The sequence below is a fragment of the Trifolium pratense genome, linkage group LG1 (assembly GCF_020283565.1).
Source record: "Trifolium pratense cultivar HEN17-A07 linkage group LG1, ARS_RC_1.1, whole genome shotgun sequence".
Classification (NCBI taxonomy): Eukaryota; Viridiplantae; Streptophyta; class Magnoliopsida; order Fabales; family Fabaceae; genus Trifolium; species Trifolium pratense.
The window spans coordinates 46,009,844-46,081,370 of NC_060059.1; the positions used below are offsets into that span (position 1 = coordinate 46,009,844).

Sequence of the window (71,527 nt, forward strand, 5' to 3'; positions counted from 1 at the left end):
GAGAACGGGCAGATTGTTATTCCTGAGGAGTATAAGCAAATGGAGCTCGAGGAGGAAAAGTTGGATGAAGAGGCGGTTGATGATGAGGACGAGGAGGATGAGGAAGTCGAAGAGGAGGTTGTCGGGGAGGAGAGGGCACCGGAGGGCAACCCAGAGGGTCATGATGAAAGCTCCTGATCCTCCCCGGTTTTTATTTGGGCCTGCGCGCCAATGACTTGTACTTTATTCGTCTCTTTTGTTTCATGACAATTTGCTTTTGGTGGCCTGCGTGCCCGGTTTTTGTACCATTCGGACAAATGGGTTTTTATGCCCGGTATTTATAACAATGATTGTTTTATTCATCCTGCTCGTCTATTCTATCTCCTCGTTTGTATGTTTAAATTATTGTTTTCGTTTTTCCTAAGTTATGCCTGCGTGGAATATGCATGTCTTTATGCTTGCTCGTTTTTAACTTAACAACTTTTTGGTTTTGATATTCGTGTACTTGCTCGACATTGTTGTATGCCTGCTCGACAAAACCGTTTTTATATTTGTAAGTTTTTTGTTGCGAGCGCGTTTCGTCGAGGAGGTCGTCCTCGGATTTAACTTAGAAAGTTTAGGGAACTAACTAAGCGCCTAGAGTTGTTTTCTGAGGCTAATACGGACGCCGACACGTTGTTGTGCCCGCCCCCGCGGCTTGAACTTCCCATCGCGAGCTGGGCGTTAAGCCTTGGCACGAAGACGAGGAGCTTGTCTCAAAGGTCATCCTTGTCGGGGAGACGCTCTGCCCTTCCTGAGCTAGAGTATCTCCTTTTCAGTTATTTGGATCGAGCACGTGTGCCCGCGTGCTTTCCGTTGTCGAGGTGTCGGGCTCGTTGCTGGAGGATCCGAGCAGCCTTTTAGAAGTGTTTTTTTTACTTTGGCAATAACTTAGCTATAATATTGTTTTAATTTTTGGGCGTTCCAAGGTCGAGGAAGTTTCTTTCCTCGAAGATCCTCGAGATAATACGCGCCATTTTCTGTTTTGTCAATGACGCGATATGGTCCTTCCCAGTTGGCCGCCAATTTACCATCCTGGGAGTCCTTAGCATTTCGTCTTAAGACGAGGCTGCCCACTTCAAATTCTCTTTTGATGACTTTGACGTCGTGTCGGGCAGCTATTTTTTGTTTAAGGGTGGCTTCCCGAAGGGATGCCCCCGTGCGGATCTCTTCGACGAGATCAAGCTCTTCACGGAGAGCTTCGTCGTTCATTTCTTCTTCGAGCGGTTGCTCGGTTCGGCGAGATGGCTCGCCCACCTCCACGGGGATGACTGCTTCTGTTCCGTATACCATTCTAAATGGAGTCTCCCCGGTTGTGGAGTGTGGTGTTGTGCGATAGGCCCAAAGGACGCTTTCGAGCTCCTCGACCCATTTCTTTTTGTTCTGGTCCAATCTTCGACGTAGGCCGCGCAGGATTACTCTGTTGGCGGCCTCGGCTTGCCCGTTAGTTTGGGGATGTTCTACGGAAGTGAAATGTTGCTTAGTCCCCAGGGCAGCGAGGAAGTCTTGGAAACCTTTGTCCGTGAATTGTGTCCCGTTGTCCGTGACGACGGCTTGTGGTATCCCAAACCGGCAGAGTACGTCGCGTTTGAAGAAACGGAGTATCCTGAATGACGTTATGTCGGAGAGAGGTTCAGCCTCTACCCATTTGGTGAAGTAGTCCACGGCGACTATTAGAAATTTATTTTGGTGAAGTCCCTTTGTGAAGGGGCCAAGTATGTCCATGCCCCACCAAGCGAAGGGCCATGGTGACGACAAAGATTTGAGTTCGTGGGGAGGAGCCAGGTGCATGTCCCCATGTCGTTGACATTTGTCGCACTTCTTCACATGGTCCTTTGCGTCTTGCTGCATGGTGGGCCAGTAGTATCCTGCTCGGAGAGCTTTTCTGGCCAGCGATCTTCCTCCCAGGTGCTGGGCGTTGATCCCCTCGTGTACCTCGCGCAGGATGTAGTCGACTGTTTCCTCGTCGACGCATTTTAGGAGTGGGATTGAGAATCCTCTTCTATATAACTTTCCGTCGAGGACGACATATGCGCATGCTCGACGCCTAATTGTTGCTGCCTCTTTCTGATCGTCAGGGAGGGTTCCATTCGCGAGGAAGTTGTACACGGGGGTCATCCAGCAATTTTGGTCGCCAATGACATTTATGTCGAGGACGTTGCTCGCCTTCTCGATGCTTGGTCGGGGGAGTACTTCCTGAATGACGGATTTGTTTCCGCCTTTCTTTTTTGTGCTCGCCAGTTTAGACAGGATATCTGCCCGTTTGTTGTGTTCGCGTGGAACGTGTTGCACCTCCACGGATTCGAACTTAGTGATTTTTTCCTTCACTAATGCTAGATATTCAGAGAGATTATCATTTTTGGCTTGATATTCTCCCAATACTTGTGAGGCAACAAGTTGTGAGTCTGTGAAAATTTTTACTTCTTTTGCCTCCATGTCCTCGGCCAACCGTAGCCCTGCTAGGAAGGCTTCGTATTCTGCTTGGTTATTTGATGTCGGGAAGGATAGTGCTAGGGACACTTCGATGATGATCCCATTTTCGTTTTCCAGGATAATTCCTGCTCCTGCTCCCGTGGAGCTTGACGCTCCGTCGACGAATATTGTCCATTTGTCTGCCTCGCTTGCTGAGGAGGCTGGACTCGTCATTTCGGCCACAAAGTCTGCTAGGACTTGTGATTTTAGCGCTTTCCTGCTTTCGTAACGAATGTCGAATTCGGAAAGCTCGAGGGACCATTTGAGCATCCTGCCCGCCATATCTGGTCGACCAAGCAATGATTTGATGGGTTGGTCGGTTCGTACTATGATCGTGTGTGCTAGGAAGTAGTGACGTAGTCTTCTTGCTGCGTTGATCAAGGCGAGGGCCACCTTTTCGATTTGTGTATATCTGAGTTCGGGCCCCTGTAGGGCCTTGCTCGTGAAGTACACTGGTTTTTGTCCTTCCGTTGTTTCGCGGACAAGGGCTGCGCTGACGGCCTCGGATGCGACGGAGAGGTAGATGTATAACACCTCCTCGACATCCGGGCGCGAGAGGACTGGGGGTTCGGACAGGGCCTTCTTAAGATGTTGGAGGGCCTGCTCGCACTCGTCCGTCCATTCGAACACAGCTTCTTTCCTTAGTAATTTGAAAAGCGGTAATGCGTGTTGAGCAGATTTTGCTACGAAGCGAGACAATGAGGTCAGCATTCCGTTCAGGGTTTGTATGGATTTTTTGTTGCTCGGAGTTGGGAGCTCCGTAAAGGCACGACATTTGTCGGGGTTGGCTTCGATTCCTCGTTCTGTTAGGTAGAATCCGAGGAACTTTCCTGCTCGTACCCCGAAGGTGCACTTTTCTGGGTTGAATCGCATGTTGTGTTTTCTGGCCTGCTCGAAAACCTTACGTAAGTGGGCGGTATGGTCGATTTCCTCATGGGATTTTACGATCATGTCGTCCATGTAGACTTCGAGCATGTCGCCTATTTCTGCCCGGAATACTTTGTTCATCATCCGCTGGTATGTAGCACCAGCGTTTTTTAGACCGAAGGGCATTACGTTGTAGTAATAGTTGCCCGACTCGGTCATGAAAGCTGTTTTTCCCCTGTCGGCCACAGCCATTGGGATTTGGTTGTATCCTGAATATGCATCCATAAAAGACAATAATTTAAAGCCAGAAGAATTATCGACTAATTTATCAATGCAAGGTAAAGGATAGGAATCTTTAGGGCAAGCCCTATTGAGATCGGTATAGTCAACACACATGCGCCATTTTCCATTAGATTTTTTAACTAGTACAACGTTTGACAACCAGGTAGTGTATCTGGCTTCAGAAATAAAATTTGCCTCTAGGAGGTCTTTTACAGCTTTTTCAGCAGCCTCCGCTTTTTCGGGAGACTGCCTACGCCTACGTTGCACTACGGCACTAGCAAGTGGGTCGACAGTAAGTTGATGACAAGCGATATTTGGATCCAGCCCGGGCATGTCGGCAGCGTGCCATGCGAACAAATCAGCATTTTCTCTAAGGCAGGCTTTCAGCTGCTTCCTCGCCAACTCGGGGAGCCCTGTCCCAATCTTGACTCCTTTTTCTGGATCCTCGCCAAACTGGACTATCTCAAAGTCTCCATCTGGGATGGGGCGATAATGCTCTTTGCTCGCCTCGTCGTCCTCCTTCTCCTCCTTCCTCAGCTTTTTCTCCTCCTTATGCTCTTTCTTGGAGGTGCGGCTGTCAAGATCAACAGAGCTCACACTTGGACCGGGCAGACTTGGTGGTGCTTCCGGGGATGGTTTTGGTGGTGTTTCCGAGGAAGGCTTTGGCTTCTTTGCTTCAGGAGCTTTGCCGATGAAGTTGTTGCCTTTGGATGCTGCGTCAAAGCACCTCCTCGCGGCTTCGATGTCCCCGTGCAAAGTAGCAACCTGCCCCTTATGAGTGTAATATTTCATCTTCAGGTGGGCGGTGGAGGGGACAGCCATCAGGTCTGCTATAGCCGTCCTGCCGATGATGCACTGGTAGAGGCAGGGGCAGTCCACGACCAAGAATTTCACCCTGATTGACTTAGCAGTCTCTTCGGAGCCAAAGGTGACGATCAGGTCGACATAACCCCAAGGCCTAGTAGTTGCTCCATTGAATCCTGTGAGGTCTGAGCCCATGTATGGGGTGAGGTGTGTCTCGTCCAGCTGTAAGGTCCTGAACAAACTGGCGTACATGATGTCGCAAGAGCTCCCCGGATCGATGAGGACCCGACGAACGTCCATGTTGGCCATGTCTGCCCGGACGAGGAGGGGAATTTGGAAATTGGCTGTCCCACCGGGCAGCTCTTCTCGATAGAAGGCTAAAGGCATTGATCGCCCCTTCGCCTTGTCCAGCGTTGCGTTCATATTTGAGGATGTGTTGATGAGATCCTCGAATTTTCTTTTTATTGATCCGACGGTGTGCTTGTCCATGTGACCGCCGGATATGACGAGTGAGTCTGTGAAGTAGTCCCCCGTGCTAGGTGTAGGACCAGTATAGGTGTCCCCAAAGTTGCTGGGGATATTAAAATCTTCTGGCCGGGATACGCTCATGGCGATCTGCTTGGTGCCACTCGGCCCGGCTGGTGGGGGAACTACCTCCTCGACGGCGCGAGTCTCCGCGGCCTCTGGTCGAGGGTCATTGTTTCTCTTTACGAACTCTCGTAACTGTCCGTTTCTTATCAATATTTCGATAGCATCCTTCAGCTGGATGCAATCGTCGGTCCTGTGACCATAACTCTTGTGGTATCTGCAATACCTATTCTTGTCTTGGCCGGGCTTCAGGGGAGTCGGCTTGGGCTGTTTTACATTCGCTCTGTTAAACTCAGAGATGTGAACCTCAGCAAATATTTCTCCCCGTGATTTGACGAGGGGGGTGTATGTGGCGAATGTGCTTGGAGGGCCACGAGATTCACGCCTGTCGCCCCTCCTTCTGTCTCTGCCCCTCTCGCCGCCCCGATCGCCGCCTCTATCGTGTCCCCGGTCGCTTCCCCTGTCGTCGTGCCTGTGGGAGGGCTCACGGGCAGGGTGGCTGCTTCCAGGTCGGGCAAGGCGAGCGACATCAGCTGCCTGGACCTCCTCGTAGTCGATGTACTTTTGAGCTTTTAGGAGGAGGTCGTCCCAGGTGGGTGGTTTTTCTATGCCCACAGCTTTAGCAAAATCGCTGCCCGGGCGAAGGCCCCTCTGCAGCAAGTATTTCTTCATGTCGTCGGTCGTTTCGACCTGCACAGCCTCTTTGTTGAATCTCTCGACGAAGTTGCGGAGAGTTTCGTCTTCAGCTTGGTATATGGCCTCCAAGGCATGCACAGTCTTTGGGTGCTTGCGGGAAGCGGTGAAGTGTCTGGAAAACTGTTCAGTAAGATCCCTCCATGAATGGATGGATTGAGGGGGCAGGCTTTGGTACCATGCCATTGCTCCCTTTCTCAGCGTGGTTGGGAACAGTCTGCACCTAATGGCACCGCTAATGTTCCTGAAATCCAGGTTCGCGTTGACATTGGCTATGTGATCGTCGGGGTCGGTCAAACCATCATACGCGGGGAGCGTAGGAGGTCTCTCGAAACCCTTTGGAATATGTTTCTTTAAGATGTCTCTGGAAAGAGGGCATCGGGGATCGCCCTCGTCGCTCCCGTTGGGAGAATGGTCCTCGGAAGACCGGGGAGAATAGTCGCCGGGCATGGGCGTTGGACTGCGAGATTTGCGAGGACGGTAGCTGCCCGACGCGCCATGCTTGGCCATGTTCGTCAACCCTTGAGGTGAATGGCGGCGCGGAGCTTCGTGTTTTCCTTTCTTGCCCGGGGAGAGCCTACCCTCGCGATGTGGAGGAGTACGGTCCCTCTTCCGAGGAGTAACTTCGACCCTCTCTAAGTCGGGGCGTCGATGTTTGACGGCCGCCGGTCGAGGAGGGGAAGGATTAGCCTGGTGTCTCCGCGGGGGAGAGTTGGTCTTTCTGCGACGCCGGCTTTTCTCCAGCGCGGCGATTCTTTCGCTCTGCTCGTCCAGTCGACGATTTTGAGCCTGCATGGCCTCCGTTGTTTGTTTGAGGGCAGCGATCAAGGCTGCGACCTCAGAGTTGGCCAAGACGGCGGGCTGTTCGGCGTTGTTTGCCGGAGCTTCTTGCTTGAATTGCGGGCGTTTGCCCATCCGACGATCGGTTAGGATCTCGACGTCTTCTTCATCGGAAGAGAGTGAGGCCTCCCGTCCGTCGCGGGAGTCGGTTTCTGGACCGCGTGTCACGGTGGTATCGTCACGCACCGGTGATAGCACGGTGTTATTCTGCGGCGGCGGAGAGGATGGAACGTTGAGCGCGTTGTCGTCGCCGGCGTCGGTGTTGAGTGGCTGCGAAGAACTGGCCATGATGAAGTTTCTTGAGAGGTTTGGTTTTTTATCTTTGTTTCTTTGAGGAAAGGTTAAAGAATGGGGAAGAACTCAGTCCCCACAGACGGCGCCACTGATCTAACCTGTTGATCAGAAAGGTTGATGGCCGGTCCGTTGAGCAAGCGTCCACACCGAAGGGGGGGTTTGTACCTGCAGGTGCTCCGATGCCTAAGTCAGCAAGGTGAACAAGAGAGATACAAAGAAGAGAGAGAAAGTATAGTGAGAATGAATCAGAATACCTGGCTCTCCTGTATAGGAGAGCTTATATAGTGCCCCCAGCGCTGGGCCAAAGGTTGGTCTATTGGGCCTGGATAACCGGCCCAATAGGCTCAACTGCCAGGATAGTCCCTGTATCGTAGGGGAAGGCCGTTATTTGCTTCTATCCTGGTTGGAGTCGTTCCGCTATTGGCGGGTAATGGATGACTCCGTGACAGATGCGGTTGGATAATGGAGCACGTGTTAAACGTGCTGCTTAGCTGTTAAGCTAAGGCTGAATTAGTCATCGCGCATGGATAGACGAGCACGTGATTAGCGTGGAGCTAATCCGTTATGTCGAGCAGGACACGTCATTGGCTGACGTGTCGGGGGGGTCTCCCCTTGTTGGGCCATGCCCCAAATGTCGGGCATAAGTGATTGGGCCAGCTCTTGGCCCAGTCCAGAACAATATCAATTATAAATCACAATTATGTCAATTTTTTTTGTTAATTATAAATCGCATTGATGCACAATGAAAACTGTATCACATGTAATTGTAAAAAAAATTGATTCGATCCCTTCTCATCATGATATATATATATATACACATATATTACCTGAGTGCAGTTCCCTATTGCAAAGGTTCAATATCCATTGGATTTATTTTTGTAGGAGTTATAGGATTATCTATGTGATTTAGTTTCTTTTTTACAATTATGTAATGTAGTTTATTATAGGATTATTTATGTAATGTAGTTTTTTTTTTCTACCAATTATGTAAAGTTTATGGATATATATAATTGATAATTTTATAATTGATAATTTGGTTCTCTATTCAGAATTTTGTTTGGATTTGTCCCTACAATTTTTAATGAGGTTGATGATAAAATAACTAGACAAAAACCAAACGTCCCATAATAGATATCATGTAAAAAAATTATTGGTCAACACATAATTTGGCCCCAGCAGTACAATTTGAAAATCTTAAAGTTTATTAGGGTGGACTTTGGTTATTTCTTATTACCATAGCTCCTCAGAGCCATTTGTATAAGCAAGAACCATTTATTTTTACGTTAAAAAAAACCATTTATTTTTCTTTTTTCGCAAAATTGGTGCTGATTGATATCAATTAATTGATTCACTCATCAATACATTTTTTTTATTTCAATTAAAATCATATATGGCAATAATTCAAAGAATTTTTTTTTGGGTACATATAATTCAAAGAATTCTAATTCTAATAAATGTTTACTAGCTCATTTTTTTTCAGCAAATAAAATAATGAAATTGAAATATATTAATATATTTGGGCGTAAATTAGCCACACGTTTTGTTTAATAAAAATGGAAATATCAATCTATATAATTATAGCAAATTCGAATTAAAAGTATGAATAAAAGAAAATCCTCTAAAAATAATTTTATATTAATCTTTGGCATAAAATAAAAAGCTAATTGAAAGAAGTATTTATCTAAATGATTTTTTCATATTTTAAGGAAAAGGATTTTAATTTTTGTATTGTAAATAAAAGCTTTTTAATAATTTTTATTTTTTAAAAACTATAGGACATTAAAACGAAATAAATTTTTTTAAAATAAAATATTTTTTATAAATAATTATAGCTACACTAATTTCTTTTTATGAATACATTAAAAAAAAATTGACTGTAGTATATATATTTATTGACTGTAGTATATACATTAAATGATTTTTTTTATATTTTAAGGAAAAAGATTTTAATTTTTATATTGTAAATAAAAGCTTTTTAATAATTTTTATTTTTTAAAAACTATAGGTACATTAAAACGAAATAACTTTTTTTAAAATGAATTTTTTTTTTATAAATAATTATAGCTACACTAATTTCTTTTTATGAATACATTAAAAAAAAATTGACTGTAGTATATATATTTATTGATTGTAGTATGGTGAGCACTCCGGTACACATCTTATGTGGCCGTGTACCGGTACACAGTTAAGGTGTATAATTTTAATTGGTCCACATGTAATAATAATTTAACATGTCATTTCAAGACTTCTTTAAATAGAAATTTCCTAAATTACTCTTTTAATTTACAAAAATTTTAAAATGGAAATTAAAGAAATTTCCTAAATTGCTTTTTGTCAAAATAAATAGAGATGTTTTGTAAAAAAAAAAATAAAATAAAAAGAGATGAGATGTTTTAGATGAGATGAGATTTTTAATTTACAAAAATTTCAAAATGTTTTTTTTTTTACAAAAGGTTTTTTTTTTGTGAAATTGACAAAAGGGTTTTAATATGTGTTTTTTTTTGCTTTTCATCAATTTCTATTATTTTTTATACTTATAGCATCACTCGTTTTGAAGCATTTCTTTCAATTTCTCGTAAAGTTCATATTTTTGTTTCATATATGCAATTTTGAGGTTTTTCAATTTCCGGCGGTTGGTTTTTTTTGTTTTAGGTTGTGGGTATCATTCTTCTCTTTCTTGCATCAAAAAATTCTTACTAAATACCCCATCCGATCCTATATATAAGAAAAAGTTTATTTTTAAATTCAATGTAAAGTTGATGTATCTAGACTATAATGTTATCTAGATACATCAATTTTACGATGAATCTAAAAAATAAACTTTTTCTTATATATAGGATCGGATGGAGTAACATTTTCCTTTAGAGTATGTTTGTTTCGAAGTAGATGGAGTGAATGGGAGGTGATGAAATATTTGTAATAAAGGGTAATTTTGGTAGAAATGCTCAAATATCTCAAATGTTATATATTTTTTAAAAAACTCTCTCAAATATTATATACATGGTACCTTTTTTTTTTTGAAAACTCTCAAATATATATATATATATATATATATATATATATATATATATATATATATATATATATATATATATATATTTGTAGAAACTCTCAAATATTTTTTTTGTACAATATTTAAGATATTTGAGAGTTTCTACCAAAATTACCCTTTACTAAAAATATTCCTTCAAATTTTTTTTAGTTTTTAATCAAACAAACTTAACGCCTTTCATTAACTAGTAAATGTTCAATACATAAGAGAATAATCTCAAATCTATGGAAACTAGCCCAAGAATTGGCCGCCCGAGCAAGTGAATGAGCAACCATATTCACTTGTCTCCCAACAAACTTCACTTCAAAGTTTATACACGATAACATAATTTGGATAATATCAGCAACAATTAAACTAAATTCCGAATTATCACTATGCCTCGTTCGAATAGCTTTAGTTAAAACCTGCGAGTCGCTTTCAAATTGAACCCTATCCAGACCTCTATTAGGTAAATGAATATTTTTCCGATATATTAGATCATTATATTATTAGGTAAATGAATATTTTTCCAAAATAAATCATTTTTTATCATTTAAAATATTATAATAACTAAATACTATTTATCAAAATTATAAAAAAAAAAAAAAAAAATTTATCACTCATAATAGTCAATATTGATTTTTTTTTTTTATGAAAAAATGTAAAAATGTTTGTGTATTGCTTATAAAACATTGAAATTGTGTCTTTTCTTATGAAATTATTATCTCTGAAATACAATAATCGGCAACTAATTTTTTTATTTAATAAATAATTATTAATTAATTGATCTAATGTACCGGTAGATTGAATTTTTTCATATGTACCATAGAAGCCCCCTAATAAGTTTGAGGGCTTTACTTACTTAAGTCCTCAACAAGTTTTATTAGAAAATTGAGGTTTTCATGTAGTGTGTGATTCTTAAAAAAAAAGATATGCTAAAACTTAAGGGACTTGACAGGACAACTTCAGTTGTATTGTACGTGTTTGATTTTAATTTTTTTCTCAAACAATTCAATACCACCTAATTGGAACGAGACCCATGACATTTAAATTTTTAGCAATATAATATTTCGATGTCAACTAATTGAATTACCTGTTAATCAAACACCTAGTTATCAGAAAAGGATTATTAAGTTGCTACCAATTCTGTCGGACCTAAGGTCGGATACCAAGTTTTTAAAAAAAAAAAGTTGCTACCAATTCTACCGATAAGAACCAAAGAAATAAGTTGACCAAATTGAAATGTAAAACACTTAAGAATTTAAATGTCGACAATGTAACAGTTCAACATCAACTAGTTAGATTAACTATGACTCAAGAAACGTAATTCATATTAAATGAGTGTTAAGTCTCAACTAATTTTCTCAATTGTGACATAGGGAATCAATTCATCTCAGTTAATCTATTCAACTTGACCTAATTGAAATGATAAACACTTAAAAAGTTGAATTTCAACATTCTAGCTAACAGTTCAATCTCATATTGTTGAACGAACTATTACACTAGAAACCTAGTTATTATGAAATGATTGTTAAGTCACAATCAATTAGACTGAAAGGAACTAAGGAGATCAAAGATTCTCAATCTCACTATTCAACTTGACCAAATGGGAATGTGAAACACTTAAGAATTCAAATTCTAAAATCAAACAATTCAACCTCAACTAGTTAGATTAACTATGACTTAAAAAAAACATAGTTCAAATGAAATGACTATTAAGTCTCGACTAATAATGTCAATTGTGTCAACAGAAATAAAAATTTTAGATCAAACCCTTCAACATGAAACATAATTCATATGCAAACTTAACTAATTATACTTACTTTATTAAGGAATTCAATTTTTCTCAATCAAGTCGTTCAATATCACTTAATTGGACTAACAATAACTTATGAATTTGAATTTCGACAATTAAGCATGTCTAGAACAATGTCAAAAGTTCATTTACAAAACTTTAGTATTTTTTAATATGAGACGAATTAAATATGAATTTTGTAAATCAAAATATCAAGATAAAAGTAACGAATATTTTGACCTAGAAATCAAATTTTGTGCTCCTTACTTTTGGACAAACTTTTTATAATGCGCTATACATATTTGCAAAATCATCAGAAATATACATCAACTTTACAACATGACCAAAATTGCATGCATAAACATTTTGTGGGAATCAAAACATGACATTTTCTTATGAAGATGAAAAATTAAATTTAGTAATTTTGTATCAATAACAAACTTATTTAACCCTGTAAAATATAACGAATCACTAAAAATTAACAATATTACAATAAATATATAAACATATTAAAAAATTTAAGTTTTTTTTACTAAAAAATAAATATTTTTTAATAATTATATGCACTAATGATTAGGTGGTAAATGAATATTAATCTTTATAAACTAATAATATTAAAAAAAAAATTGAAAAGTAATAATATTGAAATATTAAAATCGTAGTTGGATCAATCATATTAATAATTTTAAAAGTTTTTTTTGTTTGAATAATTAAAAAAGTTATTAAAATCATATTTTAATTTTTAAGAAAATACAAAATACTAAAATAATATTATTTATAAGATATTAGAATAATATTAAAATATTTGAATTTGTCGAAAATCATATATAAGTTGAAAGATATGATGCATGGCTTGATTTATTGTGGAAGGATACATTTGTCAATATTAAAAAGTAGTGTTTAATATAAAAAACTTAATAAAGAAACAAAATCTGCATTAATTTTTTTTTTTGACAAATCTGCATTAATTACTATATTACTTGTTAACCACATCAGCGATGTACCGGTACACATCCACATAATATGTGTACCGAAGAATTCACCTTGTAGTATATTTAAAATAGTTGGAAAATATATGGTAATGCAATATATTTTTGGAAATGTCAAATATTGGATGAACCCCATAAATTAAGGCAATTTCAAAAATTAAGGGATTAGTAAAAGCTTGTGGTGGTAAACAATTTCTCTATCATAAATTCATATTACTTTTTTTCATCAATGGTTGAGATGTAGAAAACCTTGCATTTATACATTTTTTCTTTGCCCGGGGGCTTTATTTTAACACGTTTATACAGGATTTTATACTTTTACTCATATATTCATATATTGACCTATTTTTTTGTATTTTTTTAATGGGGCTCGTGTTCATTTTTTTTTGTTATTTATATATGACTTTTTTTTTGTTGTTGATTTATATGAAGACTATAAATTTATATTCATATATTAAGACAATAATCTATTTTTATTCTATAATTTATGTGAGACTTTTGTATTTATAATTTATATGGGCATATATTTTTACACATGTATTATTTTGGGGCTATACTTACGTGGCGGTCGAACTCTGGATTATCAGATAATTATTCCATGAGAAGAAGAGGGTTAATATCAAAAAAATATATTACTATAAGGACTATATCTATATATATAATTCCTAGATAGTTCTCCTACTATCCATCTTAACCCTAATCCACATCACTCACTTGCATCCAATTAAATCCCACAATAATGCCACATCACTTCCTTATATTATATCATTCTCATCTCTATTTTTTTTATATTATATCAATCTCATAATAAATAATAAAGAATTATGCTTCTCTAATTATCCAAAAATTGATGTTACAAGATGTTATAGTTTTGATTAACAAAAAACAATAAAATACACAAAATAAAAAAAAAAAATTAAAATGGATAATAACCCAAAACAACAACAACAACAACAATAATAATAATAATAATAATAATAATAATAATAATAATAATAATAATAATAATAATAATAATAATAATAATAATAATCTATATATATAATTCCTAGATAGTTCTCCTACTATCCATTTTAACCCTAATCCACATCACTCATTTACATCCAATTAAATCACACAATAATGCCACATCACTTCCTTATATTATATCATTTTCATCTCTATTTTTTTTGTTTCCACATCATTTCCTTATATATTTTTTCAATATAATCAATATTATATCATTCCCATCTCTATTTTTTTTTTTATATTATATCAGTCTCATAATAAATAATAAAGAATTATGCTTCTCCAATTATCCAAAAATTGATGTCACAAGATGTTACAATTTTCTACATTATTATTGAATTATACCTCTCCAATTATCCAAAAATTGATGTTGTGATGTTACATTTTTCTACATTATTATAACATTTCTTAGTGACAATGAAGATGAACATGGTTGGATTCTCTTTCAATATTTATCTCATTTAAATGTCAACCGTTTTTATAGAAACAACAAAGAGTTTATAATTTAGTCACACAAAAAAAATACGAAGATATACATTATTGACTTAATTACATTATAATTTTAGAGAAGAGTGAAGGTTATGCAAAAAGTTAGGTTATGAGATTGAAATATATAATAATCATTATCATTATCATATTTCATTCAATTTTAGTGTATTGCCTATGCGTTGCACTATTGCATTGGCTGGCACACCCCACCAAAAAAATAAATATATTTCATTCAATTTTGATGGTCCGTACTCATTCTCTATACATATAGGTATATATATTGGTTGGAGGAAGTGATAAGTACATCACTTTTATATTATTATTATTATTATTATTATTATTATTATTATTTTCATTTTATAATACTTATTGTTACAATTTATACTAATAATTTTTCAACATTATAATATAAAATACCACATAACACCTGTGCATCGCACGGGTGTGGGACTAGTTTGTATTTGTATTTATATATTAACACAAAGACAATTTTTTTTTTAATTTATACTATATTCTATATTTATTTTATTTGGAGGATATTGATGTGAAAATTAACTAATATAAGATATATTCATATAACCTTTTTAGGGTATTTTTGTTTCATATTTATTTTACTATGGATATTATGACTTTAGTTTAACTTTTTTTGTTTGTTTGGCGGGCGATTTTTTTTTTAAAGTTTACACACAAGTCTATATTTTTTTTTGTCTTAGATGAAGTGATAATCCACTGAAATTAAACTCTCATATAATTGTGAGATCCCGGATTCAAATCCGGGTCACGACGTCCGACGTAACAATTTTGACATTTTGTCAGTTGAACTAGCTAGGACTTATGGGACCACAAGTCTATATTTTTACGTATAAGAGAAATGATTTATTTTTTTGTAATTTATACGGGGCCAACTTTTTTTTTGTGATTTACACAGGAACTATATTTATATATTAATACATGATCATATTTTATTTAACTTTTGACAAATACGGGATCCTACTTTTTATTTTATTTTATTTATTTATTTATTTTTTTATGTTATAGCTTTTCATTTTTCATTCTTTTTATTTGAGAATTATGAAAATTTTAATATTAAAATATTAAATTTTTGTTTCATTTTACCCGTGCTTGGCACGGGTCCAGATACTAGTTTAAGTTAAATGTGATGAAAATTGAAAATGAATACAAATTGCAAACTTGCAATTAATCTCTTAAATTATTAAATAAATAAATAAAAGCATACGGGTTATTAAGAGAAAATGGTACGTGAGCTATAAAAAAAAGAACAAAAATGGTACGTGAGCTTAGTTCAATTAACAAACATTATATTGTATACATAGAGGTTAAAGTTCGAACCTCAGTCATCTCATTTATTAAAAAAAAAAATGAAACACAAATATATATATATATATATATATATATATATATATATATATATATATATATATATATATATATATATATATATATATATATATATATATATTTTTGGGTAATATTGGTGAAGAGTAATCGACGAGATCAGAACTGGTTGTTTCTAAATCGAAATTAGGGAGAAAAAAAAAAGCTAAGAACAAAAACCCTAAACATGCGAATCAATTGTTGCCATTTTTCTTTAGCTTTCGTTCTCAAGTTTCTGAATTTTCTTCAAGCATTTGTTGGTGCTTCAATTCTTCTCTATTCCATATGGATGCTCAATCACTGGGATCATTACATTCCTCAACCACCACCTCTTCCCCATTTTTACATCTCTCTCCCTCGTTCCTTTTCCCCTCTTCTCACTTCCAATATCAACCTTCCCGCTCCTTGGTTCGTTTCTTTCTTTTTCACTAACAATTCAATCAAATTTCTTTTATTTATTGTTTTTATTTTATAGATAGATAGATAGATTTAGTGTACTAATTGTAATATTTATTTATTTATTTATTTATTTATTTTTGTCAATTAGCCTCGTGGTTATAATTTTGCACTAGTGAATAAGTGGAGAATCCATGTTCAAATCCCAATCCCCTGCATATATAGTAAGGTGTTTCTACCAATTGAGTTATATTGACGTCGCTAGTAATACTATAGTAATCAGTGAAATGTTTTTTTGTATTGTCAGGTGTATTAAATGCTTTATTATTAAATGGTTCCTTACTATCAACTACTTTGACCCTTGGAGTAAATTCTCAAAAGTGAATTCACATTTAAGTTTCTATTATTAATTTTTCTTTTAATTCTATTTTGTGAATTGGGTGATCATGGAAGTTTTATAATAAATCTTGGTTACTACCAATTGAGGTTGGTCTAGTTAGTAATGAGTTGATTCATGCCCCGCAGAGACGTGAGATCAACTCCCACTGTCACTGTCGGCGGATGTATCTCAAGCAGTGGTAGGGGATCGGATCGTTTAAGCAAGAGGTTCAGAGTTCAGTTCCTGATGCTTATGAATAGAGAAAAGTATGTTGAAAGAGGTCCCCATTGTTCTTGATGGTACTTCGAGGGATTAGTCTCCAAAGTTGAGGGTGGAGAATACCGTAGTTTATCAATTAAAGAAATGTTGCTATAGTTATAATTAGATTGCAGTATCCCTAGTGAAATGGGGTTTGTTTTTGAGGTTTTGAAGGTTATTTGGTATTTAATTTTTTATTCTTTGCTAACCATGTTTTTCACTTGATGTTGATAGGTTCATCTATGGTTTCATGTGTGTGGGCATATTGGTGTGCTGCATTGCTTTCTTTGGTTGCATTGCAGCTGAGATTATTAATGGTTGCTGCTTGTGTTTTGTATCCCACTTAAAACTGAGTTATATTTATTTCTATACCTTGGTTTGGTTTCGATAATCTATTGTTGTTTGAAGAGTTAATGCGTGTTGAATACTTGGAAGTAAATCCACTTTTGTTCCAATTTTCCTTTTCATTCCTTAACCTTTTGAAAATGCTAGTACACTCTACTCATCACGGTACTTGTTTTACTTGAGGCTGCTTTAGTGGTATTCATTGCAATTGACCGTCAATGGCAAGAGGTTTGTCATGTCCACTCTTTATAAACACGGTTGTATCAGTTAACATCTATGCTTTTTTCTAATGACAATATTATGTTGATTATTACCTTTACAGGATCTTCCAGTTGATCCAACTGGTCAAATTGAGAGCCTTCGATCTTTCATTGAAGATAATCAAGATATATGTAGATGGGTTGGCATTGTTGTTCTTATGGTTCAGGTATATTAATTTCTGTTGCCTTTTGGTCTTGGCATTAGGCCGTTTTTTGTGACCTCTCACTGGTGAACGAGTAAGTTATAGACTATTGTTTATACATAGGACTGATAAGGGGGCTTGGTGGTTTGAGGGGAAGGACATATGGGTTGGAGTGATAATGGTCATGATACAACTCTCCCTAGTAACCAATTAATTTTGTTGTTAAAATTTTTATTTTTTATAGGCATTACAGTCATACTTTGGTTGTGGTCTTCATGTAATAGTTATAGCTATTCGAAATAAAAGAGGGTAAGCAACGGTTCAGAGTATATCCAATGGCTATTTTAGTGATCCTTCTTACATATTAGAGGCAACATAGATCAGTGTAGTGTGAGCTATGGATGTACATGGATTTTTCTCCCTAGGAAATTTGTTCATCTCAACCTTTTCTTGCCCCCCCCCTCCCTTTCATTTGGATTGATTTATTGTACGGGAAAATTAGTTTGAGTTGTGGAGGTTTTGATACGTTCTGCTTTGATTTCTAATTTTAATACTTTGGTGCAACATAGTAGTATTTGTGAAGTATGGGGAACAGACCAGAAATAGATTATGCTGTTCTGTTTACTTATTTTTTTGACAGGTCTGCCCTGTTTTTTTTTTTTTTAACTTTGTTTACTTATTTCTTTTTTTTTGCCAACCAAACGAACAAAATAAGTAAAAAGACCAAGAGTTTAAAACCAACTATAAAGACACAATATTAAAGACCAAGAGTTCGCACAATAGATAAATCCAGCATAAAACCCCAAAAAAAACTATGACAAAATATAAAGATAAAATCAAAACCAAAATAGCGACTCTGAAAACTTAAAACCAACTAAATCACCCGCACTTTACTCATAGAAAGTAAAGCGCAGAAATCTAACGGGCACTGATAGGGAAATCTCTGGCGAAGTGACTAGATTCTCCACAGCTGTAGCAGCTTCCACCACCGCCTACCTGCCTCCACCAAGACCACCGCTGCTGCAATCCCTAGACATGTGGCCAGATTCACCACAGTTATAGCAGCCACCGCCGCCTCCACCATGTCCACCTCCTCGTCCACCACCACCATAGCCTCTGCCGTCGCCACTTCCATATCCACCTCCGCCGCTGTATCCTCCACCGCCATAACTGCCTCCACCTCGCTTGTAACCACCGCCGCTGCTAGCACGTCTGGCTCCCTGAACAGAAGCACCATTAGGTCCGGTAACACTAACAGTCTTCAAACGTCCATCATTATCAGATTCAATCTGATACTCAACAGTCTCTCCTTCAGCCAGGCTACGGAAACCATCAGCCTGGATCTGAGATTGGTGAATGAAAAGCTCCTCGGAACCATCATCAGGGGTAATGAAACCAAACCCCTTCTGAACGTTGAACCATTTCACCTTCCCAGTTGATCTCGAACTCATGATTTCCACTGAAACCTTGAAACCCTAATTCTCAATTCAAAGCTGCGCTTAAACCCTAGAATAGACTCTCCGTCCGGTCTTATTTATAAGCAACAAATAAAAAATGTACTGTACCCCTTAAGAAAGTGGGTTGACTGCATTTAAGTGATGCCAATAATAATAATATTTCCTATTTTGCCCTTAACTTTATCTTCAGTTAAATTAAACAATAAAATCTGCAATTTTTGGCATTCTTCCTTAATTTTTTGGATTTCTTATTAATCCACTTTGGAGAGTGATAACTCACGTCACGCCTATACAATCCTCTCTCATGATCATAGAAGTTCTGATGCTGTAGTAACTCACGCCTCTTCATGAAAATGTGTTGGAAAATGAACGTTTTTGAGACTTGCCAATTGCTTTTGTAAAAAAAAGACTTGCCAATTGCAAGAATGTTAAAAAATTGGAAAAATGAATATAAACTTTAATCAAGGGTAAATATGGAATAACTGCATTAATTATATTAATGAGATTTGAATTTTGCTTATATTTGAGACTAACAATTTGAGAGTTTTTGTTGTTATATACGAGACTGGAAAAAGTAAGGTTGAAATACGAAAACAGGCCAAAAATCTACGTAAGATTAGATGCGGTGCCTGGCATATTTCATCTGTGTGTGTGTTCTTGCGTGTGTTGTTACATGTTACAAGGACACCATGAGATTGCTATGAGAATATTGTTTGTATCATCATGACAATAGTATTATTAAGAACACAAAATTAAGAACACAAAGTATCATATAATAACTGCACTGCATGAATTTACATCATTTTCCGGGTTTCCTTTTTCATCCCTTGTTTTATTGCTACTTTTTTCCAACCTTAGGCATTATCTCTACTGGTAGCATTAATTTTACGAGCCACGGTTTCTACTCAAAGACAAGATTTTGATGATGAGGAGGAATATGATGCTAGGAGTAGATGTAGGGAGCCCCTACTAAATCCTCAGTCTGGCCAAACAGCTGGGTCAAGCAAAGGTGATATCAGAGGAAACCACTCTGACGTTTGGAGCTCACGGATGAGAGAGAAGGTATGATATGGTCTAAAGTGTAGTTTTCTGGATAATCATGAATGGATTTTGATGATACTAAAATAATTCCTAATTTTGTAAAGAGTTTGTCAAAAGAGAGGCTCAACTTTTATATCAACTATAAATAAACTACCAAAACTTTTGTTTTGACATCTTTGAATATCAACTATTCTATCATGATTCATAACAGAATGGATAGACAAATCTTTTGCACAGATCAAACTACTTTTTCACATACTAATATTTGTGTAAATAGGTTATTATCGAGTCCACTCGATACATTGATGTCCAATAATATTAGTAACGGAGGTATTGCCATTTCATGTTTTTTGCAGTACGGATTGAACAATGGTGATAAGCACAGTTACGAAGCATGAGTTCCAGGCAATGAGTGCAACTAGCCATCAAGTAATTCGGCGTGGTGTTAATATCTGAGTACATATGTATATCTTTTGTTTAAATGTTTTATTTTGTTTCATTTACTTCAAAAACAAACCTCTCCTTCCTTTGGTTTGTGGTTTGGGGCTTTGTGCTGATGATATTAAACATTAATTCATAGTCTTCAGTTTTTGTTTTTCCCTCAAGAAAATCCCAGTTTTGGACAGATTCTGGAAAAGCTTGACTGGCGTGTTGAATGTTGCAGTGTGGATAGCGAAATTTCTAAAGAATTCAAATACTTAGTTACATGTTTCTGGATTGTAAAAATATGCGCTGTTGTCTGCACTTGTTTTGTTCATGACATCTCTACATATTTTGAGATATGTAACTTGGTAGAATTAAGGAGTGCAGTTTTAGTTTTTTGGGGCGAGGGTGTATAACTGTAATGTATCTGTGTATTGTTGTTTTTCTCAATTGGATATGCACACTAAGTTATTGATACATCCGTGACTTGAATACTAAATTGGCTGTGTTGTTCATTGAGTTGCCTTGAATTATGTTAATGGGTTGTTCCATATTGTAATCCACCTGATATTTTGTAGCTCAGTTTAATCATTTAATGAAAAATGTGTGTTGTTGCTTTGGATCATCTACTTCCTTGTAATTTGAACTGGTTTATTGGATTGTGGTAGGGATGTTTATTGCATCATTGGTTTTGAAAACTCTATTTGCTCTCTGATAGAAACCCTTAGACTATCTGTGAATATAGATTACATTTATTGAATTTTTGTTTTTGACAACATTACATTTATCGAATTAATCATGCATAATATATGCTATTTTGTATTTTCTGTTTATTCTGCTCCTTGTGTAACAGATCTCATCGTTGGATTTACTAAATAGACCATGATAACCTGTCATTGAACATGCCCCCTTTTATTTAAAGGGTGCTTCTAATATGATTCTTTTTTTTTTCTTTTTTTTTAAATGTTTAAAGTGCGACCCTTAAGGTTAACCTAGTAGTATGTTTCAAAAAAAAAAAAAGGTTAACCTAGTATAATAGGTTAATTTTTTGGGAAAATTACATTGACCTCCCCTAAGATCACTTAAAATGTCACTCACCCCCTTTATTTTTTAACTTGAGTCTAACCTCCCTCTTTTAACACTGTTAATGTGCCGTTAATTCAGAAAAGGGAAATAAGTCAAATAACTCTAGAGATTCTACAGAACAATAAATTCTCCCTTGTCAAATAACAACAACCAAAAAACTAGGGAGTGGATTCTCTCCCGTGGATAAAAAACTGGAGGAATTAATGTGCAATCTCATCCCTCTATTTTTTTTAATGTAAAATCAATGGTCATGATTAAAACACAAAGTCTAATGTCATTATGGGTCCACTTCTCTTCTCTTTCCTGATTTTTCTTCAACGCCCAAATTCCTCCCACCATTTGTGCGGTTGCCGGATCTTTGTAACACCATGCCTACAACATATTTGCAGCACGGTGGAGAGAATCTGCACAGCCACAATGACAGATGCCAGCAACACAATGGATTATGTGTTCATTCTTTCTTGTTTCTTCTTTCTAGCTCTAAATAATTGATTTTTTATTTATTTCTATTATTGCATTCTTCTACTACGTCTACATATGAACCTCTAATTCTTTGAATTTTGTTACAAGTTCCATAAACATTTTCTGTTTAATTTTTACAAACAGTTAATGAAAAACCCAATTTTTGAAAACATACTTGTGCAGTTCTTCATTCAATTAATAAAAATTCAATTTTTACAAGTTTCATAACCTCACTCATTCTCTATTAAATTTATGTTTGTTTCTGCAATTGTGATTTTTGGGGGTGATTATGATGGTGATTGAAGAACTGAAAAATGGTTGTTGAAGTCTTGAAGAAGATGGAAGCCTAGGGAGAAGAGACAAAATATGTTATGCTCTTTGTAATCCTGACCATTGATTTCTCATTGAAAGAAATGAAGAGTTGAGATTTATCAACATTATTTCCTCCAGTTTTTGGCCCACGGGAGACAATCCATTCCCAAAAAACTATGTAGTTACCAATCGTTAGTTGGTTCAGTGGTGATTGGCGCCAAACTTGGTAGGGAGAACCACGATTCGATCCCCCGCAACTGTGATCGGGAGGAGGCTGAAACCCCTTGATGCTAGAACTGACCCCCGAACCAGATTCAACCGTTAGTAAAAACAAAAAAAAACAAAAAATTATGGTAGTTTTCTCTACAACAATCATTCATATGTTGCAAATCTGTTTTTCTCATGCACAAATCTCAAATTTCTGTTGCTTCATATCAACTCTAATATCTGTTATGTCTTTTATTTGTTTCCTTTCAAAAGCAATGTATCGTGTTCATGAAATTGAACTTAGTAGTTAGTAGTGTTTGAAAAAAAATACATATCCCCATACTGCAATTTAGGATCTCAAAGATGCTGAACTGAAGTCACGGATCTTGATTTGCTGTGGAACACAAGTGTGTTGTCACAGGAATTTATTGTGCCTTCAATCTTTAAGATATATATATATATATATATAGAGGATGTATATTATGAGAATGACATATTTATATGAGAATGACATATATATATATATATATATATATATATATATATATATATATATATATATATATACACCATAGGATGAGATTGTAGTGATTTTTTTTACAGCAAGATTTATAGTGGTTGGAGATTTGAAGAATGGAGAGAGAAAAGAGTATCATAATTTTTATCTTTAAAAAAATTAGGAATTTATAAGATATCTTTCAAACATGAAAAGCTTAATCTTCAATTCTTTCCTAAGGATTTACAAACATTGCAAGTTTTGAATTTGTCAATGAATTGTTGAATGAAACAGTAAATCAAGAAAAAGTTTTGTTGAATATGGAGAGAAGAGTAATGCTATATGGCACGATACATTTGTCGCACCATATGCACGAACGCCTTTTATTCCTTGCATTTGCTTCATAAGAATCATAACTATTGGCCTTGTGAATCTCAAATTACCTCTCTCACCTGTTGTTAAGTGAAACGTGATTTTCTCACCTGTTCTCACCCAAATAATTTTATTTTTGATGAGGACACATAAGAAAAAATTGTTCGGAACACGAGTTTGATTTTTGAATGAAATATTAATTAGCATAAATTTTACTTATTTTTTAGTGGAACTCAAAATTATCATCAGAATTCACTTTTCTATAAATCAAAGGATTTCATCTAAATCTAACAATTAAAAAAATCATGCTTCATTTCACCTGAGAGGGAGAAATATGACAGAAGCACCACACCCCCTAATCAATTAACTAATACAGTATGAAGTAAAATGTGAGCGATAAAGCGGTCGTGCATATGGTGCGACAAATGTGTCGTGCCATTTATCATATTCATGGAGAGAAATGTTTTCTGGAAGTGGAAATTGGTGTGGGGAAAGAGAAAGAGTGGGAGAGTACGTAATTATGTGTGGATGGACTATTATATAATCTGTGAACTTTATTTAATCAATGTTTCAAATTGATAAGTCCATGTTGGACCAATACAAGTTTAGTTCCATGATATACAGACCCTATACCATAATTTTGGCTTATAGCGCGGTTAGAATTTTCCTATACCACCAAATTGCTGTTTGGGGAATATTCTTATACTTTTATACAATTGGAATTCATCCTTCAGGTTGCAAAGAGACCACATGTCAGGAATCAGATTCCTGCCCCGGCTGCGTGATACTATACGATATGAATTTCAATAGTCCGATCTAAATAAATGACAAAAATTATTTAAAGTTAATTTTGTGAATGTGTAATATGAACCGTTCAAGCTCAAATTAATGACTATATTATTTATTTTCATGCAGTTACAGTATTGAATTAATATCCCTATATGTCACGGCCAGCATTATATGTGTAATATTCTCATTTCTCTCTCTCTCTCTCTCTCTCTCTCTCTCTCTCTCTCTCTCTCTCAATGTTATATTCTACAAGTTATGTAGTGTAATCAAAATCATCAAATAGTATCAGTTGACACATCCAACCATGTGATTATTTTTCTGGGCGTCCCTTTAGCCTTTGTAATCATAATCACAAATAATCTCTTTCTAGATATATGATATATATGACAGGAGATCAAAGAAAATTGTACAAGTATCATCAGTGTATTTGATTCCTTGGACAGCAATCTTATCATTTCTTTGACAGACACTCCATGTGTGGTTTGGTTGATGAATCTTGAACATGTCGCGGTTAGCCGGTTAGGTTACTAGTAGCTACCACCATAAATATGGCTTTGACCACCTGTCATTCTAATCTTCATGACTTGAAAATCATGGTTTATTGCTAGCCTACAAGATGTTGCAAGAGTACAACAATTCTGTTAAACTCCTGGTGCATGCTGCATATTAATTGTATTGAAAATGGTTATGGATAAATTAGTGTAGTAGCACCAACAATGACTGTGACTTATGATAAATGTTAGTATACAGTATTGTGATCTCACAGCATATGGATGAAATAATTTGCTGTGTTGATGTACCAATGTACATTGATTTTTTGCATAAATAATGTAAATCAGAGTCATTATAATAGATAGTATCAAATATGTACAAGTTGTTTCTGTAGCACTTAATAAATTAGGTGCATAGGGTCATGTCATGTGGATATATAATCAAATGCAACAATAATATAGTTACTACTACATTACAACGATATTTATTAAATTATTATTTTTAAAATTAAAAGCAGAAAATTTGAATGCTGTTTAGTTTAAAATGCTGTAAAGTAACAGTTATAGCGGTGCTATAGCGTTGTAGCGTAACCAAATTTGAATGAACTGCTATTTTTTTGCGAGAAAACCCTCATCTTCTTCCTGTAAAATCAAGCACAACATTTTCCACTAGTTCTTCTATTATCTTTCCTTCTATTTCCCTCCCCAAAGCATCAATCTCCATTTTCATAACCTCAACCAACCCAATCTGAACAACAACTTCTTTTCTAACAACATTTTCTACAACCAGGCTGTGACTGTCCCCACCCCAAACAAACCTCATCCCATTTGCTATTAATTCCTTCATTTGGGTCACAATGTGGTCCATCAAACATGAACCCTCTTGAACTAGGGCCTTCCTGTGGGTCCCACAGTACATCTTGAAGTAATTCTCTGACCCCCCATAACCAACAACTTCCAATAGTGCAGCATTAACACAATCAAATACAAGCTTCTGATTTGATCTCATTTTCCTTCTCTTGGCCTCATTTAGTGGCTGAGTACAATCCTTATTGTCCCTTAATGATGGATCCAATGGGCTTTCAAGGGAATGGAATCTTGTGTGAAATGAGTCATGTTGTTGTTCTTGATCATCATCTAGTCCAGACGCTGATAGTAGCTTTTGGACCAAGAGAAGCCAATCATGTTCCTCTAACTTGGTGTCTAAGGAAGAAGCCCTTGTTAACTCTGCAAAAGAATCTTCATCCCATGATAGTGTCCTAGCTACTGATTCTATTGGTGGTGATTTGTCAATTAAATTGGACTTCAGTCGCACCAATGATCCTATACATATAGAATGAATATGTTACACTCGGTTAAAAATAATGATAAAAGAGTTTAATTTTGATACATTGCCTGTGTAAAAAATTACGCTGTGAATCACCACTAATCACACGTGACTTTAAAAATAATTATGATTGGTGGTGTAAATATTTTTAACAGTGAAGGTATATATGACCTCTTGAAATGGAAAGACACTGATAAAGAAAGATGTAAGGCCTAATCATTACCCATGTGACCACCCTTCATGCATTCCAAGGACTCATGAGATGTATTATAATCTTCAAATGGAGATTCTAATACTGAGATTGGACTTGGCCGATCCTGTTTTTCATTTGGAATCTCTAGCACCATAGACTTTGATTCAGTCAATCCAGGCTGTGAAAACAAACAAATCAAAGATTTCATTTGTATGTTTCTGGAAATGATACCATTACTATAATAAGTTTTCATGAAAAACACTTTGGAAAATATAATTATTTTTCTGATTGCACCGGAAAAAGAGGAAGTAGAGAAGTAGTGCACTAGCCTTTAGGCCTATGTGCTGACTATGAAAAGTTTTTATGAAGTTAAAGAGGTTCTATTAACTATTAACAAGTACACAACATGTTTATTAAAACAAGTTAAATTTGTTTCACCATTGCAACACACTCCAATATAGTTAGGAAAGAAGGGACAGAGATAGTAAAACTCAAGATTTCACAATTACGGACTGTTAGTTGATGGCTTGATGCTATTTATTCACCACAAACATAAAAGTTCACAAAAGACTTAGAAATACTAATACTGTATTTCCATTTGTTTTTTGTTTATTTCCTGATAAATTCTTGCATTTGGTTGGTGTATAATATGAAGCCAATTAGTGAAAACTCAAGCTACATTGAAATCCTTACTGAATATATCTTAATGCTATGATTGTTGCCTATACTCATTCGTTTTCAATGTTTTGTCCATTTTTCATTCCACTCTCTTCTAAAATTTTAAATAGATCCTAAAAAGTAATCACTAAAAGAAAGAAAACTTGCATAATGAACTAAAAGAATAATATGGAGAAATTTGCAGAGCAATTGTAGCTAGATATTACCTCTAGTGTAATCATGTCTTCTTGTTGTCCACAAGAAAATGAATCTGTTGATGTTTTACATGAAGAGTCACACAAAGCTGCAAGAGACTCTTCAAATCCACCAACGTTTGAGCTTTGAGACACATGATCTCCAGGTGAATTTACTGATGGAACCGATGTTTCGGTGACAATAGTTTCAGATTCATCTTTAGATTGAGATGAACTATATTTTTTCTTGGTTGATTTTTTACTCATTGAAAAGAAGAAACTTGCCACTTTCCCTTTAAATGATGATTTCTTACTCTTTGACTTTGCCCCCACCTTGGAGTCATCATGTTCTATGCTAGCATCAACACAGAGGCCGGGTTCATCGACAGTAGACGATGCAGGAACAGGATTTGCTGAAGAAACATTTTGAGATGAATCATCAGTGCTCATTTCTTCATCGAGAGATTGACTGCAAGAAATGGATTTACTTGGTTCTTCTTGGTGTTTATTAGCACTCTCAACCACAGAAGTTACAGATTTCTTTACAAGGGAAAGAGAAAGCATTTCACCTAAGGTAGAGTTTCTCGCTACACGCCTTTGTTCTTGATGATGTTTTTCTTTAGCTGTAACTGTATTCCATCTTTCAGAAAGCCGTTTCTTTGCCTCTATGCACACCGATGACTCGGGAGAACATGTTGCACGACCCATAGATTGCGTAGAATAAGGACTTCCACATACATTGATACAATCCCATGAATGCCTTGGCATTGGTGACATAGCTTCCAAATCATGATATGATTTGTTATATGAGCTATCATCACTAGAATAACCATTGGAAAATGCTGAGGAAAGTAATAACGTTTTATCCTTTTGATAGCTCCTTAGACCTTTATGCATCTGCATTTGCATTCGAATCTCTTTAGCCACTTTTATGGATTCAAGTACATTATCATTTGCATTTCCCCGATAGAAACTTTGAGGTGATGGATTTGTTGGAGAAACTAAAGCCTTAAGTTCATTTGTCCTCCCAGGACTAGGTTTCAATACTACTATTCGAGTAGATTCCGGAGAGTATCCACGATTCATGTTCTCCCATACAGCTGTCTGATCAGAATCTGCTGGTTTCTTAAGCAATCTATCATTCTTCCTACCCTTTCCGGAAGATTTGTCATTTCCAAACATCTTCAAAGGTTTGATAAGGGTAATGCAGTTCGAATCGTCCGGTGGAGTAGAGGGAAGTTGATAAAGCTTTTGTGAATCCAAAAACCTGACTAAGAGATCATTGTTTGAGCTTAAAATATCCAATGCATCTTGAAATTGCTTGGATTGACGCAACGTCTTATCTGTCGACAGATACTTTGCTTCAATGAATTTTTTACGGACAAGAGCCATCTTCCCCTCATCAAAATCTTCTCTCCACCATCCTCTCTGAGATTGCAGCCATGTTTCATATCCATCTTTGTGGCCAATCTGTTCTGTGCTTGGATGATGAACTCCAAGAAGCATATCCTTATTATCCATCATAAACTTATCTTCCACCTTCCAATGTTTCAATGGCCATCCTAAATGAGCATACATGTCTTGAGAATAATCTTTTGTTTGGCTTCTAATCACAGATAAATTAGGCTCTCCCTTTGAAAGGGTTTCAAGCCCCATTAATTTGGCTACTACATTTGATGGATTGTGCTTGGACTTCATTTCTTTAGACATTTCTTGGTCTATTCTATATGCATCTTGATGATAAGTGCTCCATCATTTTTCTGATTGAGATTTTGAATGTGAAGAAGCTGCATGGCAATTAGGTACTACAATTTAGTAATTTATGATTATCGGAATAATATAATAGCATAGCAATATTTAAACACAGAAATCACAAAGTACAAGTATTAGAGACAGCTTGGAAATAAATAAAAATAAAAATGAAGACAATTCAGAAACCTCCAACTTGGTAGCACAATGCTACTTATGAGACATGGAGATACAGATCAGCTAGAGAGAGAGAGAGAGAGATGTGGGGGTCTTGTTGTCCTTCCACTTCCTCTGTCTCTGCCTCTCTGCCTTTGTTTAAAACTCTGTGTTTTGTTCTCCATCCTCACTCTCTTTGTAAACAGTTTTCATCAAACTACCATTGATTTACCTTAATTTCTCTACTAATTTTGGATAGAGTTGGTTACAGGTTAAATTGTGCATGTTTGATATCAGAATTAGGCATTGAAACAAAAAACAAGTTGTTGTTATAAATTTATAGGCAAATAATATGATAAAATATCCAGTCACCTAACCTTTGGCCAAAGAGTATTGGTAAGGAAAGATAACATAAATGTTGAGTAAGTGATGATATATAGAAAAAAGAAAACTAATGAAATATGGCAAATGTTAACATGGGCATCTAAGGCACATGTTAAGAATACAAATATAAAAATATTTTCTCGAAACATGTGTATTATATCTTTTAAGCATTAAATTCGTTTATAATATTAAATGCAAATTTCTAATTATAGAAACCTTAACATGTGTCCTATATGCACATGTTAACAGCACTCATGAAATAATATAACTTTTTTGGAATAGATTGACAAAATAAGTTACTTGACTTAATAACAGGCAACTTGTGACATTTTGTCTAGCTCTTTTCAAATATAAATGATTACCAATTAGATAGTGCCATAAGAAAATGAGATCCTTTTAAAGCAGATCCCTTAAAAAGGAGTAAAGACAACAAGAAAGGTATATAAACAAGTAAACAGAAAAGAAAAAAAAATGTAAAATCGGTTGAGGCCCAACAAATTTTCCTCATTTTGTTAGCTTGACTTGGCAATAATTATTTGTTTGAGCTACCTTTAATGTGACAAGCTACACAAAACTTTGGGATTTATTGGTGAGTAAATACAAAAGATTTGTATCATAAGGTAGCCTTTAATCCGGGGAAAGAAAATATTGAATTGGGTCATGTATCGTTTTCTAATTTATGAGTGACGTACAAGTTGCACATGCAATTGAAAGTGACCCGTTAAATAGAACATACTAGTAAATCTAAATCTCACTTATGATGTTTGGTTTGTTTAATCATTATAATAACCTCCTTAATTAATCACGTGCAACATACCCCACCCTCGTGCATCTTGCCTTCCTTCCAACTCCAACATAGAGTAGTTAAGAAGAGTGTAATAAAATAAATTCAAATGTTGAGTAGCATGAAGATCACTCCAAAGGATCCCCACAGTAAGAAGAATTTAGGGGTAGTTTTGAGTTCAAGTTTGGGGTTTACTTAAGTCGAGGGTCTTTCACGTGATAATGCTAAAAACTAGTAATAGTTTTTCCTACGGGAAAGTTTATTAGATATGTGACAATTATACATAATTAAAAATATAAGAAAAATTGTAAGCGTTTGAGTACTCATTTGTACTCTTTTATAATAATAAAGTTTTGCTTATAAAAAAACAATATAAGACTTAAATGCATTTTTAGTCTTCATATTTTGATATTTTTGAACTTTTAATCCCCTATTTAAAAAACTAATTTTTTGGTTTTATATTATAATATTCAACATAATTTTGATGTGGCGCTGAGTTGGTGTGACTACGTTGAAATTACCTTTTTCCATGTCAGATTTATTTAATTAAAAAATATATTTAATTATATTATTAATTCATAGTAGTAATAATTAAAAAAACAAAATCACATGAATCTTCATCATTTTGCAGAAGCAAATTTGACAGAAGAAAATTTCTAAAATCCATGTCTAACACAATCAACTATATTGCTATTTCCTTTCGTTGGACTATACAGATCTAATAGAAGATAAGAAAAGAACAAAGAACGGCCGGTGGCCTGAGAAAGTCGATGGAGAACGGACGGTGGCCGTCGGAGTTGCAGAGGATCGCGTAAGTGATGGAACAAAGAAGAAAATGGGTCTACTGTAATGGAAGGCCAAAATTTTGGTGTTGACAAGCATCTAGGTATATTGATATTGGGGTTTATGCTTTTTTAAATCTATGGGTTTGAATTTGGACGGGATTGTGATGAGGTTATTGAGATGGGGTGAGTATTATTGAAAAGAAGTATAGGGGTGCTCAAATCCAAACAAATTCAAATAAAAATCGAAAATTGCAAAAAACCGAATATTTTTGGATGTGTTTGGATGTCCTTTTGTGAAAATCGTTGGATCGGATTGGATTTCGAATCAATTTTTCAAAACCAATCAAAACCGAACTAAACCGCATACATATATTTTAATATTTATTTATCTTTTTATTAGTATGAATATATATTGCATTAACCTATTTTTTGTTTATTTTAAATTTTGTTAATACTATTTGTTAGTTTAATTTAATTAATTTTTCACCTTTTGATATGTTTCAAATATAATTGACAATTTAGAATTCAAAAAAAAAAAATATAATTGACAATTTTTGTAAAAAATAAATAAAATATAATTGATAATTGTCATTCCAAAATATTAACTTTTAATATATTATATGTTATTTCTTACATCAAACTAAATATTTATTTTGTCAAAAATGTCAAACTATTATTTTATAGTGTTTTTTATAATATTAATATTTAATAAAAAAAAATTACATTTTATAATTTGGATATCCAAAAACCGATCCAAATTAAACCGCATAAAATTGGATCGGATCAGATTGAATTTTTTTTGTTTGTCATCCAAAACCGAACCGAACCACAAATAAATTTATTTTTGGATCGGATAGTTTTTACCTCAAAACCGATTCAAATCGAACCGCGAGCACCCCTAGAAGTGTATGTGGATTAATGAGTGAGTGATGAATTGGAGATTTCTGTTCTAAGATTTTGTTTTTTTGGATGTGTTTGATAAGGTGCAGGTTAAGGTGGGAAGGTCCACTAATTTTCCCATGATGGGAAAGACAATTTGAACCATTGATATACTCTTTAAATATTTGATGGTTGAGATTTTAAGATGACTACTTTTATACAAATTACCTTCTTCATCTTCATATATTTATGAATATGGCCCTATACTTTTGTAGAACTTTACATTCTTACCAAAGATATTTATGCATTTATATTTATTATTTGAACAAAGGGATAAGGAGCAGGAGGTCCAGAGTTCAAGTCCTAGCAAATGAGAAAAAAATTAACATAACATTGTAATACTAACAACTAATATTACTTATAAAAAAAATATTTATTATTTGAGCTAACTTCATCCAGTTTCCATCGTTCTTCCTCATTACTTTTTTATTGTTAAAATTGAACTTATTTAAATTCATTCAAATCATTTTAGACGAACAAAACGATATGTGTCTATAATAAATAGGTGAAGATTTTGATATACAGCTTAGAAGATTGATATAGATCCTAAAATCTTTAGAAAATTTAATTTGGTCCACATGAGATCAGCACATTTTATTTGGTTCATAATATTTTTATCTAATAAAAAAATATAACTCTTTGTCCACACATCCTAGCTCAACTGAGCGAAATGTCTTGCTAGTGTCGGCCGACATGATCGGAGTTTGAACTACGGTCCCTCCACTTTGTGTTTGTGAGTTTTCAATAATTTTGTCATTCCGCCTATTACCGGAAAAAAAATCTAACTATTTTTTAGGTAAAATTTTAGATATCTTGGTGTGTGATTGAATACCGTTACTTCCTAACAAAATTCATTTAAAATTTAAATTTGTTTTAAAATGAAGGTTAAATTGCAGTTTTGGCTCCCTATATTTCGGAAACTTGCGATTTTGGCCCCCTATGTTTCAAAATAGCACTTCTAGCCCCCTATGTTTGCCCCATTTTGCAAAAGGTTAATTTTGATCAAGTCAATGCTGATGTGGCAAGTCACTTAAGTGACTCAACTGCCACATCAATTTTTTTGTCACTTATAATTTTTAAAAAAATATAAAAAAGACTATATTCCCATATATTATTTATTTACAAAATCAGTAAAAAATAAAAAAATAACAAGTAAAACCTTGTTTCTTCTCTCTTCTCAATCCCAAAAATTTATCTCTTCTCAATCGTAAATCTCAAAACAATTATGTTGTTCGATTTCAACTGTGAATCAATCGTAAGGTCTGCTGTTCGATTTCTATCGTGAATCAATCGCAAGTTTTGTTGTTCAATTCTCTCTTCCTATTGTTTTGAACCCCAAAGTGCCTTTATTGGAGATGAAGGCCGTAAGTACGGCAGCGCCTTTGTTCTATTTTAAGTCATGTACTCTTGTTATTGTTATGTTTTTGTTCCTATTATATCGTATGTTAAAATTCAACTCAAGACCTATACATCCTATTATATGTTTTGTTGAGAAATCTTTGGGATTGAGAAGAGAGAAGAAACAAAGTGTTATGTTTTTTTTTGTTACGTGACTTCTTCCTTTCTTATTTTTTTTATTTTTATTTTTTAAATTATAAGTGACAAAAAAATTGATGTGGCAGCTGGGTCACTTAAGTGACTTGCCACATCAGCGTTGACTTGATCAAAATTGACCTTTTGCAAAAGGGGGCAAACATATAGGAGGCTAGAAGTGCTATTTTGAAACATAGGAGGTCAAAAGTGCAATTTAGCCTAAAATGAATTAATATAAAAATGTAACGTAGTATATAATTTTTAGGGATGACAATGGGTAGGGTATGGGTAGGGTACTATAGTACCCATCCCCATACCCGCGGATTGGAAAAATACCCGTACCCATCCCCATACCTAGGTACCCATACCCGTACCCGTTACCCGCATTTTTACTAAAAATAAATTGATCAATTATAAAATATCATATAATTTTAATAGAATTAAAAAAATTTCAAAGATTTTAATATTGACTAATGAAAATTAAAAACAAAATTATTACCAACCTTATGTTAAAGTTCATATTTATGTTAAATATTCACATTATTTTTATATTATGTTATAAATAAACATTTTTATTAAATATGTGTAATAGTTTATTAGAGTTGTATTGTTTTAAATTGATTTGCATATATTATAATATAATAATAGAAATAAAATAAATAAATATATATTATGCGGGTATGGGGCGGGATGGGTACTAAGGTACCCGTACCCGCACCCATACCCGTTCCTTTTTGCGGGTAATTACCCGCGTGTCCGTACCCAAAATGCGGGTTTTTACCATACCCGTTGTTGGTAATTTTTGCGGGTACTAGATGACATGCGTCATTACATGAAAATAAGACCAATTTTAAGTGTTTTTAGAAGAATTGTAACCCATTTCATGGAAGAATAATGCACTAGTTTGAAGATATTTGCAAAGGAAGAAAGTAGCTGAAGAATGAAGAAAAATCATCCAATATTCTGTTTTCACGCCCCAGGCAAAATTGTTGGTGCTCAGGCGAAAAATTTCTGCAGAAAGGCTCTCCTGCTTCTGTTTTCATGCCTGAGGCGAAATTGTTGGTGCCTCAGGCGAAAATCCTGCAGCCTGGGGCGAAAATGCTTGTGCCTGAGGTGAAATTCTCATTTATTGACCCCGGTTATAAAAGGAAAACGCATATTTGAGTGCCAGGATCGAAAAATTGGCATTGGAAACATCATTTTGAGGATCATTTGAAGATCTAGGAGCTTGGAGGCAAGGATTCAAGTGTGGAAACACATCAAGATCATCTTGTAATCATGCTTTCTTTCATTTCTTTGATTGTAATGTCTTTTATCACTATGTGTAACTAAATTTCCATGATTGATCCTTAGGGGATTCTTATTATTATTTCTCTTGAACTATGTGATTATCATATGTTATGATTAATGAATTACGAAGTTAGTTTCTTCAATCATTCTTTGTTCTTAATGCTTTGCATAACTTGATCAATTGTGTAATGTTTTCAATTATTTGTTTTACTATGACGATAGGAATGAATGATCGATCTAGGAACGATTGATCAATTAACTTTCACTTAAGACATTTCGGATCGTTAATTGAGATTAAAGGATTAAAGGTTGTAAACCTCAATTGATCATAGATTACCTAATACATTAGGGATCGATGATCAAGAGAGAAAATTATGTTACCAAGACATTGGGCATAATCATTTTTGATTTAATCTAATCGTGAAACTAAATTGAGTAAATTCGTAATCATACATGAAATTAGCAAGAGAAGTAGTAATTAGGTGAACCGAAAGGATCAATCGATTTTCTTCATTTGATTTAAAACCTAAATTATTTTGTCAGTTTATGATCAAACTTGAACCAAACAAACCCCCCCCTTTATTATATTTAAAATTATATGTTTAAGTATGAATTCAATTCGTGTTTGAACTACAACAATCCATGTGGAAAGAACGATTTTTTATACTATTTGACGGCTATTTAGTACACTTGTTAAATTTCTATCAGTATCCTCTAGGTATGAGTCAAATTGTCATCCTTAATAATTTTATCTACATGATTCATGTATCCAAATTCCAAACAAACTCTTAGTACTAGAGTGTTCGCAATTTTTAATATCAAAATCTTGCAATTTTAGTCATAGAAAAAAAAAACTTGGACTACTTATTGTCCACCTAAATTAATTAGTATAAAAAATTGATAATTTAATCTCTAACAATAATAAAGAACGCGGTTCGATTCTCTGCGATACAAAGGGAACTAAAAATATTTGATACTAGAATTGACCCCCAAATCACAATAAACTGGTGGTGAAAATAAAATAAAAAATAAAAAAAGTAAAGAAAGAAATAACTCTACAATAATCAGAAAGTAAATATATCATCATAACTATAGATTAACTGATTATTTTATTTCTTTTACAATATTAAATACCACTATTTATAATTAGCTTAGATATTCAATATATTACTAATTTATTCTCAAATATCACTATTTTTAATCAGTGTGAGAATTTCTATTTCATCACTATAAAAATAAATGTGCAAAACGGTTTTAAAATTTTAAAAAATTATTCATTTATGAATAATTCTCTTTGATATAAATATACAATTGTACAATAGTCCAAGGGTACATTCATAAATAAGTATAAATTAACAAAGTAGTCGGTAGAAAAGTTATCCACTCTTAAATCCAAGCCATTGAATATTTTAACAATATATCAATGGTAGATTTGAGTTTTTCCCATCATGGGAAAATTAAAAGACCCTCCCACCTTAACCTACACTGTTTGATAAATAAAGAACTAAAGGGAATCGAAGAAGATGAAAATTAGAGAAAATTGATTTTCAATAAATTTTTAATTATTTTAATATATTGTAAAATGACTAATAGAATTAATAAACAAAATAATGACATGGAAAAAAGTAATGCCAACACAGTCATGCCATCTCAGCACCACATCTCAATAAAGGAGTCGTGTCATTAAAATTGATATGATTTTGGGAGACCAAAAAATTGATTTTTAAAATAAAGGGGACCAAAACTTCAAAAATATTAAAATAAGGGGATAAAAAATGTAGTTAAGCCAAAATATAAATACTCGTGCAACCATTTGTTTTTCCAATTGACTTGTAGACGGAGTCCTTAATAATCCAAATTCGCAAAAGATCATATTCTAAAAACAATATTCCCAGAAAAGGCACACTAATATGGACAGTTCATCATGTAAACTATTGTCAAAAGGCTATCATGTAAACAAAATTAACCAAAAACATGTGATTAAGCACACCAGAGAATGTTAGACTCTAGAGGAGCATCTCATGCCTTTGCTCTTGGTCATTGATATTGTCACTGTCATCTAGAGAAAATGGGCATCCGTTGTCTCTTTGATTGGACATATGAAGAAATGAAGAGTTGTATATTTCAACAAAGGCTTCACTTAAATGATAAAGAACTTCTCCCTGATCTCCATCGTTGATCTTGGGCTTGTAATTATCATCAATATGAAAAAGTGAAGACATATTCTCGCTTTCGGGTAGCTGTAAATTTCTAGTAATTGAACTCTGGTAATTTGAGTGGGAACTGGTTAAGGATAAACACCTAGGTGAAGACGAAAGCCAGGGTTCTTTATCAGGGTGATGATGGTAGTCACTGGAAACTGTTTCTCTAACCCAATGATGGTAAGGTGGAAGGTATATGCTGTCTTGAATAAATGAAGCATCGTCCTTGCAATTTTCTGACAATTTAAAGTAGTGATTATTGTGTGAAAAGGACAATGCTGTGTGGTTGAAATTCGTGTCCATTTCTTCATCCCATTTGTAAACATACTCTCCAAACGGGGAATTTTGATATCTGAATAAACCAGAATCCATTACTGAATTGAAGTCCTTTGGTAGTAATAAGGATGAGGGGCGAAAGTGGAATTCATCTAATGAATCATTTGATATCTGCTCTTGGCCGTGGTCTAAAATTGACAATGCAGGGGCCATATATGGTTTTGCATACTTACAAGTGATAGGCAACTTTATCTCGTCTTTTTTGCAGTCAAAATCTTTTTCCATAAGAAGAGGAATTGGTTCTCTCTCAAGTTTCCCTGGCTCTTTGAAATGATCGAATGTGAAGGTTTCGTGATTTTTCTCATCATTACACTTACACAGAAATCCATAACTTGCATCATTCTTGTCAAGGTAAATTGGAGTTCCACCGAACTTTCTTTCAGCTTCTGTTCTGAACACAGGTCGAAACTTGTGAGGATCGATTGGAAAGTCAGTGTATGAAGTAATTGACTCGACTGATCGAAGGAACATAGGAGGCAACAAGTGATCAATGAAAGATGAGCTTGATTTGAGTTCAAGGAGTTTCCTCCTAGGTATTTGATGGAGTTCTGTACATTGAAAATCCAACTCTTGATAATCAAGCAAACTATATTCGGCAGCGTTTTCTACTTCGTTAAACAGAGGTCCAAGAGTTATGTCATCTTTGACAGAGGCACTGAAATTCGGAGTTCCACTCAGTTTGCACTCAGGTGCTGTTATATTGTACCAAGGTTGAAAGTTCCGAGAGTGATAGGTTGGAAACTCAGCATATGGAGTAATTCCCTCGCCTGATTCGAAAAACGTAGGAGACAACATCTGATCATTTAAGTATGACCCTGATTTAAGTTCAAGGGGTTTCCTCTTAGGTTGGAGTTCTGTGCATTGAAAACCTAACTCTCGAGAATCAAGCAAACTATATTTGGGAGCATTTTTTACCTCGTTAAACAGAGACCCAGGAGTTATGTCATTGTCACCCTTGACAGAGGCACTGAAACTTGGAGTTCCACTCAGTTTGCACTTAGGTGCTGTTATACTGTACCGAGGTTCAAAGTTCTGAAAATGATAAGTTGGAAGCTCGGCATGTGGAGTAATCCTCTCACCCGATTCGAGAAACATAGGAGACAACATCTGATCATTGAAGTATGAGCCTGATTCAAGTTCAAGAAGCTTCCTCTTAGGTATCAGATAGTGCTCCTTAAATTGAACACCTAACTCTCGAGAATCCAGTAAATCATATATGGTAGACTTCTTTATCTTTCCTGGATTTGGATCCTCGTATTTCTGAACAAATAATCACTTTGGTCAAGGAAGGGAAGTCATTGGAAGGATTTATAGCATTACAAAGGGCTGCTAAAATAACATACATTTGTTACAGTGCTGTCAGTGGTCATTGGAAACAGCCGACTAAGGAGCAAAGAAACAATATCAAACCTGAAAAATCCCGATTTTATTCAAAATGGCAAGGACAGAAACATTTAATATTACTGGAAAAAAATTTCTAACCCTTTTGAACATGGTTTCTCTGTATCAGGAAATAAGGTATCTGCAGCACACTGTCGTAGTTTCTGTCTCTTTCTAGAGAAGATTTCTCCATCCGCATACTGGTTTCCTGAAGTAGCACAAAGAAAATTGTTTCACACAGACTGTATCAATACATTCTCAAATATAACCAGTAAATGGGACACCTTCAGCTGCATAATACACATTTTCCCTAAAATGATGAATTGAACATGTGAAGATTAATTAACAAATGAGTGGTACCCACTTAAAGATTGGCACTGAATACCCAGTAACATAAACTATATATATTCTAAGTTCTAATTGTTCTACACATTGTTTTCCCCTATAAATCCCTAGAACCGCAGCAGTAAACAATTAGAAGAAAATCAAACCTGCATGTGAAAATCCCTGGGGTTTGACGGTGTCGCCACATTCTTGGGAGTTTTTCAGCATTCTGCTCATAGAGTACATGTCTGCATACACCACCAGGAGGAAACAGATCTTTTGATACTTGATTATTATTGTTTAGCAGGAATCTGAAAACTGAAATTATGGAGGGAGGGAACAGTTTCCAACATTTAACACCTAGATCACATGACTTAAGTCTTCCCAATTCAACTGAAACACTGGTAAGCTTTATATTTTAATTTATGAAACAAGCATGTGCTGATTGATTAGAAAGCAACTAAAAAAACACACGAATAAATAGTAAATTGCAGAAGACATTGATAATTTAAGAAGACAGAAACAAAGTCACAAAGGAACACTATGAGTATCACATTTCCTATGTATTTGTATCATGATAGTAAGTATCAGTTTATCTCTGTGGATAGTGTAGTACAAAATTCTCTTCTAATACAGACCTGACTTGTTCCAATCTCCAACAGAAGGTGAAAGAAATGAATCCATCTTAAAAGTTGACACGTCCTGATTGATCCTTGAAGAGTTGCATTCCTTAGTGCCAACCCTAACATCATCAGTCCCCTCTGCATAACATAAAAGATACCCGACTGTTTCAATACATGTACAATTTGTGTTCCTTATTTTATTGAGTTGGTCCTTGCCATCATCATAAATTCTTAAAGTCCAAGAATGTATCAACCAAATTCCAACTTCTTATTAAAAGTGACGCATTAACCTGTAGCAAATGTAATGATGATAAAGGGAGTAGCTGATGACATTTTTAAACAAAAAGTTCCGGGACTTGTTTGGATAGACTTATTTGAGCTTGTTTACTGACATAAGCACTCATGAGACTATGAGCCTGTTTGGATTGACTTATTTGAGCTTATCTACTTACATAAGTTTTATGAGACTGTTTGAGAGAACTTATGAAAACAGCTTATGACAATTTTCATAAGTTTGTTTCAGCTTATTTCATAAGTTCTCCAATATAGCCTATAAAAACAGTTTGTAGCATATACAAAATCAATTTATCTTTACTTTATATTTTGCTTTAAAAATAGCTTATGTAAGCTAATATACATAAGCGCGTATCATGATAAGAGCTTGTACTATAAGCTGCAAATAAGTTGTTTATCCAAACAGGCCCTATATCAGAGAGCTTATGAAAACAACATGTTTTCAGCTTATTTCCATAAGCTCTACAATATAATTTATGAAAACAAATATATAATATAAAAACATAAACACTTGTATGATAAGGGTTTAATAAAATTGTTTACCCGAACAGATACATAATTCAAGTCGAACCAACCTTTGGAACAGTCACCAGATTCAGGCTTCTTGGACGACGAGGAATCATCCTTTTTGACTGGACCTGAAGAAAACCTGAGACTTGCATCCTTCTTCAATTTCTTAAAGAAAGCATACTCAGAAGTTTTGGGATCACCTAAATTCACAATCACAAAATTCAGTTTAATTAATTCTAATTCTAACACTCGTTATGAAATAATGAAGCAATGAATGAATTAGGTTAAATTAGAATCTTACATGTTGTAACAATTTCTCTCTGTAATGGAAGTTGAGAATGATCTGATTCTTCCAATCTGGAAGTTGATTTTTCATGATCGGCAATGAATTTAGCTTTCTTGTGACGAAGATAAGATGGATCATTGGGGTTAATTCGGGAAATTCCCTTTTTCTTCATTGCAAATTGCAATGCGGTTTCAGTCTGTCTAAGGGAACGAATGAAGGAACAGATCGTTACATTACATTACATACATGGTTGAGTGGCGGCGGCCATGGCGTTTGTCGATACACAACATTTCGCGCCTTTTTTTTTTGGTAGATCGATCACTCCTGCACTTCATCTATCAAATCAAATTGTTCTTTTCTTTTCTTTTCTTTTCAAAAACAAAAATAATTTATTTAGTTGGATTTAATTTTAGTATTCTTTTTCAAAGGACAATTCTGACTTGTAAATATCTAGGAACTATCATTTGAATTTTTTAAAGAGATAGTAAATGTATTATGTTCACACTCTCTATCTCATAAAAAATGTTCTATTTGATTTATGCGCCTTTTATTAAAAAATATTAGTTACGTTAATTTTAATGATAAAATTAATATTATTAATTATAGTTAGTAGAATAGTTATGTGGGGCAAAAATTATCATGCATAAGTGTTTTTCTTATACATGGTACATAAGGTAGGGGCGCTAATCCCTTATGCGTGCGCGCATCGTTACTTTCACGCACCATTTTATTTTAGCCTTTGATTCTTGATCAAGCAGCATTAGTGCTTCCACTCTCCTGATCAAGCATGAGTCGTCTGATTAATCAAACAGCCCAGATCATCCCCCTATTTTTTTTGTTGCTGCGCTGAGCCTTCTTGTGGGTTGGGCCTCTATTCTTTCATGCTACATGCACCTCTCCTGCTTACTTTATCCACCGTTGTGATGTTATTTGTTTGTTTATTTATTTATTATCTAATTTATTTAATTTAAACCAAAAAATCAAAAAAATGATAAAAACCTACAAAACAAATTGTAATTAAATAATTTGGATTTAAAATGGGATCGACGGGTTTACATCCGCTAAACCCTCGAATGACCGAACGTTGACCGTGCGCTTTGCTTACCGGTTGTTTGTCTTCCGCAAATAAAATTAATAAATAAAATTGGATTAAAAAGGGGACCGACGGGTTTACATCCGCTCATCCCTCGCTCATCCCTCGAATAATCGAACGATAAAGATAAACAAACTAATATTAATCCTATTTGGTATGTTAAATGGTTTCAAGATATTATACACTGAAACCATTAGTATTGTTAAATGGTTTTATATAAATAATAAGGTGGGAGAAACATATATATATATATATATATATATATATATATATATATATATATATATATATATATATACTATTTATGAAATATTATTCTGGAAACCATTATGCTTGTTAAATGGTTTCAGAGAGTTAAAAAGTGAAACCATTTGTATTGTAAAATGGTTTTATGTGTTTACCGAAACCAATATTGTGTTTTTATGGTTTTAAAAATCATGGGAACCATTATGCTGGTTAAATGGTTTCAGATAGTTATACACTAAAACCATTTGTATTGTAAAATGGTTTTACACTAAATGGTTTAATGATTTTAAATACTGATTATTACTGAAACCATAAGTATGGTTTAATGGTTTTGATATTTTTCTATGTGAAACCAAAATAATTGTCTAATTGTTTTGTAATAAAACAAAAAACCAATGGTTTCGTCTAATGATTTATGTTAATTGTAATAAATTAAACCATAATTACAGTACATGTTTTAGTATGTAATTTTAAATTAAAATATGACTATATAATCATCCAACACAATTAATTGAAAATAGATTATTAAAATATGTACTTCAAAGGAACAAAAGTTATTATTTAATTGGAAATGGGGGGCACGTTAGAAATTTGGGGGACGCGCTAGAAATCTGGAGTAGGAAAAAAAATTGAGGGGCTCGTAAGAAATCTAGGGTAGAAAAAGAAAATACAAATTGGGGGGTGCGCTAAGCAAATGTGGGGGCGCAAGTAATAAGGTATCATATGGGAGTGCGTGGAGTAAATGAGGGGGTGCATTGAGTAATTTTCATTACTTATGCATGGTGCATAAGTTTGGCTTATGCACGATAACCAAACTCTGTCTCCGTTATGAAATTTTTTTTTTCTACCCCAACAATTATCAATCTACCCCAACATTAATTTTGAATGGACGAATTTACCCTAATATATAAACTAAAACCTTGAAGAAATTTTTTCTAATTTTTTTTTACCTGAACACTTTGAAAAAAAGTGTGTAGGTATGTAAAATTTTTTCAAATTTATTTTGTTACCTACACACTTTGGAAAAAAGTGTTCAGGTATGTAAAAATTTTCTAATTTTTTTTTGTTACCTGAACAATTTGAAAAAAAGTGTGTAGGTATGTAAAAATTTTCTAATTTTTTTTGTTACCTGAACACTTTGAAAAAAAGTGTGTAGGTATGTAAAATTTTTCCAAATTTATTTTGTTACCTACACACTTTGGAAAAAAGTGTGTTGGTAACAAAAAAATTCCAAATTTATTTTGTTACCTATTACTTTGGAATAAAAGTAATTTTTTTTACATACCTACACACTTTTTTTCAAAGTGTTTAGGTAACAAAAAAAAATTAGAAAAATTTTACATACCTGAACACTTTTTTCCAAAGTGTGTAGGTAACAAAATAAATTTGGAAAAATTTTACATACCTACACACTTTTTTTCAAAGTGTTCAGGTAAAAAAAAAAAAATTAGAAAAATTTTACATACCTGAACACTTTTTTCCAAAGTGTGTAGGTAACAAAATAAATTTGGAAAAATTTTACATACCTACACACTTTTTTTCAAAGTGTTCAGGTAAAAAAAAATAGAAAAAATTTCTTCAAAGTTTTAGTTTATATATGAGGGTAAATTCGTCCATTTAAAATTAATGTTGAGGTAGATTGACAATTGTTGGGGTAGAAAAAAAAATTTCTTAGTAACATGATTTTTATAAATAAATGTTCATTAGTTATTTAATTTTAGAGAGATAAACATAATAAACATAACCATTCCGATTCATTCTTATGTGATTCTATCTAGATTTTTTATTTTTTCCTCTCTGTCTTCCTTCTTCCCCTCTGGATTTTTTTAGATCTTGTTTTGTTTGTGTTTTCTGGGAGTATATTTCTCTCTACCATCTTGATTGAGAAATGGGTATTGGAGAGATAAGAGTAAAAGGGTGATTCTTGTTCTTGTTGACTTATAAAATGAAGAGGAAGAAAAGGTGAAGAGACAGAAGCATCGCTAGTAAAAGTCCCAAAACGGATTCAGATTACGAGTTATTGAAGAGCTGAGAAGGGCTATTATTTAAGCTATAGAAAGGCTAACAAGCTTCCTGGGTTTGGCATGAATTTGTTTCCCAGATTTCCAGATTTGGATGAACGTTGAGTTTGTGGTGTTTTCTTTTTTTAAAATTAATATTAATTAAAATAAAAACTAAGTGGAGATAAAAATATCCAACAAATCAATAATGATTTACTCAAAATCTAAGTTTACACAAATATGAAAAAAGATAGAAGAGCTCTGTAAGAAGAAAAAAAAAATCGTAATGCTCACACCGTCTATAAACACACTCCAATCTTTTTAATCCACATCATCTCTCCTTTTTGTTTCTATTACCCGTCCCCGTTTCACTTTGTAACCATTTATTTTACTTTTATTATTATAATTATTTTGATACACATTAACTGTTCATCGTCTTTTCTTTTACATTTACTCTTCATTTTCTATGTTCATCATTTTGCAGTTTTTTTTTTCTTTCATCCATTGAAATCTGAAACAATTTCTTTCACTCAATGATGGATCAACAATCTTTTTTCGCAGAAGGAATCTCTATCTCTAAACTTTTTTTTTTTAATTGAAATCTAACAAATCCACAAAAAATTATCCAATACAACACACAATTTGTCATTAAAAAAACAAACTCAAGCTGTCATAGAAAATGAAATCTCTATCTCTAAAATGAAGAACACAAAACCCATAATTTATATCAAGCTAAAAACACATAAAAATTTGAAAAAGAACTATTTTTTTCTTAAACATGTGGTTGAAAACACAAATCAGATGCAATTAAAGGGAAAAGGAATGAAAACGAAATGGGTTGAATATGGTATGGGACTGGGTATAGAAAAAGGAGTAAGAGGGGTGATGGGGAAGAGGAAAGTGATTGGCTAGTTGAGGAACAAAGACGGTGGTGGTTGCCGGCTAATGGAGAGACGGTAGATTCATGGAGCTCTTGAAGACAACAATATCATAGCTTTTGTTTTGTATTCAAGTTTAAAAAATAAAATAAAATTGTCCACTTAAAAACTGGTACAGCCGGTTTTCAGGTAAAGAATAAAAGAAGATGGATGATGTGGCTTAATAGGATTGAAGTGTGTTTAAGAGCACCATTATCTCAAAACTCAATATGAGTTCTTTAAGTGGGTCATATTTCATTCTTTATATTATTTTATATACTTTTCAATTATTTAAGCAATTCAACCACATTTCTCAAATATCCATACAACTTATCAAAAACTCTTAAATGAGTCCCATTAGGTCCCACGTGTTTTACTCATTTATATTTTACAATAATATATAAAAATGTATTTGAATTAAAATTCTTTGATGAATTTGAAACAAAGTAAAATTAAAAACATATAAAAATATATTAGGCTTAAATGCAGTTTTGCCCCCCCTATTTTGATTAAATCGGAATTTTACCCCCCCTGTTTTAAAACGCGGACTTTTACCCCCCTGTTTTATAATTTGTTGGATTTTGCCCCCCCTAAAATTCTGCTTTCGAGTCACAACTTTAAAGCTTCGCACACAACTCAATTTTGATCAATAATTTACCAAAAAGATACCGAAATGACCGTAATCGAGTTATCTTTCCACATAATCACACCCCACTGAATTTGGAGTTACAAAGAGAGATTAATTACCGTTTTAGTGAAGGTATGTCCCCCAAAATTCTGCAAAAAATCTGCTTTCGAGTCACAACTTCAAAGCTTCGCATACAACTCAATTTGGATCCATAATTCACCAAACGGCTACCGAAATGACCGTAATCGAGTTATCTTATCACATAATCAAACCCCACTGAATTTGGAGTTACAAAGAGAGATTAATTACCGTTTTAGTGAAGATATGTCCCCAAAATTCTGCAAAAAATCTGCTTTCGAGTCACAACTTCAAAGCTTCGCATACAACTCAATTTGGATCCATAATTCACCAAATGGCTACCGAAATGACCGTAATCGAGTTAGCTTTCCACAAAATCAAACCCCACTAAATTTGGAGTTACAGAGAGAGATTAATTACCGTTTTAGTGAAGGTCTGTCCAATTACTAATTCTGCAGAAATCTACTCGTGATCTTCAAATTCAACATCGTCTACCGAACACATCGTAACTCCAAATTCGACGAAATTGAAATGCCAACAAGGGTAATTTTGTTAGATTTCCATACATGTAAATAGTATTAAAAAATGAGCTACAGGGTGAGAGGAATGACGAGAATACCAGTAGTAGTTTCATACGATAATTAATTTGAACAGACCTTCACTAAAACAGTAATTAATCTCTCTCTGTAACTCCAAATTTAGTGGAGTTTGATTATGTGGAAAACTAACTCGATTGCAGTCGTTTCGGTACCAGTTTGGTGAATTATTGATCCAAATTGAGTTCCGTGCGTAGCTTTGAACTTGAGGCTCAGAAGCAGATTTTGTGCAAAATTTTGGTGGGGGGGCAAAATCCAACAAATTATAAAATAGGGGGGGTAAAATTCCGCATTTTAAAATAGGGGGGGGGGGTAAAATTCCGCATTTTTCAAAATAGGGGGGGTAAAACTGCATTTAAGCCAATATATTAAATAACACAATACATGATACAAATAACTTAATTATAAAAAAATACATTAAAAGAAATTCATAAACATAAAAATAAAATACATGAAAAAAGATAGATTTAAAATGTTTTTCAATTGTTGTTGTCGTGCCCAAAACGTTCCCATATATGTTCTATTAAGTCTTGTTGAAGTTGTCGATGAATTTGCTTATCACGAACATTAAATCTTCTACGCAGGAACTCTTGAAAATCAATATTAGAATTATTCGGTGGTGCACTCGAGTCATTGCCTTGTAGTTGATCATAAGAATAATCAAAATTGCCACCGTATGTGGCGCGTTCATCTTCAACAATCATGTTGTGTAGTATGATGCATGTATCCATTATACGCTTAAGTGCATCCAAGTGCCAAGATCGAGTCGGGTTACGTATGATCGCAAATCGGGACTGGAGAACTCCAAATGCTCGTTCAATATCCTTTCTTGCGCCTTCTTGGTGTTGGGCAAACAATTTTCTCTTATCACCTTGTGGCATTGGGATACTTTTCACAAATGTGGCCCATTCAGGATAAATGTCATCCGATAGATAATAACCCATGTTGTACTCAGTACGATTGACCTTATAATTGACCGCAGGAGCTCGCCCATGTAGAACATCGTTGAAGACATTGGATTGGTTAAGCACATTGATATCGTTGTTTGAACCCGCTACTCCAAAGAATGCATGCCAAATCCATAAGTCTTGTGGAGCTACTGCTTCTAGCATAACTGTGGGTTTACCGTGATCACCTCGAACAAATTGCCCTTTCAATGCAACCGGACAATTTTTCCATTCCCAATGCATACAATCGATGCTCCCTAACATACCAGGAAAGCCACGTGCCTCCCCCATCCGCAGTAGGCGTTCGACGTCTTCATTTGTTGGACTTCGTAAATATTGTGCCCCAAAAATGTTGATTACACCCCTTGTAAACTTATCAACGCATTGTAGTGTCGTGGTTTCACCAATTCTTAAATAATCATCCACGCTATCAACAAATGTTCCATATGCCAACATACATATAACAACAATGCATTTTTGTAGCGGTGAAAGGCTTGATCTACCAGTTGCGTCAACTATCGCCCGAAAATACTCATCATGTTGACCAAGAGCTTCAACAATACGAAGGAACACATGTTTATGCATTCGTACCTTCGACGAAACTGCTCATCCGTGTACACCGGAGCTTCTGAAAAATAATCATTGAATAATCGATTATGTCCCTCTTCACGATTCCTCTCTATATTTTTTCTTGGACGCCTAGGCCTACTGGAACTTGCAGCTTCTTCTTGCGCTTGATATTCATACAAAAGCCTCACAATTTATTCATCAGTATCATCATTTATAAATTCCATGAACATTTTTGCTACGTGGGAAGGATTGGAAGGATCCATGGTGAAGAGAAGTTTGATATTGAATATAAGAGGTTAAGAAATTGTAGAGAGGGGATGTGATGGTTATTTTGAATATAAGATGTTATTTATAGGGATTTTGGAATAACGGCTAGTTTGACTAACGGCTAATTTTTAACGGCTAGTTTGACTAACGGCTAGTTTGAATAACGGCTAGTCTTTTACTAGTAAAAGGAAGGTTGAGTTGCTCACAAACAAGTATTGTGATGATGTGGCACTCTATAAGAAAAGTTTACAATCTTTATTAAAACCTTTTCATATTTCATATAATAGAGTTACTTTAATAATAAATTATAAACAATAATAATATATTAAAAAAAAAAAAACTAACACAATTTATTGTTGTTGAATTGAGACAAAAATGAATTGCAAGCAATGAAAGGTGGAATGATGCATCATGTTATTGTTTTAATTGCATTGCAATATATTATTAAAATATATATTGTATGTTACAATTCCATATTAATGCAATTGAAAACAAATTAAAAGAGGACAATCCAAATAATTTATAAATATAAATATGTGTCTCATTTTTAAATACTATATTGTCTACAATGTGTAGGTGATCTACTTGATCTCGATCAAGAGAAATATAGAAACAAAAACAAAGTAGAAATTAAAATAAGTTTTTTTTTTTGTAGTTGACACTCAAGTCATGCGGTTCTTATAATTGTAATACATGCAAGAAGTTATATTGATTCAACTTAACTTAGAGGTTGTCCAAATATATAATCTTCATGCATTTATCGTATAACACTTGCCTAAATCTGGATGGTTCAATATGAATATATATGAATTTTAATAGACGGTCCTATTTTAATCTACGCATGTCATCTTATTCTTACAACCATAAAATGAATCAATGAAAAGAATTGTGGTAAAAACATGTTAGTTTAGAAATTGTGTTAAATACTTTTTCCTCCCACTTAGAATTGTACTAAAAACTTTCTAAATTAAATTAAAAAAAGACAAAAATTATTAAATAAAAATTGTTGATGCTCATTTGTCAAAATAAATTTTAGATATTATTAAAACCGTAGATGTTAAATGACCAAAAAAAAAAAAAAACCGTAGATGTTAAAATATATTTACATATATTTAGAAAATATAATCACACATATATTTAAACATATTTACACAACTAAAATTCACCAATAATTCAAAAATTATTAATTTAATTTACATAATCACCTACTTTTTGGATAAATTAAGTACATATTCTAAAGAATTTAATTTATATGCACCGTCAGTGCAAAGTTATTTTGCACATTCGTCCAATAATATAACGACACATCATGTATGGTAATTAAAAACACATGATATGTCACATTCATTAAGTGATGTGGCAACGTGTCATTGGATGTATGTGTAAAAAACTTTTACACCGACGGTGCACAACAATTAAACTCTATTCTAAAAGGAGTTTAATTAATATGCACCGACGGTGTAAAATAGTTTTACACCATCGTCCAATAAACAACCATTATTTTGCCATGTCATATCAAGAAAGTGGGGTGAAGTGGGGTGATGTGGCGGAAAACATGGTTGGTATTGATTGATAGTGTAAAATTATTTTACACCGTCAGTGCATATCAATTAAATCCTTCTAAAAGAATGTTTACGTTACGGCTGAAAATAAAATATTAGAATATTTATAAGAATCAAATGATATTTTTTTAAGTAAATATGAAGATGCCACATGTTAAATCTTATTCATCTATAAGACTTTCTTTACCTTAACCAAATAACTAAACCTATATTCAAATATATAAAATCTTCGTCCAAACTTATATATTGACAACAACAAATATTCAAGTTTATATAATATAATAAGAAAAATAAAATAAATGTTCAAGAAAATATTAAATAAGAGGGACAAAAACTAACAATAATTTTGAAGAGACACAAACCTCACCAAGAAAAACAAAAACAAACCAAAAACAAAAGGGCCAAGCAAAAAAAAAATGTGAACTAAACAATAGACTAAAAAATTGGGACTAATAAAGTTGGAATAAAATTTCACTAAGCGAATAAGTGAGAATAAACTCCAAGAAAAAGAGAGATGAATAAGTAGATAAGCTATTTGGAACCTTAAATTGCATAAAACGTAGTAAGCAAATACGTTATTTGATTCATAATTTTCAAAAAATGAGATCACGTGGAACAAATAGTCAAAGCCACCATATATGAATCATATTCTATAATCAAAACTTATTTTAACATTTCTCATGAGAAATATTGTCTACAAGTATAATTAGGTATGCCTCCAACTCTTATTGAAAATAATAAAATAAGGGATACATCAAAAATAAAAAATAAAGTGACATATGACTATAAAATTGTAACTCATATAAAGAAAACTAAAATCTTATATGATTACACTAATAAAATAAAAAATGATACATACTTTCAAACTTATGAAATATTATAAGAGATCTATTACATTAAAATATAAACAAACTACGATATAAATTAATAAAAAATCTAATATTTCTAAACAATTTTTTTTACTCATATACTAATATTAAATATAATCATATTTTAAAATAATATCTATTATTTAACTATATGTGATTATAATTATCGCAATTATTATTTTTTATTTATAAAAATATTTTAATTATATATTTTAATCAAACCCGTGCAACGCACGGGTTTACCCCTAGTTTTAATAACGACTAATTTTTTTAATGGCTAATTAAATATAATGCGGAGCTTTTTGTTATTTTTTCGGTTAAAAAAATTTAATTTCATCTCATAATTAGTTTATCTTTGAATTTTATCTTCTAACGGCTAATTAGTTTATCTTTTAATTTCATCTTCTAAAAAAACTAACGGCTAACTATGAAAATCTAGTTTCATCTCATAATTAGTTTATCTTTTAATTTGCATCTTCTAAAAATTAGTTTCATCTTTGTAACCAAAAAAAAAAAATTAGTTTCATCTTTTAATTAAATATAGTAATGACTAATTAAATATAACGACTAATTATGAGAATTTAAAAAAATATCCAACATACATAATTATATCAATTAAGTCCATATTTTTTAACAAAATAAAAATGAAGTACATATTTTAATGGCTAGTTAAATAACGATTAATTATGAGAATCTAAAAAATATTCAAAATACAAAATCATATCAATTAAGTCCATATTTTTTTGAAATTATGTCGCACAACATTTCATGCGCTTGTAGTTGTCTTTGATTCATATTTGATGTATCATTTGAGAGTATTTGCAAATCATTGATCTTCAACCTTTCCCTCTCCATCTCAAGTCTTTCTTCCTCAAGACGTGTCCAATTACGCGAAAACTCCAACATTATGCCAACTTTTTTTTTAAGTCATCTTGCAAATCATCAATTTTTTCCAAAGGCATAGACTTTTCCACAAGCTTTTTTTTCTCCTTCCTTTTGGCCGCCTTTTGACCCATTGGACGACGTAACGAAGTAGGTGATGGTGGATTATATTCGCTACTCGTTGGTGTCTGTGGGTTAGAAGATGATGAATATGCTCCTGAAGTTGAATTCTTCGTTCGTTTTGTAGAAGGTTCTGTTTCACCCCCAAGCCATTTGTCTTCATTCTTCAATAGTCTCCATGCATCTTCAAATATGAATTTTTCATGTTCATCTTGGTAATATATTTGTTTTGCAGCTGAAATAATGTCGCTCTCACAGCTCCCGCTTTTTTGTGTAGTCACAGCTTGTTTGTAGCACCCAACAAATTTTTGAACTACATGATTTATTTTGTGCCATCGACCTTTTAGTGCCATTGGTTTTCTTTCTATATACTTTTTGTCGCGATACTTGTTATAAGCTTCACCAATCCTCTTCCAAAAACTTTCTCCTATTTGATCAATCCCAATAATTGCATTCTTTGAACTGTTGAGCCATGATTGAATGAGAACTTCATCTTCCTTTGGTTGGAATCTTGTTTTTGGCGTCTTAACAACCGTTGATCCAACTTCTTCACCAAGGTTAATAGTTTCCAACCCACCTTGAGTGCAAAACTGTGGTGTTTCAGGCACTTGATCATTTGATTGCATGCTAATACTACTCATTTGAATCCCATGAAGCATAGTGGGATTAGTTAATTGATATGGATAATTTCCAAAGTGTGGGTTAATTTGTAGATTTGGAATAAAAGGAGAATTTTGAAAATTCGGGTTAAAAGTTGGATTTGAGTTAAAAGGTGCATTTCCAAAGTATGAGTTTTGTTGATTTGAGATATGAGAAGAATTGCCACTATTTTGTAGATTTGGAATATGAGAAGAATTGCCACTATTTTGTATATAATTTGACTAAGAATTATGGTGATTGGGGTTCATTGTCAAATTAAATGTGGAAAAAATAATTTAAAAGAGATAGAATAAATAGTTAAGACTAGATGTGAATGAAAAAAATAATGAAGTGAGATATCTATTTATACCAAACATGATTCAAACTTTTTTAAAATAAAATAGGATATAGCCGTTGCATTTGAGCCTTCAATATTTAATTAATTCATTTGCACTAGTCATGACCCATGTGTCAGTTTGTAACCGTTGGTAAACAAAACATTGTCTTTCACTGTAGCAACGATGGATTGCTTTCAATTATCCATGTGCTTTGACAAATAGCGTTTCTTTTCATGCTAAAAAGCACCGATGTGCTTGCTCTAAGGGGTGTGTTAGAGGGTGTGACCATAGCACTCCTCGAAGAAAATATTCGCTTAAAAAAAGAGAAAGAAAAGGATTGTATGATAAAAATACAAAATAATAATGCAGCTGTCTTTTTTATATTTAAAATTTAATTTTTTAATATTAATTAGGGATACTATTTTGTTGCCATGTGTATAGTGCAATGGAATCTTGTAACCGGATCAAACCTATCATAACTTATGAAGCACGGACTACGACATGGACACAGCGACATCATTAATGTAAAATATATAGGATACTGACACCACTACATATTTATAAAAGATATAAATTGAGAATCAAAATATATACATGTAAATATAAGTTGAACAAGTTATTACTTAAAAAAAAATTTTAAAATAAGATATAATAAAATTTTACCTTTATTTATCCATCTACTATCGAAAACAAAAAAAATATTGTTGTTTCGACCCATCTTTAACTCTTGTAGATATGCATGATACGTGACCATCTAGGAACTTCTTTATGAATTTCGTCTATTCCGCCACATTTTTTATTAAAAATGGTTTGGTCGTTCTCATCAGTTTTAATCGCGTCGAATACGAATTTTTTTTTCTTTCTTTTTCTTCGGATAAAATTTCTACTTGTTCATGTTCTGGAAATAAATAAAGTCCGTCAAAATTCAAACTTGATACTGATTTTTCCGAAAATTCACTAATTAAGTTAACAAAAAAACCAATTTCAGTTAATAATAATTTTCTATCAAATTAATCTATTTTATGTGCGTAAGGAGAGTATAAGTAAAGAAAAAACAATTTTTCTGGGACATTTGTCCGACACATGTCGTGTGAGTGTCTTACAGGTGTCGGACACCGATCAAAGAAGTGTCAAAGTAAAGGAAAAATTGATTTTTTTGGACACCGATCTGACCAATCCGACACGTGTCGTACGAGTGTCATACGAGTGTCGGACATCGCGACACGCCTAATCATAGAGGTGTGCATACTTCATAGATGATAGCAGGTCAATTTCATGGGTCCAACATGAACAAAAACATGTTTTGGACGGAACCTAAGTTTGTGTATTCCTTAATTAGTTGGTTATATAGTTACAATACATAGAATACACAAGCAAGTTCATTCGGTGTCCATACCATATATAGTCAAATCAAATATCAATTTAATTTGTTAATTTTCCCATTCATTATTTACCTACCCTCCCTGACATGGTGTACGAAGAAATTAAAACACGAGTACACAAATACACAATGAAGTTTAACCAAAACTTGTAGAAAGTTAGCAATCTATCATTTTCACACACCTTACTTTAGTTAAGACAAGTAAAAGTAGAAACGACGGATATGATAGCATCCACGATAAATTATTTCAACTTTAAGTACTTAAATGAGTCTTACATGAATATATCATTAATTTATTATATTTTAATAATGGTACCTAATAGGTATTCAACCCCTCCAATAGAGTAATTCTTAAAAAGTTCTAAAATTGGTAATATTAATAACCTCACATCGTTACAATAACTTATTATTTAATTATCTATTTTATAATATAAATTGATTGAATGATAAAATTACAAAATTAGTATGTACTATTTTTTTTATAATTCGAAAAAATAATTAAAATTCGAAATTTAATTTAAAATAATATTGCCAAAATTTAAGAATTACACAATTAAAAAATAATTTAAAATAACATTACATAATTTTAAGAATTACACAATTAAAAAATAATTAAAATAACATTACATAATTTCAAAAATTGTGCTTTTGTTGTTTTAAAAAAAATGTGTTTTTGTGATGTACCAAAAAAAAATTGTGTTTTTTTTATAAATATTCATTAATTCAAATATAAAATAAAGTGAATCCCATGAAAAGAATATTTTAATAAAAATAAGATGGTCTAAGAGGAGAGAGAGTTCTTATTTTAGAAGTGATATCTAATAGGTACTCAAATTGGTGGTACTCCAATAATAGTACCTAATAAGTACATAAGTAGCTAAGAGGTACTACACCATTGAAGATAATCTGAATATTTAATATTAAAGGCTTATATAAAGCCACTATACCGCATCATAGTCCTAGTAGAATACAAAACAAAAATGTGTGACAATTTCTCAACTAATTCTCATCTCAACATCATAATGAGAAACATGAGAGTAGTTTTTATCACTTTCATCTTTGTGTTGGTCACTATCAGCATGATTGTTCCAAAGACAGTTGAAGCAACTCGTGCTTTCTTTGTGTTTGGTGACTCACTCGTTGACAATGGCAACAATAATTATTTGCCAACCACGGCACGTGCCGACTCTCCTCCGTATGGCGTTGACTATATGCCCACTCGTCGCCCCAGCGGCCGCTTCTCCAACGGCTTCAATCTCCCTGACCTTATCGGTAAATATCTTCACCGTCATCATCGTTATTATCATTACTATATTCTTATGCATTATATTATGTGCATATAGTTGAATTAAACCAGTTTTATGAAATCATAGCTATATCAATATTTTGTTGAAGCTCTTGAGTGTAGTTTTTGATAAAAACAAGGGTAGCATTTGTATAATGTGATTATCATCGAAACATGGGTGAATGGGTGATATATATGTTGTTTTGGATTTACTATAGTTAGTGACTCACGCACTTAGAACCGTCGGCATGTCGGTAGTCATTTTTTTTTTAAAAAAAAAACTCGGTATCCGGCACTAAGATCGATTAATCCGAGGCACCATTTAAAACTAGAGTTTTTTGCTTTATATGGACTAGTCCATCAAAATTGGCATCAGAGGAAATCGAACCTAAAATCTTGAGAGGAGCATACTCTAAGGACCTAAGTCAATACCACTGGGCCAACCCAAGTGTGTTCATGTCAGTGGGCCAACCCAAGTGTGTTCATGTCAGTAGTCATTTAGTCGACATCAAATAGTTTAAATTTCAAGCTCAACTATACTATTTCTCTTTTTTAATCCAAGAACTTAAAATTTGAATTGATTGATTTTGATCTAACAATTAATGACACTGTGTAGATTTGTTTACTATAGTAGTAAATTCAAATCCATATATTTTTTTTGTATACAGATGGGGCCATAAAGTCCATTTGTACTATCTTTTTATATTTATTGAAACTTACTATAGTTTTCAACCTTTGAATAAATGCAATCTAACATATGAAACATTATGGTTGAGTAATGTTGTAGGGCAGCATATTGGACTATCTGAACCAACATTGCCATACTTGAGTAATGAATTGACCGGACAAAAGTTATTAGTTGGGGCCAATTTTGCTTCAGCAGGGATTGGAATCCTTAATGACACTGGCATTCAATTTGTAAATTCAATTTTTCTATGTAACTAAACAACATTAATTCAATTAATTAACAAATGTGGGGGTATATTAATTAATTAATTACAATTGCTATATATATGCAGGTAGAAATATTGAGAATGTTTCAACAATTTTCTATGTTTGAACAGTACAAAGAAAGATTGAGTGGAGAAGTAGGGGAAGTGGAGGCAAGTAGAATTGTGAATGGAGCATTGGTACTTATTACACTTGGTGGTAATGACTTTGTCAACAATTATTTTCTCACTCCATTTTCTCCTAGGTCTCGTCAATTCAACGTGCCACAATTCTGCACTTATATTATCTCCCACTATCAAAATATTCTTATGGTGATCATCATTCTCTCTTACCTTCTTTCATCTCTACATTAATTAATGGCTTAATGAAATCTTAATACCAAATTAATTAGTATACATGTGTTTAGTAAAAAATATGTAATATTAACCTTCTGATTTTCGGGGGAATGTGTTATGTAAATTGTAATGCAGAGGTTGTTTGAGTTGGGAGCTAGAAGGGTGCTTGTGACAGGAGCTGGCCCATTGGGTTGTGTTCCTGCTCAGCTTGCTACTAGGAGCTTAAATGGAGAGTGTGTAAATGAGATACAACAAGCTGCTCAATTTTTCAACCAACTTTTGTTTCAACTGATTAAAGACCTCAACACCCAACTAGGTTCTGATGTATTTATTGTTGCAGATGCTTACCAAATGAATATGAATTTCATCACCAACCCTCAAAGCTTTGGTATATATCTTCAACATTTACTTAATTTTACTCTTTTCTTTTAATCCTTAATTTTTTCTTCTTTCGAACTTGTACAGTATTGCTTAAAAATGAGTTTACAAGTGGGACCGTCGTCGCCTTACAAAACAATTTTATAAGGTTAATTAATTAGGTCAAATCCAATTCTGCAAACATAGCTTATTTCGCAGAGATATTGCCTGTAAACTTAGCTCAGCTGACAGGGATATTACATTATATCTGCAGAGGTTGAGGTTCGAACCTTGAACACCTCGTTTATTCACCTAATAAGTGAAATTTCTAGTCACTAGAATACTTAACAAAATAAATAATTTAGGCCAAATACAAAATTACAAATTCTATATGATATAATTAGACACAATTTAAAAATGATTCTATTACATATGCTATCCAGTCACTGTTTTTTTTATAAGCAAAATATATTATAAGGGAGTACAAGTGGTACTCAATCCCTTACAACTCAAAGCAAATTATAATATGATTTGGATACAAGACAGAGGATCATAAAGCCAATTCGAGAAAGAAAAACTAGAATTTCGGCCATACCGATTGCCAAACCACACCCAAGAGCATGCTTTTACATCGTCCACTAGGGAAATAGAATTTGGAATAACTCCATTGAAAACCACATTGTTTCTTAGCTTCCAAAGGTTCCACGTAGTAGTCAACCAAATCAAATTATTAACCCGCCCTCCTTTTTTTGTTTTTACCATGTCTCCAAATAACAGAAAATGATTCCACCCTACTACACTTGTTGGGAGAGACTTACCAACCCAATTATACACCGCCTCCCACACTCCTTTACTAAAAGGGCAGCGAAAAAATAGATGGTCGCATTTCTCATTAAAAATGAAGCAGAAAACACAAGGCAGATCATGCGAAGAAAGTATCATTCCTCTATGATTAAGAACACTCTTTGTTACTAATATGAGAGAGTGTATTAAGAGGCTCACATTGAATCAAATAAAACTCTTGAAATTAAAGTGCGGTTATAATAGTAGGAACATTTATTAACTTAAAAAATCAATTTTATAAGGGTTGAATCTAGATTCTAAAAATATTTCAGTATCGTATCTTTTTTTTTATACATATCAGTATAGTATTAATGTATGTGTAGATGCTTCATATATTTTATTTGAGTATTTTTGTTGGTGAGTAGGTTTTGTTACATCAAAGATAGCTTGTTGTGGTCAAGGACGTTTCAATGGAGTGGGACTATGCACTGCCTTATCAAACCTATGCCCAAATCGTGATGTCTATGCATTTTGGGACCCTTTTCACCCTACTCAACGTGCTTTGGAGTTTATTGTTCGAGACATCTTTAATGGAACCTCTGAGTTTATGAGTCCTATGAACCTTAGTACCATAATGGCCATGGACACCAGCATCTAATAAAAGGCCTTCAATTATCACGTCATCATTATTATTTATTTGGTGTCACTCCTAAATACAAGAGGGGCAAAAATGTCATTGTCTTGTGATTTGTATGTTTAGATCAAGCTTTTTTTTTAATGGCTTAGATGAGTTGGGATCATCTCCATTTTCTATTGTTTCCATTTCTTTTATTATCAAAGTTTTTAAATGTTTTTCGATGTATAAATGATATTTGAACCCACTTAATATCACATTTTTACATTTATATTTTCAAAACTATATAATAATGAAGAAAATGGAAAGAATTGGAAATGGAGAGATCCTAACTCGGCTTAGATCTAGTCCAAATACTCTCCATTTGGAGAGGAAATGACAATCTCCTTTTCCATTCCTAAAGAGGTGACACATGGCAAAACTTATATCAACGGCTCAAATATATTCAACTTAAATAAATTCGTTTAAAATATAAATAAAAAATAGAAGAATTACTTAGTTCTACTCTGCTCAACCATTGCTCACTCGTCCTCTCTGTCCCATCCGCAGCCCTCCATCGCTGCCATAAAAATGCACTCTGGGGTTGTCCGCTCGCTACGGGGAACCCATTTTGGCAGTGGTTTATTGATGGTGTTGTGTTACTGAGTACTGAGTCATGACAAGGATGACTATATGAGAAGGACCTTCTGATTTTGCATGTGTCAAACTCAATTTTCTCTTGTTACTGTCTCTCTATCTTCTCTTACTCTTTGTTTCTCGACTTTTTCTGTTTGTTCCTCCTAAGATTTGGTTCTAACAATGGAGTTGGGATGATTGTAGCTTTTTTTTTGTAAGATAAAAGGATTATTGTAACTTTGTGGGTGAAAGAATGCATAACTCTGATACAATTTCCCTTTTTTTAGGTTTTTTTTTTTTGTCAATTAATAGAAATCCATTTTGGTTATATGTTGTTCTTTTGAAAACAACGATTAAAATCTATTACAGTGTGTAATCGGCAAAAGTTAATATCCATAAGTCCAAACTTATGGATGGTGCATAAGTGAATGTCCACCATTAGATCAAATAACACGTGTTATAATCTCCCCATCTCAGATTGAACTCTCTCTCAGCTCCAACGCCGCTCTCTCTCACTCCAACGTCGCTCTCTCTCAGCTCGATGGATTCACAAACGGTTCGCTCCGACGCCGCTATCTGATGCCGACGTAGCTCGTTCCAACGCCGTCGTATCTCGTCGCCGACGTAGCTCGCTCCGACGCCGACGACAACTCTTATTTGTTGTTTTTAGGTATTGATTCCATCTTTTAATATTTTGATTCAATCTCTTATAGCTTGAAGCTAAATTGAAGCATTATTGAAGCTAAATTGTTATGTTCCACGAGCTTGAAGATTAATTAGGTTCAATTTAGTACCAAAATTAGCATAAAAGTATGCGTTTTGCAACTTCACAAATACACGCTACTCTTGAGGAGGAAGAGGTTGAATCTATTGATGTGTGATATAATATTTTACTACTTTAGGTTAATCCATAAATGTAGTAGTAGTAATTGTTGATTGATGTTGATATATAGTATATAGTGTTAAGGCAAAGAGCTCTTGAAAAATTTCTTAGCTATGCACAGATCAGTAAGCTTAATACTCACTTACCTCTCTCCGATATCATGAATATGTTATGTAATTGGCATATTATGTAACTTTTTTAGTAACTTACTGTTGTTTGAGTTGGATAATCTAATTCTGTATATCGATTTGCAGGTAGCAGTAACAACTCATGTGATTGCAAATGTTCTAGTTTCTTTATTTTCAAAAGGTTTTGGAACATCAGCAGAAAACAATGAGGAAGATGGAACCGTCAATGCATCTGAAGATGCAACTGGGACTGACATGGGGGAAAGTGTTGGATTAAATGATGTCAGTGATCAGATCACTGATGAAGATCAGCTGCTGGGAACACGTGAACAGGTTAGTTTTGGGCCTTCTGTTTTGTATTATTTGGTAAGTTTTGCCTATCAAATATGGATTCTTAAGCCATGTATCATCGTTCTTTTGTCAATGCTGCAGCAAAAGGAAAAGCAAGAGGACTCCAACGAAGTGCCAAGTAGCAATAAAGAAGGCATTGAGATGGATCAGGATTTTCAGGCTGATGCAGTAAGCCTCAGTGAGGAGTCTAGTGAAAATAAAGACTGTGATGGTGAGAATGAGGAGCTTGAGTCTGAAATGGGTCTGACGGGACCAGATAGTGAAGCAGTTGGAGAGAAAATTTGGGATCAGAATGAAGACGAGACTCCTAAAGATACAAAAGAAAAGTTTGAATCAGGACCTTCAGTTAAGGATAAAGACGGAAGCAACAAGGAGTTAAGAGCCAAGGATGAGTCTACCATCAATGAAGCTGGGGACGATAGTTGTGAGTAGAGATATCTTGCTATAGATTTCTATGTTTAGCTTGCACTAGAAGTTTCATTATGTTCTATGCTACTATCTTTTATTGCCAAGGACTTTGTGATGCTAGAGCAACATATGAGTAGGAATTGCTAAAGTTATTGAGGTTCAACAAAATTACAGTAGTGGAAAAACACTTTATAGACACTTTTTAGGTCGGTTAGAATTGCCGCCTGACTTAAGAACACGCACGGTGGCAAATCTGACAAAAAATGTTATTAACCCTTGTTTTATATTGATTTCATTGCTATTTTTTTCATAGTTTAAAGGAGTTGTTTCCTTTAGAATTTTTTTTTTTCTTAATCATATATCAGTAGCCACCATATTAATTTAGTAATGTTGATTTATTCTAAAATTGTGAATATCATTTTGATGACTGGATATGAGAATGACTTGTAGATAAGGGTGGATGTACATAATCTCTGTGAACTTCATTTTGCATACTCTGCATAATGCTTCTTTAGTTTATTATATTAAGCAATTACTTGTTTTGTCTTGATGGTTCTTTGGCTTTGGTTCCTTGTAGGTTTTTTGGTGTTTTATATTGGCCAGTTGTTTTAAAATACAGGTACATATGATGTTACTGTTGTGACAAAATCCTTCTTCCTATATACTATATATTTTGTAACCTTGGCCTTGGTTACTAATGTGTGAAAATCCTTCTTCCTAAAATACAGGTATGTTACTAATGTGTTATTCATTGTAATTTGCAAGCAACTACTTTTGAACTAAATTGATTGAGATTAATACTATTTTGATTTCAGAGAATGGTTCAAGTTCTACTCTAGCTAGTACTACTTCAGTTTCTGCTGTTCAATAACTAGTCAACAGTTTTATGTTGGCAATGTGGTGGTGGTCAATTGGCAAGCAAAGCTCAAGTCATAATGAAGAATGTAATTAAAAGAGTTGAAGTTTGAAAGGATTAGCATATTGAGTGCAAGTAGAGTTTGTCATGAGTTATCGTTGACAAAAATATAAGCATAGTGCCAATTCTTAATACCTTGGCAATGTTCAAGGAGCATATAATGCTTCATTTCATTCCACTGTAAGCATAGTGCCATGATATAATCATGATTTCTACAAATTTAGAGTCTTTTTAAACATGTAAGCATGTAACAAAGCTTATCATAGACAATTCTGCAGCCGCAGGACCAAATGTACAATATTTAGACTAATCCCTTATCATAGTATTTTATGTTTATATACAATATTTATCATAGACATTTAATATCAGGTATTAATACAATTTTCTCATAATTTTATTTAGGGTATTTTGAATTATTTTGGGTTCACAACACTGAAACCATTTAACAAGACTAATGGTTTCAGTGTATAACATGTTGAAACCATTTTACAAGAGTAATGATTTCAGTGTACAATTTTTATTCAAAGTCATTTAACAATAATAATGTTATACTACATTCACTTATAATCTGCCAATATTAAGGATTTTAAAAATCTATTTTACCCTTATAATCAATATTGATGGGTTAACAAAACTGAAACCATTTAACAAGACTAATGGTTTCAGTAAGTTATACACTGAAACCATTACTATTGATAAATGGTTTCAGTTACATTTTAATCTTTCTCAACTTAATTATAAACTCATTTGAAAATTATCTCAATTTAATTTTAAAAAACCTTTCGTCACTTTCGAAATTTAATTTTTTTTTGTTAAATGGTTTCAGTTACATAACACTTTTGATAAAAGGTTCAATACATTAACTCTCAATTTAATTATAAATGTATTTGAACGACATTAACTATTAAGCAGACCCATTTGAAAATTATCTCAATTTTGAAAAAACCTCTCGCCACTTTCGAAATTTAATTTTTCTTTTGTGTGCCTCTAGCCACTCTTGGTGAAAGGAAATAACTCTTGATTTTGGTTTTCATACTTATGATTTTCAATATTATAACCTTGATTTTGAATATTATTAACTCATAATGGATTTGTACACTGAAACAATTACTCTTGTTAAATGGTTTCAGTAAGTTATACACTGAAACCATTATGCTTGATAAATGATTTCAGTAAGTTATACACTGAAACCATTATGCTTGATAAATGGTTTCAGTTACATATACACTTTTGATAAAAGGTTCAGGTTTGAAGGACGTGCATTTGAATCCAACACATCACCTCTCTTCCGAGGTTTAGGTTCATGGGTTGATTCGAACACAATTCTCCTCTCTTCGAATCCAATACATTTTAATCTTTCTCAACTTAATTATAAATGCATTTGAACGACATTAACTATTAAGCAGACCAATTTGAAAATTATCTCAATTTTGAAAAAACTCTTGATTTTGGTTTTCATACTTATGATTTTCAATATTATAACCTTGATTTTGAATATTATTAACCCATGATGGATTTGTACACTGAAACCATTACTCTTGCTAAATGGTTTCAGTAAGTTATACACTGAAACCATTATGCTTGATAAATGGTTTCAGTACGTTATATACTGAAACCATTAGTCTTGTTAAATGGTTTCAGTTACATATACACTTTTGATAAAAGGTTCAGGAACTTCCATTAGTTGAAACTTCCATTAGTCTTCCATCAGTCTTGTTAAAAGTGCAAGAGGAAAGTGTTGGGTTTTTGTATGTATTGGCTACATTTTGCAAAAACATATTTTAGCCAAGTGTTGAGACAAGTGTGCTGACCCCAAGTGTTGTGACAAATGTTGTTACACTTTGGAACAACACCTGACTCTGTTCTGCGCGCGCCAGCTGGATGTTATTATTTTCTACTCAATCTTTTGAAGATCTGTTTGAAGAATTATTTCAAGGTTTCTTACAGAGGAAGGCGCACGTGTTTAATGTGTTTCATGAGGCAGCCAAACCCTAGTTTTATTTTCCAAAGGAATTATATTTTTGGAAAATATATTTTTGCGGTTCAAAAATATAACTATTGTTTTCAAAAATATACCACTGCTGCCGCAATTCTAGAAGCCCTAATTTTGTCTTGAAGCCCAAGTCATTCTACTACTATAAATACGAAGGCAAGCATATGGTTTCAAGCATCTAAAATCGTGTTCTTACAAAGCGTGTGTTTTAGGGATTTTAGAGTGTTAATTGTGAGCCTTTCTTGTGTCTCATTGCTGCAAGCTTAGGACCTGAGTGTATTGAGTTGTAAGTGTGAACTTCTCCTAAGCTTTGAAGTACGAAGATTGTTCTATTATGTTGTGTGGTTTACTCGCAAGCTTTTAAGCAAGAGTGAATCCTAGTTTCTTAGGAGTGTGTCTCCACCTGTTGTGATTGTGGAATTGAATAGCAGCGCTGTCTGTGTTGCTAAGGTGGGAATTGGGACGGGGTCTCATATCTAGGAGTTCCTAGGTAGAAGTGTCATTGGGTAGTGATTAAGTGAGAAGTTGTAAACGGGTGAGTTTAGCTTCGAAGTAATACTGCTGATAGTGGACTTCATTCCTGGATTGGTATCCCCCAGAGTAGGCTTTAGGCTGAACTGGGTTAACAACTCTCGTGTGTTATTTACTTTACTGTTTGTATTGTTTTATGTTATTTGCTCTGTTTATAGACAAGTGTTGGCGCACCAGTAACAACATCTGTCTACAACAGACAAGTGTTGCTACACCTTGAGCAACACATGTCCACTGTGTGCCAGGAATTTCAATTGGTATCAGAGCAGGCACCCTGTTCTGAATTTTAGGGTGAGCTCCAGGGAAACTTTTTCTGGCAAGGATGGACAAAGAAGGAGGTTTTGTTACCAGACCACCTCTTCTGGTTGGTGCTTCAAACTATGACTATTGGAAGTCCCGCATGATGGCCTTTCTAAGACAAATTGATAGCAAGACTTGGAAGGCAGTTCTGAGAGGGTGGACTCCACCTGTGAAGATGGACAAAGATGGTAAACCAACTCTTGAGTTGAAATCTGCTGAAGAATGGTCCAAAGAAGAGGATGAGCTTGCTCTTGCAAACTCAAAAGCATTATATGCACTATATAATGGTGTTGACAAGCACATATTCAGACTCATTAAAAAGTGTGTCTCTGCTAAAGAAGCTTGGACAATTCTTGAGACTGTTCATGAAGGTACCTCTAAAGTAAAGCTGTCAAAGCTATAACTCCTAACAACGAAGTTTGAGAATCTTAGAATGAATGATGATGAAACCATTCAGGATTTTCACATGACCATACTTGATTTTGACAATCAATTTGATGCCTTGGGTGAAAAGATACCTGAAGAAAAGCTGGTAAGAAAAATGCTCAGGTCTCTACCTAAGAAGTTTGACATGAAAGTCACAGCTATAGAAGAAGCCAAGGATATCACAGATATGAAGCTAGATGAACTGGTTGGTTCACTACAAACCTATGAGGTAGCTACAAATGAAAAAATGGATAAGAAAAACAAAAGCATTGCTTTTGTTACAAATGCTGAGGAAGAAGATCAACTGAGTGACACAGAGTCTGAACACAGCATCTCTGATGCAATGGTTCTTTTGGGAAAACAATTTAATAAGGTACTAAAGAGAATGGACAAACGCTCTAAGATAGGTGCAGCTGACACTGGTCGCAACACTTACAGGAATTTCAGAAAACCTGTAACAGATGAGAAATCAGCTCCAAATAAAGGTGTTCAATGCCATGAATGTGAGGGGTTTGGTCACATTAGAAGTGAATGTGGAACCTTCCTGAAGAAACAGAAGAAGGGAATGACTGTAACCTGGTCAGATGAAGATTCTGAGGGAGAAGACAATACTGCAAAGGCTATACATGTATTGACAAGTGTTTGCACATCTGACACTGAATCATGTGAAGAAGAACTGACCTTTGATGAACTTGCTGAATCATATAAAAAGCTGTGTCTGAAGAGTGCAGAAGTCTGCAGAGTCTCTGAAGAACAAAAAGAAACAATCACTAAGTTGCAAACTGAGAGAGCTGCTAATATGTCAAGAATCTCTGAATTTAGTACTAAATGGGAAGATAGTTTAAAGATCATTGAGGAACAGAAGGCAACTATCATCAACTTAGAAGCTGACAAGATCAAACAACTGACTGAAATAGCCCATCTGAATGAAGAGGTAACTGAATTAAACTCTCATCTTGAGAATTTAAAGAAGCATGTTCTTAGGCTATTCAAAGGAAGTGATCTAGATGAAATCCTGGAAACTCTGCCTGTTCCTAGCAGATCCAAAACTGGAATTGGGTATGAATACAAAAATGTTAATAGGATTATGGATTACAACAAAGAGGGGAAATATAAGCCTGAGATAAGTAAACAACCATCTCCAAAAATGCATGACAGGATGTCGCCACACCTGTCTCCTAGACAGCAGAGACAAGTGTTGCCACATGTGGCACCACATCAGCAAAGATGGCAGAGACCTAGGTTTATACCTAGACCCAGAAGCAGGTACCACTCATGGAGATGTCATCACTGTGGAAGAAAGGGGCACATAAGGCCTTACTGCTACAGATTGTATGGGTATCCAAGTGAAACCCCTCAAGAATCTGATCCATCCATTACTAAAACAAGGATGGAATGGAAGCAAAAAGATGATACAACCAATACAAAGGAGTATACAGCTGAAAGCAGTGGGAAAAGTTTGATTGCCCATACGTCACTCAGAGCCTCATCAAAAGAAGATTGGTACTTTGATAGTGGTTGTTCCAGACACATGACTGGTGTTGAAAAGTATTTGAAAGAGGTAAAATCCTATGCCACAAGCTTTGTGACATTTGGAGATGGAGCAAAGGGGGAAATCAAAGGTATTGGAAGATGGAATGGAAGCAAAAAGATGATACAACCAATACAAAGGAGTATACAGCTGAAAGCAGTGGGAAAAGTTTGATTGCCCATACGTCACTCAGAGCCTCATCAAAAGAAGATTGGTACTTTGATAGTGGTTGTTCCAGACACATGACTGGTGTTGAAAAGTATTTGAAAGAGGTAAAATCCTATGCCACAAGCTTTGTGACATTTGGAGATGGAGCAAAGGGGGAAATCAAAGGTATTGGAAGACTGATTGACAATGGTCTACCAAAACTTGAAAATGTTCTCCTTGTAAAAGGCCTAACTGCCAATCTAATTAGTATAAGCCAACTATGTGATCAAGGCATGAGAGTCAACTTTACAAAAAATGAATGTCTAGTCAGCAATAATGAAGGAAATATCCTTATGAAGGGTGTTAGATCAAAAGACAATTGCTACTTGTGGATCCCTCTTGAAGAAGCTAATGTATCTACATGTCTCTTAACTAAAAATGAAGAGGTTAAGCTATGGCATCAAAAATTAGGACACCTTAACCTGAAGAGCATGAAGAGAGTCATATCAGAAGAAGCTGTCAGAGGACTACCAAGTTTACAGATACAAGAAGGCAATATCTGTGGTGAATGTCAGATTGGGAAGCAAACCAAAGTGTCGCACCAGAAGTTGCAACACTTGTCCACTTCTAAAGTTCTTGAGTTACTACACATGGATCTGATGGGGCCCATACAAGTGGAGAGTCTTGGAGGTAAGAAATATGTACTTGTTGTTGTTGATGACTTCTCTAGATATACTTGGGTCAATTTCATTCGGGAAAAATCTGAGACTTTTGAAGAATTCAAAAATCTTTGCTTACAAGAATCTGCTAGAGTAATGTTGCATGCCAAAAATGTTCCTTACAAGTTCTGGGCTGAAGCCATGAATACAGCATGTTACATTCACAATAGAGTAACACTAAGAAAAGGTACTGCTACAACACTGTATGAACTATGGAAGAATAGGAAGCCTACTGTGAAGTATTTCCATGTGTTTGGGTCAAAATGTTATATTTTGGCGGATAGAGAACCTAGGAGAAAATTGGACCCCAAAAGTGATGAGGGGATATCTTTAGGTTACTCAACCAACAGCAGAGCCTACAGGGTTTTTAACTCCAGAACAAGAACTATGATGGAATCAATTAATGTTGTTGTTGATGATAGTGATACAACAAGTGCAGATCCAGCTGAAGAGACAGATGTCATAACACCTGTCCCAACACCTGATGATGATCAAACTGAACCTGAACCTGATCAACATTCTGAATCTACTACAGAGGTTCCTAGACCAAACAAGGGACCATCTACTAGAATACAGAAGAATCATCCTCTGGAACTTGTCATTGGAAATCCAAATCAAGGAATTGCAACAAGAAGATCAAAAGAAGCAATCTCCAATTCATGTTTCATATCCAAGATTGAACCAAAGAATGTCAAAGAAGCTTTGACTGATGAATACTGGATCAATGCTATGCAGGATGAACTAATTCAGTTCAAAAGAAGTGAGGTATGGGATCTAGTACCTAGACCAGATGATGTAAATGTTATTGGTACAAAGTGGGTGTACAAAAACAAGACTGATGAAAATGGTGACATTACTAGAAATAAAGCCAGACTTGTAGCACAAGGATACACCCAGATAGAAGGAGTAGACTTTGATGAAACTTTTGCTCCAGTTGCTCGCTTGGAGTCCATAAGATTACTCTTGGCTGTGGCATGCATCTTAAAATTCAAGCTATACCAAATGGATGTAAAAAGTGCATTCCTAAATGGCTATCTAAATGAAGAGGTTTATGTTGAACAACCAAAAGGGTTTGTAGATCCAAGCTTTCCTAACCATGTTTACAAACTAAAGAAAGCACTCTATGGATTGAAACAAGCTCCTAGAGCATGGTATGAAAGACTGACTGAATTCCTTGTCAGCCATGGATACAAGAAAGGTGGTAATGATAAAACCCTGTTTGTAAGAGAAGAGAAAGGAAAGCTAATGATAGCTCAAATATATGTAGATGATATTGTATTTGGTGGAATGTCGCGACAAATGGTGGAACATTTTGTGCATCAGATGCAATCTGAATTTGAAATGAGTCTTGTAGGTGAGCTAACTTATTTCTTAGGTCTTCAGGTCAAACAAATGGAAGACACCATATTTATCTCTCAAGAAAAATATGCAAGAAACATTGTGAAGATATTTGGAATGGAAGGTGGTAGTCACAAAAGGACACCTGCACCTACACACTTGAAGCTTACCAAAGATGAGAAAGGGATTGATGTGGATCAAAGTATCTATAGAAGTATGATTGGGAGCTTGCTTTATCTCACAGCTAGCAGGCCTGACATCATGTTTGCAGTTGGTGTTTGTGCAAGATATCAATCTGAACCCAAGATGAGTCATTTGACTCAAGTAAAAAGGATTTTCAAATATGTCAATGGAACATGTGGCTATGGAATTCTATACTCACATGGCAATGATTCTACTTTAGTTGGATATTGTGATGCAGATTGGGCTGGAAGTGCTGATGATAGAAAAAGCACCTCTGGTGCATGTTTCTTCTTGGGAAACAATCTAGTATCTTGGTTTAGTAAGAAGCAGAATAGTGTGTCTCTATCCACAGCTGAGGCAGAATATATAGCAGCTGGTAGTAGTTGCACTCAATTGTTATGGATGAGACAAATGTTGAAGGAGTATAGTGTTGAGCAAGATGTCATGACACTTTACTGTGATAATCTGAGTGCTATCAATATCTCTAAAAATCCTATTCAGCATAGTAGGACTAAGCACATTGATATACGCCATCATTTTATAAGAGAGCTTGTAGAAGAAAAAATTGTTACACTTGAGCACATTGCATCTGAAGAACAATTAGCAGACATCTTTACTAAAGCTTTGGACGCAAGTCAATTTGAAAAACTGAGGGGCAAATTGGGAATTTGCCTTTTTGAAAATCAATAGCAGTTACTGCATGAAGAGCGTGCAGCAGTTGATTTCTCTCTCCCACTTTTGGTGCACGCTAACTTAAGGGAGTTATTATTGGTTTTTCAAAACCAACCTATCTTCACGCAAACTTCTCATCTTCTTCTCTCTCTCACACAAATCAACTCAACTTCCACTTTGTATTTTCTCAGAAAACGTTCAACTTCCATCTTCTTCAATCACAAATTTCACCTCATTTTACTCACTATGTCTGACTCTGCAAAATCCTCACCAACGAAGACAGATGCTGTTCCATCGCTTCAAAAAGTGGTGATTGACGCTGTTCCACTCAACACCGTACCTTCCACAAGTCCAACGATGAGGAGAAAATCAGTTGCAAAGAAGGAAAAATTATCACGAACGAGTATAAATCCTTCATCTCCCTCCGCGTCAATTAAGAAAACGAAGAAGAAGAGCAAGAAATCGCGAACTGAATCAAGAAGAGCCTATACAATGTCTGAACTGTATAATGATCCATTGCCATCAAGTGATGTTCCTACACCTGTCTTTAATTCTGCAGAAGCGAATGTTGATACATCAGGTAAGACTTCTGTTACTTTAGGTCTTAATGTTGAAAATCCTGCTGAAACCCTAGGTTTAAAGGATCCTGTTGTGTCTGAAAAATTGGGGAAAACTGCTCCTAACCCCCCTACTGCTGTTGATACTAATATTGGTGCTTCCACTGAGACCAATGAGACTGTTGCTGCTGAGTCTCTCAAGAAAACTACTCCTGAGACTCATGTTGCGCCAAGTGTTGCAACACCTGGCGCTGCGCCAAATGTTGTGCCAGATGTTACCACATCTTTGGCACAGGAAAATATTGAGGATCATTCTGAGTCTGATGAGAGTCCTCAACCTAAGTCTGCTGATAAAGAAACTGTTCCTGATAAGGTTGTAAATGAACATCCTGAGGTTGTAATTGTTAATGAAACAACTGTGAGTGAAAAGTCTATTCCTGCAAATTCTGAAGCTAGTGTGGCTAGGAGGACTAGAAGTAGGGCTGGTAAAGGTGTAGAGACTGCTAACACACCTGTCCAAACACCCAAACCTTCTAAGGCTAGAAAAGATACTGGTAAAAAGCCTCTGTATGGACCTCCAAAACCTGTCAGTAAAGTGGTTCCTAGGACTGAAACTAAGAAGAGAAAGGCTCCACCAAAGAGTGACTCTGATTTTGAGCCAGAGACAGATGTTGCTGCATCTGGCAGCACATCTAGGAAAAGTATAGGAAGGAAGAAGGTTCCTCAAACTGTTCCCTATGCTCCTTTGGATAATGTGTCATTCCATCTGGAAAATGGATCTGCAAGATGGAAATTTGTATATCATAGGAGGCTGGCTCTGGAAAGAAATTTGAAAGCTGATATTCTTGAATGTCCAAGTATTGTTGAAGCTCTTGAGTATGCTGGGTTGATGAAAACTGTGGTAGGTTTGGACAAGTGCTATGACAGGCTTGTCAAAGAATTTTTGATAAATGTGGCTGACAACTGTAATGATCCTGCAAGTCCTGAATACAGGCAGGTATTTGTTCGTGGTAAATGTGTTAAGTTCTCACCAACTATAATCAACCAATATTTGCAAAGGGATTCTGATGAAGTGACTCCTCTAAAAGTCACAGACAATGAGGTCTGCAAGGTCCTCACTGGTGGAAGAATAAAGGTCTGGCCAAGCAAGGCTAAGTTGTCTGCAACTTCCCTCTCTCCATTCTATGCTGTTTTAAATAGGATTGCTGCCCATAATTGGGTGCCTACAACCCACTCAGGAGATGTGGCAAGAGGATTGGGTAGGTTCATCTATGCTGTGGGTACCAAGGCCAATTTTGACTATGGAGCTTATTTCTTTCAAGAAACTTTAAGTCATGCTCTGACATATGCTGTTGAGAAGCCAGTTGCTCTCCCCACTCTGCTATGCAATATCATTCTTGAGCAACACCCAGATATACTAAGAAGTACTGATGTTCCTTGTAAAAGGAAAGGGGTGTTGGTGATTGAGCAGAGGCTGCTGGATGGGACAAATGCAGCAGCAGGTGTTGGCACATCTGTCCAGGCTGGTGTACTTTCAAGGAAGCAGATGATTGCTGATCTTACTGAGACTAGCAGAGCCCTTGAGGCAAGAAAATTGAAAATTGATCGTGTGATTGAGGCACTGAAGGCTGAGGAGGCTGCTGAGACTGTTGAGGGTGAGCCTAATGAACAAGAAGGAGAAGGAACTAGTGACTCTGAGGATGGCTCTGAGGATGTGATGGAGGACTCTGATGAAAGTTCTTCAATATAATTCTGATGTTTTCCTTATATTTGTTTCTGATGAACTTTTGGTGTTGTTCTTTGTTGTTTCTTTCATGGGCAAGGCCCTGGATTTCTAGCTCCTGTGTGTGCTCTATGATCTGTAATATTTGCACCCTGACACTTCTATTTCCTATGCATGATGTTTGTCTAAATTATGGCTAAA

At 34.4% G+C, this 71,527-nt stretch overlaps 5 protein-coding genes and 3 pseudogenes across 13 annotated transcripts; 3 read left to right on the forward strand and 5 right to left on the reverse strand.

Moving 5' to 3' along the window:
* Positions 1-15,646: 15,646 nt before the first annotated feature.
* Positions 15,647-20,892, forward strand: LOC123896556 (tetraspanin-18-like). Its single transcript, XM_045946933.1, has 6 exons — positions 15,647-15,973; positions 16,833-16,932; positions 17,091-17,171; positions 17,266-17,370; positions 19,662-19,865; positions 20,201-20,892. The coding sequence occupies exons 1-6, from the start codon at positions 15,753-15,755 to the stop codon at positions 20,240-20,242; spliced, it is 753 nt and encodes a 250-aa protein (XP_045802889.1). The 5' UTR covers positions 15,647-15,752; the 3' UTR covers positions 20,243-20,892.
* On the reverse strand, positions 18,098-18,857 carry LOC123896564 (annotated as a pseudogene).
* A 3,876-nt stretch (positions 20,893-24,768) lies between the features above and the next one.
* LOC123899515 lies at positions 24,769-29,695 on the reverse strand. Of its 5 annotated transcripts, none has more exons than XM_045950668.1 (4): positions 28,991-29,161; positions 26,887-28,640; positions 26,033-26,180; positions 24,769-25,805 (listed from the first exon to the last, which is right to left on the reverse strand). In XM_045950668.1, the coding sequence occupies exons 2-4, from the start codon at positions 28,561-28,563 to the stop codon at positions 25,114-25,116; spliced, it is 2,517 nt and encodes an 838-aa protein (XP_045806624.1). In that variant the 5' UTR covers positions 28,564-28,640; positions 28,991-29,161; the 3' UTR covers positions 24,769-25,113. The 5 variants fall into 5 exon arrangements, with proteins under 5 accessions (XP_045806624.1, XP_045806654.1, XP_045806638.1 ...); XM_045950698.1 differs by lacking the exon at positions 28,991-29,161 and adding an exon at positions 29,505-29,695 and having other exon boundaries at positions 24,779-25,805; XM_045950682.1 differs by having other exon boundaries at positions 24,779-25,805; positions 29,136-29,502.
* Positions 29,696-36,249: 6,554 nt separating this feature from the next.
* Positions 36,250-40,845, reverse strand: LOC123902986. Of its 3 annotated transcripts, none has more exons than XM_045952833.1 (7): positions 40,443-40,845; positions 40,207-40,341; positions 39,353-39,475; positions 38,882-38,962; positions 38,493-38,598; positions 38,354-38,420; positions 36,250-38,270 (listed from the first exon to the last, which is right to left on the reverse strand). In XM_045952833.1, the coding sequence occupies exons 1-7, from the start codon at positions 40,597-40,599 to the stop codon at positions 36,480-36,482; spliced, it is 2,460 nt and encodes an 819-aa protein (XP_045808789.1). In that variant the 5' UTR covers positions 40,600-40,845; the 3' UTR covers positions 36,250-36,479. The 3 variants fall into 3 exon arrangements, with proteins under 3 accessions (XP_045808789.1, XP_045808790.1, XP_045808791.1); XM_045952834.1 differs by having other exon boundaries at positions 36,286-38,270; positions 38,354-38,393; positions 40,443-40,839; XM_045952835.1 differs by lacking the exon at positions 38,882-38,962 and having other exon boundaries at positions 36,286-38,270; positions 40,443-40,839.
* A 5,508-nt stretch (positions 40,846-46,353) lies between these two features.
* Positions 46,354-47,765, reverse strand: LOC123902601 (annotated as a pseudogene).
* A 3,158-nt stretch (positions 47,766-50,923) lies between these two features.
* LOC123895105 lies at positions 50,924-53,649 on the reverse strand (annotated as a pseudogene).
* An 863-nt stretch (positions 53,650-54,512) lies between these two features.
* Positions 54,513-58,071, forward strand: LOC123885080 (GDSL esterase/lipase At4g28780-like). The gene is made up of 5 exons (XM_045934305.1): positions 54,513-54,832; positions 55,633-55,763; positions 55,865-56,107; positions 56,267-56,519; positions 57,697-58,071. The coding sequence occupies exons 1-5, from the start codon at positions 54,541-54,543 to the stop codon at positions 57,927-57,929; spliced, it is 1,152 nt and encodes a 383-aa protein (XP_045790261.1). The 5' UTR covers positions 54,513-54,540; the 3' UTR covers positions 57,930-58,071.
* Positions 58,072-59,228: 1,157 nt separating this feature from the next.
* On the forward strand, positions 59,229-61,607 carry LOC123885088 (midasin-like). 3 transcript variants are annotated; one of them, XR_006801073.1, is made up of 5 exons: positions 59,229-59,528; positions 59,658-59,864; positions 59,964-60,306; positions 60,868-61,018; positions 61,106-61,607. XR_006801073.1 is itself a non-coding variant. In XM_045934326.1 (5 exons), exons 1-4 carry the CDS (start codon positions 59,517-59,519, stop codon positions 60,900-60,902), a joined length of 597 nt encoding a protein of 198 aa, XP_045790282.1. In that variant the 5' UTR covers positions 59,229-59,516; the 3' UTR covers positions 60,903-60,909; positions 61,106-61,607. The 3 variants fall into 3 exon arrangements, 2 of the variants coding, with proteins under 2 accessions (XP_045790282.1, XP_045790274.1); XM_045934326.1 differs by having other exon boundaries at positions 60,868-60,909; XM_045934318.1 differs by having other exon boundaries at positions 59,233-59,528; positions 60,910-61,018.
* Positions 61,608-71,527: the final 9,920 nt, after the last annotated feature.

Coding starts and splice junctions, on each gene's coding strand:
- LOC123896556 (XM_045946933.1), top strand. CDS start 15,753: ATGCGAATCAATTGTTGCCATTTTTCTTTAGCTTTCGTTCTCAAGTTT. Junction 15,974..16,832: donor ATCAACCTTCCCGCTCCTTG/GTTCGTTTCTTT, acceptor TGATGTTGATAG/GTTCATCTATGGTTTCATGT. Junction 19,866..20,200: donor GCTCACGGATGAGAGAGAAG/GTATGATATGGT, acceptor TGTTTTTTGCAG/TACGGATTGAACAATGGTGA.
- LOC123899515 (XM_045950668.1), bottom strand. CDS start 28,563: ATGTCTAAAGAAATGAAGTCCAAGCACAATCCATCAAATGTAGTAGCC. Junction 26,181..26,886: donor AAGACATGATTACACTAGAG/GTAATATCTAGC, acceptor TTGTTTTCACAG/CCTGGATTGACTGAATCAAA. Junction 25,806..26,032: donor CATGAAGGGTGGTCACATGG/GTAATGATTAGG, acceptor CTATATGTATAG/GATCATTGGTGCGACTGAAG.
- LOC123902986 (XM_045952833.1), bottom strand. CDS start 40,599: ATGAAGAAAAAGGGAATTTCCCGAATTAACCCCAATGATCCATCTTAT. Junction 38,599..38,881: donor CCAGGGATTTTCACATGCAG/GTTTGATTTTCT, acceptor GTGCTACTTCAG/GAAACCAGTATGCGGATGGA. Junction 38,421..38,492: donor GAGAAACCATGTTCAAAAGG/GTTAGAAATTTT, acceptor GGGATTTTTCAG/GTTTGATATTGTTTCTTTGC.
- LOC123885080 (XM_045934305.1), top strand. CDS start 54,541: ATGTGTGACAATTTCTCAACTAATTCTCATCTCAACATCATAATGAGA. Junction 56,108..56,266: donor ACTATCAAAATATTCTTATG/GTGATCATCATT, acceptor ATTGTAATGCAG/AGGTTGTTTGAGTTGGGAGC. Junction 56,520..57,696: donor CACCAACCCTCAAAGCTTTG/GTATATATCTTC, acceptor GTTGGTGAGTAG/GTTTTGTTACATCAAAGATA.
- LOC123885088 (XM_045934318.1), top strand. Junction 59,865..59,963: donor TGCTGGGAACACGTGAACAG/GTTAGTTTTGGG, acceptor TCAATGCTGCAG/CAAAAGGAAAAGCAAGAGGA. Junction 60,307..60,909: donor TGAAGCTGGGGACGATAGTT/GTGAGTAGAGAT, acceptor TTTAAAATACAG/GTACATATGATGTTACTGTT.